We start from the raw sequence: 72,089 nt of genomic DNA on the forward strand, positions 1-72,089 counted from the left end.
TTTTTTACAATGTAATTCTATGGCTCTGTTATATAAAGCCTTACAGTGGTACTTATGCATGATTAACAAATGCAAGTGCATTATTATTTACATGGGACTCCAAGCTACTTTGAAGAATACCATGGTACATGTTTAAAAAACATGGTATGGGGGTAAAATGGTGGGTAAACGTAATGTAAACATTATTAATTTATACTAATTTGTATTATTCTATTCTATTATATTCTATTCTATTATATATTTGTAATTCTTGCTGAAGAAATTGTGTAAAATATTTAGCAAGTCTGATACTGATTTAATTTTTCTTTTTTAACAGTGTAATATCATGTTAAATTTATATATAGGCTGTTATTGATGTGTTACTGATCAACATATGCATGTGCCTTATTATTTACATGGTAATCCAAGCTACTTCAAAGAATACATGAAAAAAAAAAAAACATGATATTACCATGATTCTTTTGATACTTTTCTGTTAGTAAGTTTTATGTGTGTGCAAGTTCATCTAATTTGGCTTTATTGGCAGTGGTGCCAACCATCTGTATGATTAGAGATTCAGAGAAGATTGCTCTGCAGTGTGTGAGTGTGTATGTGTGTGCAGCTCGGGTTCAGGAGCCCTGTTGAGGAGGATCTGTTATATTCTCCCTAGAGCTTTGTGTTCATATAAGTCAATCTGACAAACAGAGAGTTTGCAGGTCCCTGCTGCTCTACACTACAGAAACCAGACACAGCACAAGGAACAGGCTCTTGAAAAGAGTGTGAGAAAGAAATGAAGAAACATGGTATGGCCTTAGAGCAAAGGACAAAACAAGTCAGAGAACCTCAGAAATGGAGAAAAAGTGTTTGTTCTGAATCAATATTTTTGTCTTTTTTCAGTAAAATACCTAAAAGATGCATTTACTCTATCCTTTGCAATTTGAGACTTATTTTCAGAGGATATATCTTGAGATATTTTATAGGTTACATCGAATGTGTTCCTCTTTATTCGCTATTTTTCATTTCATGATTGCATGCTAGTCCTATTAGGTGCCACATCACTGTAATCCAGCTCCATTTGCATGGAAATGAAAAACGAAATGAGAAACAGGGGTTGGTTATATTTGAATTGACAGATTTATGTGTGTCTATTCACTTTTGATGGATCTGCATTAGTTTGCTCATCTCTTATAGAGACATCCTCAGGCTTTTATTGGGGTTTAACTTGCATGGATGGTGACTGAAGATAATGTAATTATAGAGTGGGTAAAAAGATTAATGTAACATCACGGTGTGTTACTCGATAGGAAAGAGAGAGCAGAACGGTCTGACAATGCTAAACGCAGGGAGTAAGAGAGATCTAAGAGGCGATGAAAGAAGCAGGATTTCATGTTGTGCTGGTTCTTTTGTGTGCAGATTCTTGGGGCTTGATCAGGACTGTAAAGCAGGCATTGTGGAGAATCTGCATGAAATAGGACCATCTTTCTGTGTTTGATTGGCAGTATAAAGTGACTGTCTGTGATGACTGTGTGACTGTCTGATTTATCCAGACTGCACACATGCATGCTCAGACATACACAAACACAATCTGTCAGTCAGCCTAATGTATTATTTTTGCTTTTGCATGTATTAGGGATGCACAATTAATTCTACTTCCCTTGCATCAACATTTTCTATTTGCAATGTGTTTTTGCAGTGACTGAGTTTTGTAATTGATCACAGATATGGATGCACATGAATGCAATGATGAATAGGTATTTAAATTAATACCGTTCAATTGTTTGGGGTTGGTAAGATTTTTTATGTCTCTTAAGCTCACCAAGGTTGCATTTATTTGATTTAAAATACAATAAAAACAGCAATATTGTCAAATGATTACAGTTTTCTTTCAAAGATTTATTTTTGGCATTTTCACCTTTATTATGATAGGACACATCACAGCTAACAGGAAGCAAAGTGGGAGAGAGATAGTGGGGTGGATCGGGAAAGGTCCTCGATTTGGTATTCGAACTCAGGACACCCGTAGCGCAACGGCGCTGTATATCAAATTATTAAAATTTTCTGCTCAAATTAACATTAACAATACATTTTGAAAATCATAGATATGTTTACTGTCATTTTTGTCTGTTTCATGCATCCTTGCTGAATAAAAATATTAATTTCTTTAAAAATGTGTCTTATTGACACCTAATTTATGAACGGTAGTGTAAGTAAAGGTACAGCAATGACAACCACTCCTAAAGAGCAAGGTTTAAGCAGTCTGATTCACAAATGTGTGTTGCAATTTTCACTTTTGCTCAGTTCTGTAATCCTTAATTATTTTGGATTTGCTCCTTTTTACTGCACATTTGAAATGTAGATAGTCTAACAACTAATAGACACTCTAAGAGAGCTACCCAACAAAACGTGAATGTTTCCATAATCAACAAGGCATAAACACCATGAACTAATATAATAAGTGATTGTATAAACTTATGCGCTTAGCTTATGAATATTATTCATGTAACTGGTTGGTAATTAGGCACTTACATTATGAGAGATCACGACTTTGATTATGTTTTCATATATTAAAATGAGTTGTCACTTTATGTGGAAAGGCTTTTGTTTGCACTTTAGCCAAACAAAATTAAACTTCTAAAATGTAATTATTTTCCAAAAACTGAACAGAAATTTCTTTGCATACAACTTTCAAGCTATAAACCTATTATGGATTGCATGGTCTAGATAATCTGATTTTGGACAAATTTGAGAAGCAATGTTTCAGTGCCTGTTTTGAATCTTTTTGGATTTCGAATTGATATCTGTGCAAATATGAGCAGTTTGTGCCACTGTTGAGATCTTATCTGAAACTCTAGTGGAGACACATGAAAGATTACTAGGGGTTAGTTCTCAGTGGTAAATCTGAGATTCCAGAGACTTTAACAGTTAGTTTACATAAACAAATGACAATTCTGTCATTGTTTGCTCACCCTCATGTGGTTTAAAACCCGTATTTGTGATTTGAATTTCAGCGGGTAGTGATTCTGTTCTCAGATGGCATGTAATTGTCAGTGTTTCTACTTCTGTGTGTTGTATACCTGTGCTCAGTTAAGGCCATGATGTGTTAGTGCTATTTGCAGGCCTTCATAGAAAGACAGACCAGCATCTGCTCCTGGAGGCGGGTATGAGTCTGAATCTCACACTGATCAAAGGTGTGAAAGCATCCACTCAGGTAGAAAACAACCATTGCCATGCCAACGGCGGTGGGAGACATGTCTTTGTACCACTCTTTTCCTCTTGTCTTCCTTTTCACTGTCACTCATTCTGCTTGGTTGGTTTTAAGCTTTCAGTATCCTCTGCATTATCTGTCACCTCTCAGACCCTTTCAGACCCATTCAGGGATGAAGAACAGGCCCCAGAAAACCGGCTTTACTTCTTATGTAAAGGTTTTGCTAAATAATCACACTCACAATCATGTTTGCTTTGCACTAGAGAATATATATATATATTTGTCCCATTTGTAGACCATTAGCATAGTCAGACAAACAAACACTATGTTAGTGTTCCTATTCATCTTTGTTGCAGTTGATTGACTGACTCAGGACTGTTATGAAGTGATGGGGACAAAAAATAAACCAAAAAATTGTTTAAATGATGCCTGTGCCAATGGCAGTAGCCAAATGCACATATTTTTCAACATTCTAAATCTTAAAAAAAAAAAAAAAAAAAAAACGTACTGACCCTAAAGTGCAAGGGTAATGTATTATTTTAATTCATTTACAAAAATAATGTACAATAATGTAAATTCATTAATAAATCAAATGTATGTTTGTTTTATGTATATTCCTGTGCCAAATTGTCTCTTTCTTTTAATATAGAATATTTTGGCTTAAACAGTTCTTTGGAATCCAGAAAAGAAGCTTCTTTTTTTTCACACAGACAGAAATATTTTTGATTAGTCTTTTTTCATAGAATTTCATGGGAATGAAGAGAGTTGCAGTGCGTGATGACAACAACCTGCAGTACTTTAACATTCTCAGGGTTTTAACGCTAGCTTCTTGTCATGCTTGACTGCCATACAACCGTGTAGGTCTTTTCACTGACAAAGCAGAACAATTTCTAGACAAAAGTCTAACAGATGATGAAGCTGTATGCACAAAGATAAACAGTTGACTCCACACATATTACCATAAAGTCAAAGACCTGTTAATTTTATGTGTGGTTGTGTTTAAGATGCAATCAGCCAGCTTGAAGCAGTTAGTTGGTTTCTGACTCTCATTAGCATATTAGACAACACTTTTCCTTATTCCTTTGTTCATTTAGACAGATCACTGAACGAGAAATTCATATTTAAATGAGGATTTTGCAGTAATGCTAGAATACATTTTTGTGTTCGTGTTCAGATTTGCATATTTGCTTTTTAATGAACAAGCTGTTCACTATTAGGAGATGCTAAGCTATGCTGCTTGTCTCTGTTCAACCATTTTTGAACAAAATCAGATTGACATAGGTGCTAAAAGGGCGATTTCATACCTTAAATTAAGCAATTTGGGATGAGCGAGAAGAGAAGAGCCTGTTGATTACTGATTGTGTAACATGCCAGTAAAGCAGAAAAGACTTTCACTCTAAGGCTTGAATCAGACTCGTTAGGAAAGACTGGAGGGAGAAAATGAAGGCTGAGGAGGAAATCTTTCAGCTCTGCATGGACAAAATCTTTCTATTGATGCTTCGATGTGTTTCAGAACTCACATATTTCTGTAGACTAGAAAAGTGGTGCAGAGGGAACAGACATTGGCGGCATCTGAGTGCAGAATGCTTAGTGTCTGTGATCGTACGAAAGCTGACAGTAAGGAAAATTAATGTCACTCATAGCTGCTGGTTGCCAAGGAACGTGAAGTGAGCCCGAAGTGACTGTAATTTAAACTGGCACCTGGTCGCAAGAAAAATAAATAGATAAATAACACATTAAAATTACTTTTATTATTCTTTTACCCATCCTGCTGCAGTGGCACAGATGGCACATTTTGTTTCGCAACCTCAAAGTCACTGTTCAACTTTTGACAACATACAGCACATCACACACAAAAAAATTGTGATTTAAAAAATGGTCAATCAGTATTTTTCTCATTTTTCAGAAAATATATCTCACGTATATAGTGAGATTATGCTTTAAAACAAGAACAAAACATTGTAGCAACTGTTCTCCTCAAGTAAATTTATCCTGTTTTAAGAATGTTTAAAAAATAGTTTTATAATAGAATAGAAAAAAAATGTTTTTAATAACCAATTTGTCCTTGCTTTTAAATAATTTTTAAAAGGTCAGACTAATCTTATTTCCTCACAAAAGCACCTCCCTGCTGACTTTTTATCTAAATTGATCCCTAAAGCATCTTCAAAGAACTTCTATAGCATTTCATCAAAGCACGCAGTCTTTTCATGGGTCAACCTATTGCTATTTAATCACAGAGATCCCTCAAATGTCACTGTTTAAAGGCAGAGTAGATTGCCATGTGAGTTAGCAAAAATGAGGCAGCAAGCTTAAAAGAACCACTGTATTTCAAAATAAAGCCTGTGGACACTCGTATACAGCACAATTGCCAGGGGGTTTGGACCTGGAGTTATATTTGGCAAATAAATTGAATTTGGGCTCAAACACAGAAGAGCGATGCCACCTGCTACCAGTCATAGGAAAATAGAAGAAGACTGTCAGTGGGATTTCATGAAGAGATATCAGCCTTTGAGAGGATTGTAATAATACATTTGCATCTCAGTGTGTGGGTGTATATGTGTGTGTTTCCTCAGCAAATGAAAATTCTTTTGATATCTGTCCTGTGGTTTGTGTGGCAGTATATATTACAGGACTATCCCTATTTCCATTTCAATCTATTCATTGTTACCATGTGACCCAAATCATGAAGAAAGTATCATGTACATCTGTGGAGCTGAGTGATGTATGTCTGTGTTTGTATTTTATTGATCCTGTTAATGGAACCGGGTCAAAATGAAGCACACACGCTGGCACAGATGGTAATGGTGCTGGATAGAGGACTGAGGCTCTTTTGACAGGAGCATCTATCCTGATATTCACTTCATTTACAAATAAATTAAAAGTATCTTGTGTAAGCATAAACATTTTAGTTGGTTTTAAAGGTGAAGTGTATAATTTTGGTACCATTACTGGCACCAAATGGAATTGGAAAAATAATTTTTTTAAAAAGGGTTCCTGAACATGCCCCCTGTCTGCCATTGGTCAACCAAACAGATAGCCACGCCCCAGAGTCATATTGTTGGTTGTCATGCTAGTTTAAATGCTCATTCAAGCTGATCAGTTCTTTATAGGCACCACAGAGACACTGAGAAACCCTTGTGAAAGTACACTTTAGCATGCCTTTAAAAGGAGAACTTATTATGTAAATAATATATTTAGTTAATGGTTAAATGAATGTTATGTTTTCAGACACTTAATTGCATGTTATGTACAATTAAATGGAAATGCATTAAGTTGCCATTTAGTACATTTAAAGTTAAGTAAATGTAAAGCAAATGCACTGTAATATATAAAAAAACAGTAATATATATAAGTAAGTTCTTTATAGGTGTTTTGGTATGTTAGTCAACATGTAAAAATAATTGCACTTCTATAAAGCACAATAAAAGATTAAAGCCAAATAATTTAAAATGTACTTTTTAATGTAAACATTTATTTTCACATTACAAAATGCACTTTTTACAATTTTGTTAATAAATACAGTGTTAAAGTGTATGCTCTTCAAGTACACTTAAGTGGCCTTTTGTTTCATTAATATTATGTTATCTGAAACTTTTAAGAGTTTAAGTGCAACTGCACATTCATTACAATTATAAGTCCACTTCTTTTTCACAAGGGAATGGCTTACTTGTTTAACTTTGCATATTAGACTGGGAAAGTATTTTTTTATATTGAATTACACCTTCTAATAAACATTCATATCTTTTTGTATTTTTTTTCTGTTATTATTATAAAATAACCCTGTTCTTTTCCATTCAAATGAGCAGGTTTCGACTAGTCAAATATTCCAATCTAAAAAGTTCAGTTCAGTTCAATGTTAGACTTTGAACTAAATATGAATGTCTTATCAACTGTTCATTGGAACTGTTTTGAGAGTGTAAAGAAGATTTATTTTGGGTGAACAGAAAGGTACAGATTCTGTCTACTGCCTGCAAACATCATAAGTAACAAAAAAAAATAAAAAATAAAAAAAAAAAATCATAAAAGCAGCTTTCACCACAGCAGGGATCCAGTATTTGGCAGAACAATAGTGAACTCTGACTATGAACCTTACTTCAGAAATGGTTTGAGAAGAAAAATCATACTTTAGGACATTTTATCAGTCTCTTATAGAGCTCTAATATCATCTCCTCTTACAGACTGTATGTTTCCCCAGTGCCACTTTGGTACAGTACAGCTATGTTCTTATGTACAGCATTTGACTTGCATACACAAAGACATGCCATATGCTCATGGATAAATCAGAAGCATGAACTCGTGCGAGGAAGCCACTGATTACTGGTTCATGAGACTACTATGAATTTTTACATTGCATCATAGAGTACCTGAGAAGACTTTTCATGCAGAAAATTATTTGTGCCTTGCAAATAGACTAAACACTTGCCAAATAATGACTCAAAAAGAAGAAACAGAAGGTTTGGTTTGGCAAAGTCAAAGACTTTGTCATAACTGGCAATACATGCAAGAAAGCTCTCAAAGCTCTCATCTGATTTCTGCAGAAGCTCTCAATGACAGCTATTGAAGCTATAGAGGATATATGCACTTAAATTGTATATACACTCTCAGGGGAAAAAAGAGGTACAAAACTGTCACTGGGGCAGTACCTTTTCAAAAGATACTAATATGTACAATTAGGTACTAATATGTACTTTTAAAATATTAATATGTACTTTCTAGGTAATATGTAGCTTTTGTACTTTATAGGGTATTGCCTAAGTGACAGCTTTTTTTCTGAACAAAAAATTGCAAAGGATAATATTCACTGAATAGATGTTTATCAGTATTACAATAAAGATGAAATTTACATGCATAGTGGCAACTCATGCTTCCCACGAGTTGGCAAACAGATTACAGTCAATAACTAACTGTGCACTCAGTTTTTATTCCTGTTTCTTGTTTTATATCTGCAGTGTTCTTCCGAAAAGCTGCTTCTTTAATCGCACTAATGTACTAGAGAGTAAAATTACTTGCATACGATTATGAAATAATCAAATTCCAAAGGCAAAGGATGAGTTTGAGCACAAAACTATCCCAAACTCTTCCCCCACCACAGCAGCCTTCTTATCCTTTTCCCTATAATTTGAAGTAATGAAAAGTAATTGCTTGTAGCTAGAAGAAAATAATTTTAATAAAGACCAAAATTCCAAATCCTATTTTGTTAAAGCCACAACACTTCCTTTTTTGTTATAAATGATCAGATTTACAGTCCAAATCATATGCTTGTATATCCGTTTTTAGTTTTCTCATTGAATTCCTCAGTGTATAATATTTGTATAATATAATAATGTTTTTTTTTCTTCACTTTTTAGTCTTAAAACAACACTTCAGAAGAAGCTCTGCAGTGACTCTGTGGACCTCTCTGGCATCCCTTTATCAACTCGCGACATACGGCATGTGGCGTATTACCTCCAGACCAGTGGGGGCGCTGTGATATCCGTAGATCTTAGTTTCACTGAGCTCCGGGATGAGGGCCTACGTCTACTTCTGCCCTTCCTGGGTGCATTGCCCAAACTCACAACACTGGCTCTCAATGGGAACCGTCTGACTCTTGGCATCCTTAAAGATCTGACTGAAGCCCTCAAAGATTCCAAGAAGTTCAGTTGTCTTGCCTGGGTTGACCTGGGCAACAACGTGGACATATTTACCATGCCACAGGTAAAAAAAACTGAATCTTAAAATCAATTAACTTACAGTTCCCCTTATTGTAATAATTACACTGAGATAAATGCTTTATTTGGGGTAAAACACAATTGTACTACAAGACATGTTGTCTGCCTTATAAGAGATACAACATGGATTAGCCTATATTCGCTGACAAACTGTCATAGCCTTACTTTTGAGGCTTACCTAAAGTTAGAGACCCAAAACATAAAATGAAGAGTTTGGTTCCAAAATGCAACAAAATTTGTTGTTGTTTTTACCAAGAAAGTGGCAAGATGAAAAACAGTATTTTCTGTTTCAGAATCAGAATCAGAAAGAGCTTTATTGCCAAGTATGCTTGCACATACAATTTATTTTAGTGACATAAGCTTCCAGTACACAGAGACAACAACAACTCACAGACAAAAAAAAAGACAAATATTGCAAAATAAATCGAAAAATCAATAAATTGTATGAACAGTTGTGCTATAGATGATAATGGAACAGAATAGAGTGAGATGCAAAGATGTACTAGGATGGAGGTGGTAACAAATAAATATAAGGATATTGCACATTTTTATTGCATAAGTGGGGAACATTTATGTTTCTTGATGTACAAGTTTCATGAGGTACTATGTGAAAGTTTCAAACTTTCGCATAGCATCTTTAGGTTATGATAACATTAAAAATCTAAATCTTTGATTTTCAAAGAAATACAATAAAATTTTATTATCTTCAAAAAAAAATAAATAAATCCAATAAATATTAAATTTTTTTTTTTTTTTTCATTGAATCAATATAAAAGTTATTTTTCATATTGAAACTGTTGAAAATGCACAACATAGTAAGTTGATCCACATATGACACGCTCTGAACCTGGTCAATATTAATCTTATATACAGGCACTGGACTAAAAATACATTCAGTCAGTCATTGCTCCCAAAATGAATTCAGCAGGTCATCTTGTTAATGCTATAAATTAATTACAACAATAAAATAAAATTTCATCATGAACATACATGAACAACAACATCACATCAAACCACAGAAATTCCAAAATGATATTTCCCTTACATTCAACTAGCTACCAAAAGTGCATTCATCTTTGCCATGTTACATTCATTGTGTTGACTAGTGCTATACGCTGTATTAACAAAAATATTAATGGCATTAATAAAAACACTTAACACTGACAAACTACGCAATATTGTGTTCATAATCGAATGCGACTCATCTGCAATTAAGAACGCGATATTGCATAACTTGTCAGTGATGTACGGCTCTGTGTATTAAATGCCACTCCATCTGAAAGCATGCGATGGAGATTTATCACAGAACCGGCATTACTGACAATGACAATCACATGCGATTTATCATGCAACCCTTGTTTGTTGATCACAAAGTACAAAGTAGATGAGGAAAACTAGGATGCCGTCCCTGCATCTCAATGTGCCTACTAATACTACGCCCTTAAAGTATGTACTCTTTTGGTGTAGAAAAAGTATACACTTTTGAGTGTGTAGTAGAAGAGTAGGAAAGCTTTGGGACATACTATCACGTCACACAAATGCGTCTTAAAGGACCGCTCTGTCGCACCTGTTACACGCACCCTGTCACTGTAAACTGGCCTGTCAATCATCTTGTCACAGTTAACATCTTCCACATTTCCTTTAATTGAACTTCCTACTGTACTGGAGAGAAAAGAAGTAGCTCCTTGATCTGCCAGTCAAGGGTCTTTCATGTAGAGAACTCTGCTCATATTTTCTGCATAATGATGCATTTAAAAGTTAATGACCAAATGGATGTTTATAAAAGTTCACATTGCTGTTGCAGATTAAATATAACATGGACAACAATAAATAAATATTTTTACCAGGTTAAATGTTGATTATTAGTAACTCAAACCCCTTTTTGTAAACCTCTCTACCTCGATCGTGCGCATCTGCCACGTTTGTAGTTTTTCTAACGAATTCTATTTGTGTTAATAGTTCTGGACCCAATCCTTCGCCAAAGTGCAGTGGATTGTGGGTAATTTTAGCTATTAAAGTGTGCATGGATCCACACTTCAAAAGTCAACCTGAAATAGTAGACCATCCGGGGACTTTTGGCATACTCTTTTCAACATACTATGCTTTGGGACACACTTATTCTAATCTCACATACTATTTAGGATGGATAGTATGAACATTGAGAAACAGGGCGGGTGTATTCAGAGCACCGCCATTACTGTCAGCATGTGGAATGGTGCACTGTGATTGGTTGTTACTGTTTACAGTGCGTGGAATTGTGCGCTGTGATTGGTTGAGCGGATATATGGCATTCTGCAAAGAAAGGAGACTTGCATTTGTTGTAGTTTGAAAAAAAGGGAGAAAACATGACAGAATAACTCGGTGGATATCGCATTTTGCATAAAATTAAAAATTGACTTTTCAGTAAAATTTAAAATTAAATTAAATTTAATTTATGCATTTAGCAGACACTTTTATCCAAAGCAACTTACAGTGCATTCAGGCTATCAATTTTTACCTATCATGTGTTCCCGGGGAATCGAACCCCCAACCTTGTGTTTTGTAACGCAATGCTCTACCACTTGAGCTACAGGAGCACTGTAAAGCACAGTACAATACTGATTTTGGTGGAAACTATTTTTTTTTTTTTTTTTTTTTTTTTAATGCCGTTTATCGTGTTTTGGAACCAAACTCTTCAAATATGTTGGCTAATTGTAATGTTGTACCAAAAACATCAAGGATGTTGATCCAGGAATATGTTCTACTTGGATGAATTAGGTTATGCAAGATAAATATTTGTTTTATATGTTTTCACTCACCATTTTCAACTGGCAGGGTGAACCAGTTAATTAAAGTCCTATTTGGATGGGACTAGTTTTCCCTGAGGAGAAAAGCATCAATTTGTTATCATTAGTTGGTGATTTAGGTATCCTGAACTAACAGTGAGCAATACTTATACATCATTTTTATTGGTTCCTGTTCATTTTTACAGTATACATTTTACATATAACTATATTTTGTGTGTGTGTATGTGTGTGTGTGTGTGTATGTATATGTATATATATATATATATATATATATATATATATATATATATATATATATATATATATATATGATGAATGTAAATATATTTACATTAATTAACAAATATCAATAAAAATTACCTATAACAATAAATTTTGTTGCTTTTTAATAGTTCATGATACCTAATGCATTGACTGATGTAAAAAATGTAACTATATTGTGAAATGTTATCAATATTTTTTACAATACGCTTCTTGTTTAGTTTGACCTTTGTTGAAATGTTTTCTCTGTTCATATAGTTTTAGACTTTTTTAACCAACTTTCAATATTAAGTAACAGATGATCATTCAAGTACTGCTGGCATCTCATCTAATATAAGAAATAAAATAGAAGACTCCATGAATTTCTGTAACACCCACATCCAGACAATAGACATTCTTCAGATATTATCTGTAGGTAATTGTAACTCAAAAGTTTTAAACTGTTTCGACTCTGTTCTCAGCCTCTTCTGGTGGCCCTACGTCGACGCTGTAGTCTAAAGGGCAGTCTGCCCACCATCTATGAGTACACAGAGGGTCAGCCCTATTGCTACCGCATGGAGAGCTCAATTGAAGAACCTAGCCACTATGAAGAAGAGGAGGATGAAGACGAGGAGGAGGAAGAGGATCTGGAGCCATGGAGCATCGGGGAACACAAAAGTTCAGGTAGTTTTACCCTGCACCATTGTGAGAGGTGAGCCAATCACGATCATTGTGACCTAACGATGGGATAAAGAAAGAACGGGAGAGTGCAGGCAAGAGATCTCTCTTCTCTCAGTACCATTTTCCCAATCAACACCTTTTACCATCTCCCTCCTCCACTGCAGCTCCATGACCTTCCCATTGCGGTTATGTGTGAACCAACAGCATCACATTTAAAGAGCCAACTAACCACCTGAACACAGCAAACGGTGAAACGCGCTGGTTTGAAATTCTCTCAAAGCTTCACCATTGACTTACTGTGTTGGCAGATGACGCTCCTTGACTCGAGGTGGGGGTTCATTGGAGGCGTCCACAGAGAGTTGCATTAAAGATGCTTTCTTACGCCCCTCTTCGGTCACGAATGACCAGTGATGGACAGGAAAAAATGCCAATAAAAAATCCTTGAGTCAGTCAACTGGCTGATGCATACCAACGGAGGATTTGAAGCTCTACGGACCCGGCTTTTAACTAAGGTATGGTTAGGAATTTTGTGGGGTCTGGTCAGGTTTAGTTGTATTTGTCAGTGTTGCATTGCTGAGGCCGTCTCTGCCACAGCAGACCGGACCTATCACCACTCTGTGTGTGCTCTACTAATCTCCCAACAAAAGCCATGAAACCAGCTCAACAGACTATACAGCCGACCCACGTCACGTGACGCAAGCAAAACTGCTATGTCAAGACTTTTGCATTTTCCCCCCCTTTCCAAAATGTTCACTTGTGTATACCCACGCACCACTTATCGTGTAGTTGTGAATGATGAAACAAAAAGGAAACGCTGTTGAACTGTCAGCATCTTGTTTTTGTTGTCTGCTAATGATGAACAAACTATCTTAGAAGACAACAGGTGTATTTCAACAAAGAAACATTTTTGTTGTATATGAGAAGATTGCTCACCTTTTTATGTTCAGGTCATCTTAAATATACCTCTTAAATATGTCTTGCTGTGTCATTGCCGTGCTGCTCCCTTTGGAATCGTCCATTGAAATATGGTGGGTCATTATGCTACATTTCTGTATGGTGTATTTTAATATCTGGAGCACATTGATTAATCATGTCTGGTCAACTTTACTAAAACTTTCTTAAATGTTCTTAGCATCATGCTCAAAATAATCTTGCCTGTAACACAGAGTTGCAGCAACACCCCTTCTATTTTAAATCAAATTTTGGTCATTAATCATAAAATTAAAGGGATACTCCATCCCAAAATGAAAATTTTGTCATTAATCACTTACCCCCATGTCGTTCCAAACCCGTAAAAGCTTCGTTTGTCTTCGGAACACAATTTAAGATATTTTGGATGAAAACAGGGAGGCTTGAGACTGTCCCATAGACTGCCAAATAAATAACAGTGTCAAGGTCCAGGAAAGTATGAAAAGCAGCATCACCAAATCAGCGTAGTGCCATTTTGGCAATTCTGAGCAATACGCTGGCGGCATACGCTCTTCTGTGTCAGCTGCGCTGCGCTGATGTGCTGTTTGCTTTCAAACCAAAGCGTAAATACACGTAAAAAACGTCTCCTTGTGGCACGGCTGATACAGAAGAGTGTACGCCACCTGCGTACAGCTCAGAATTGCCAAAATGGCGCTACGCTGATTTGGAGAGACACAGAGGAGAGGAATTGTTGAATAAAGTCGTTATTTTTGTTTACTTTATGTACAAAAAGTATTCTCGTCGCTTCATAACGTTACGGTTGAATCACTGATGACAGATGGACTAATCTGACGATGCTTTTCATACTTTCCTGGACCTTGACACTGTTATTTATTTGGCAGTCTATGGGAGAGTCTGTTTTCATCCAAAATATCTTAAATTGTGTTCCAAAGACGAACAAAGCTTTTACAGGTTTGGAACGACATGGAGGTAAGTGATTAATGACTAAATTTTCATTTTGCGGTGGAGTAAGCCTTTAATGGACCTTGAGATAAAGAGCTAATGATTGTTTCATGGCCTTCGATTATCTGAGCACTTTAGTCTGTGTTTTCATCAGGTTTGTGACTGAAAACTTGTTGTAGCGATATCGTCCTGTAACATGAACATCTTTGTCTTTCTGAAACAAAAATAAGCCGAACAAATAGTTACTGTAATAACCAGCATTTAGTTGTTTGGGAGTAAAGCTCAGATGATCAAATAGTAAAATGTCAGTGTTATTTATGATATATGCATTTTTTTAAATGTGTCAGTTTTGTGTGTATTTGTTTTATGTTTTCTCAGTGTTGACTTCAGACTATTATATTATATGTAGTATCCCACAACATGTGCTAATAACTGTCCATTTTCACAGGGCCTTAACAAATTCAAATGGCAAAGTTACCTCTTTTTAACTTTCCAAAACTGAATATAAAATTAATTCGGACTATTTAGTACCTGTGAAAAACGAATGAATAAAAAACAGCAATCTTTGCATTTGTTGTTTGGCTGTGTGTCTAGATCATTACAACTACCTGGCTTGTGATCTGCTTATCTGGGATGTTTAACCTGCGTAATCTGTGTAAATCTGTTACTCAGAAACACCATGCTGGTGTCAATATCCACAATGCTAAGCAAGCTAATACACTTAGTGGCAGGTTATTGATAGAGGGCAGCTTATTTGTCATGTTGTTTTATGTGTCAGACTGAATGAGCTTTCTCTGTCTGTGTCATATACTGTGTCCTCTGATTCTGTGCTTCAAACAGTTTATGAGACTGATTGTTCGATGCTTCTGTAATAAACTTTTATTAATAATACCATGGGTGTAGCAAAATAATACTATGGTTGCGAGTGCCTGCGGGAGGCTGGTGAGGTGATGTGCTGGAGTGCATGAAAGAGAGAGACAGAGAAGGTTTTTTATGATGGGGGTGGTGCTATGATCTGTGACGGCCTGAGGTAATATACGCACACACTTCTGAAATCTTAAAGTAAAAGCAGAAAAAAATTAAAATAAAATTCTGTCATTTAGTCACCCTCATGTCATTCCAAACACATATTTGCTGTTATTTTTCCATGGAGAACATTTTGGAAGAACTGTGATGTAGCTCTTTTCTTATACACTGACAGTTCATAATGAACTGATCTGGGGTGTGTTTCCCAAAAACACTGTTAGCTAACTATAGTCATCAGTTCCATTGAACTCTATTTGTAACGACGGAACTTGCGACCATAGGTGCGTTTGGGAAATGCACCCCTGTTTATCTCCAAAACCTCCACAAAAGTAGTCCATGCCCAGCTAACAAAAATACATTCTAACATTTTACTAACATTTGCCAACGTTCACGTTTAGTTTTAAAAAAGTTATTTTTGAACGTTCTCTGAACGTTGAAAACAATCATTTTTTTTTTTTTTAAATGTTTTGAATTTTTGTTATGGTTATGCAAATGTTAATGGAGTCTATAAATACTGTTTTTGTGCTACAATTTGCATTTTGTTTTGAAAATTTTATTTCTGAATGTTCAAAACATCCAGGTTTTTAAACATTCCAAGTTGTGTGTGTGTGTGTGTGTGTGTGTGTATATATATATATATATATATATATATATATATATATATATATATATATATATAATTTTTATTATTATTATTTTTTTGTTATGCAAACGTTCAGGGAGTGTTGCAAACATTATGGAAACATTATTTCTGTCACATCAATGTTCTCTGAACATTCTGAAACAAGTAGTAACATTGTTAAACAAATGTCCAACTAAAACCATTTTATTTGAACAATGAATAAATATACTATGTTTGCACTACCATTTTGAGAATATTATTAAAGACCAGATAACTCTGAATGAACATATTATAAATGTTACTGGAAGAATGTTTGCTCATAAGTTTGGAAGAATCTTGCAAGAAAGTTTTGAGAATGTTCCCTATAGTGATATGAGTCTAAGTCATATAGTTATTGTTAGGAAGAGAGCAAATTATTTAGTAAAAATCCTATTCTTTAATGTCACTTTCAGAATGAATATGGTGCAGATTTGACTTGACTTCAAACTTTGTATTTGGTCATAAGCCATATATGAGAAACACTGGCATTTGATGTCCAGCCTAACGCGATATGTCAAAAACATTGTGTTCATTAATATTTCTGTCTTTTCTTTTGTTGTATGGCTTCAGAAGACAGTACACAAAACATACAGACTGCTCTTCTGGTGCCATTTTTGCTTGATAGCTTGATAGGAATGGTCAATATAAACTGTTTAATGAAAATAACACAAAAAGAACAGAAATTCTTCATGTGTTCCATTTAAATTTTGAGAGTGCAGTTATATTTTGTCTTCGTTAAGTTCTTTCTCTAACTTTCACCCCAAAAAGGTGTGCATTTGCTTCATTGCATGACTTAAGCCATTGAAAAAATAAAATAAAATAATAATAATTACAGCAACAAGTCTGGAATGACATGAGGGAGAGGAAATAATGACAGAATTTAAATTTTTGGGATAACTATTACTTTAAAACATCCCTATTACCATTCTAGAGACATGAAGCAGGACACAGATGCCTAGTTCCTCTCAAATATGGAGTTGAGCTTGTATGGTTCTTGTCAGTGTGTGTATATAATTGTGGTTATAAAGAGTGTGTGTGTGTTAAACATCTGTAAACAGATCTTCAGCAGTGTGTACACATCTTTTTGTCAATGTGATCTCAAACAAGAAGTGCAGACTGTTCTGCTCTGTTACATCTGGTTGCATAAACAGTGAAGCTGTAACAGCTTTCGAGGCAGTCCCATTGAGGTCTTGGGAATTATGCATGTCATGGTCTGTGTTGGTGTGACAAGCATACAGACCCACATTACTGCAGAAGAAATAATACCAGAGTCCTCGTCTGCCACCCCATGGCTAAACAAAACAAAAAACATAAAATAATGGTTTAAAAACATAATAGGCTAGAACGAATATGAATTTTATCATATTCTTGTTGCTTGTTCATGAAAGGACAGTTCTTCCACGATCATCAGCTTCATGTACCCAAAATAATGTACACTAATAACAATACATAGGTTAATGCATTATACATAACGCACATTGTACTGCCTATCATATCGATTACAGTTAACTGAATTAACTGTTGCACGATTTTGCCATCTAGTGGACATGGACAAAAGTACATTATTGTTTTTTTGTTTTTTTGTTTTTTTACATCAAATCAGCTTGGTTTAAATTGGTTATGGAAGAATACTAGTGAACTTCCACAATCTATTGAAGTGCCAAAAACTGTCTGAAGATCATTGAAGATAAAACACGGAAATGACATCTAACAAAACAACAACAAATAATTTGCATTATCATTAAGACTGAGGTTTAGCCCTCCATTCTCTATATGGGTGTTTAGCATTGTAGTTTTGATAAACTAAAAGAAAAGTGTTTAAAGTACTGTTTTTTTCTACTGTTTTTGAAACAACATTCCTCAAAACAATTCACAGAATTTTATGATGATGGATTTTGTTAAGTTAAAAAAAAAAAGTATGTACATTGAGAATTGGTAAGCACATTGTTTTGATCCCATTAAACATCAGTGCACATTCAGCTCTTCTTAAATAGCATGTAAGCTCTTGGATAAATAGGCACGCATAAGTACTGGTCCAGTTTTTCCCCTGAGACACATCTTCTGCTAGTTTCATTCGCATTTACCAAAATAACACAGAGGATACACACTGAAACGTGCACAGTGATTCACTTTTGAGAACATCATTGTTCCTGTCTCTTCTTCAATATGATATTTCGCACAAACACTGTGGCTCCTCCGGTTTCCAGAAACGCACCACCTGGCCCTAAGGACTCTTCCAGAAGTTCCATTTCGGGTTTCTCTGTGTGTGTGTGTGTGTATATATATATATATATATATATATGGTATATATATATATATATATATATATATATATATATATATATATATATATATATATATATATATATATGTATATATGTATATATAAAACAATATTTCATTTAGTAATTGCTTTGATTTTAAACCAGAGGTTGTTATGATTATCTTTACTGTCGACTGAATTAACAGGGCCAGGGACAACATTTTTGAGTGCTCGAAGATCTAACACCCCTGTGTTGTTGTATTGTTTAGTTAGCATATTTTCTTAAGATGTATTTTTATGTTCATCTGTTTGTAAAATATCTTGAACACTGGCTTGGGTTACATAAAGTAAATATTCTTATTAATAATCACTCACCATTAGTGGGAATAGCAACAGCTGATGTCAAAATGGCGGCGACCATGTGGGGTCGCCTTTCCTCGCTCTAAAGAATAAAACTTTATATAGAAAAATAAATATGCCTGTGGTTTTAAACTCATGTGAGTGTACATTGTTCACATTGTATTCTTTTTTTCTTTCTTTCTTTTTAATGTATTAATTTTATTAGCAAAAAGTTCCTGAATGAAGATTATTCTCAGGTTAAAGAAAAGCAGTGATGTATCGATCTTCTACTGGTCACACCTCTTCACGTGATGCGAATTCGCAGGTCAGAGTTCACCAAACTTGAACTTTGGAATGCAGCGAAATGAGAAATTGTATGAATGGAAGTCAATAGAATGAAAAGTCTAAAACTGAAAATGACGACTTATTTGATACATTAGAAATTTGCTTAACACATTGTTTATCCAAATTCCCAAATTCACTTTTATTAATTGGCGGTGATTTTAATATTACTCTAGACAATTCCCTTGACAGATGGCCTCCTCGTTCTCCAACTTCTTCCAGCATCAGACTTAAGGCCTTTATGCAGAAATTTGGTATAAAAGACATTTGGAGGGAGAAATTCCCTAATTTAAAAGCCTTTATATGGAACAATAAGGCATGTACTGCTATGTCTCGTATTGATTATTGGCTAGCTTCTACAAACCTCAAGATGCGGCACGTCCACACGTGTTTTTGTACGTCTTCATTGCGTCTACCTGTCTTTAAGCACGTATACAGTCGTGAGTTTCTGCTGGATGTTGGCAGAACTGCATTTTTAGAGTTAAACTCCGCGTACGCGGAACAGCTGCGAGATCTCGTCTGCTCCAGAGGCCTACACCATCACCGACCCCCACTGCTGCATCTCGCCCATAGCGGAGGCGCCACAAGCGGCGTGAGAGGAAGCAGAAGAGGGGTAAGCGCGGAGGTATCCGGGCTAGGCTAACGGCTAACCCACACAAGCCATCTATCCCCCCCATCGTACTGGCTAACGTACGATCTTTGGACAATAAACTGGACTACATCCGTTTAATACGCTCAACTCAGAGGACTGTAAGAGACTGTTGTGTTTTTGTGTTCACGGAAACATAGCTTAGCAACAGCGTTCCAGACGGCGCTATTCAGCTCGACCAGCTGACGTGCTATCGAGCAGACTGAGCTCTCGTCGCGTGCGGTAAAACCTGTGGCGGCAGGCTTTGTGTTTACATCAATGATGCGTGGTGCCGCGATGCTGTTGTGGTCTGCAAACACTGCTCACCCCTAGTGGAGTTTATGATTATTAAATTCAATACGGTCTTCTATTTCAGCTTCAAAGTGTGTCTAGTTACTGTATCCTAGAAGACCATTTCTATGCAAGTTTTACTGTCATATATATAAATCAGGATACATGTTATTGAATTAAATTCAAATCTGTTAATAAATTCATTTAAATAGAATGCAGCTTTCTTTCTCAAATCCATTGGCTGTGTATTCTTAGAGATTCCTAGACAAACATTTTCCAATAGTTTTCATTGTCAAAAGCGATGGAGAAGTTATGCTATTAACGTTCAATAAAAGCTTGCAAAGCCTTCAATAGAGTCTCCAGTATTACTGCCACAAATGAAAGGGGTTCGAAGCGACCTTAGGGACATAATTAGGCCTCGGTCGCAGCAATACCTTCACAGAGCCCGGTGCAAAGTCCATGCACGACGGCGAAACAGAAAGAGCCTGTAAATCCCAACTCTCTTGAGGGAGGATAAAGCCATAAGAAGAACTGTCTTCAAGGTTAGGATTTTATTCCGGTATGGTTTCCAAGGGCTCAAACGGATGTCCTGATAGACCTTGCAGCACAATAGATAAATCCCATGAAGGAACTCGCACAGGGCGGAAAGGCCTCAGCCATCGGGCACCTTGTAAAAAATGAGAGACCAGCGGATGGCGGCCCACTGAAGCACCATCTATATATACGTGGTTAGCTGAAATGGCTGCCACGTAAACTTTCAAAGTTGCTGGCGTTACTCCATCAGAGAAACGGTCTTGAAGGAACTCCAGTACTGAAGCCACTGGGCAGTAAACTGGATCCATATTACGAAAACCACACCAGGTCGTAAACAGCTTCCATTTGAAAGCATATAAGCGTCTCGTAGATGCTGCTCTGGAATTCATTATAGTCTCGGAGGTTTCCGCAGAAAGACCTGGACATATTAACTCACTCCGCTCAGAGGCCACGCCCACAGTTTCCACAGATCTGGCCTTGGGTGCCAAATCATCCCTTGTGCTTGCGATAGTAAGTCCTGCCTGAGGGGAATCTCCCATGGAGAGCCCGCTACTAGACTGACCATTTCCGCAAACCACGGCTGTGTGGGCCACCACGGAGCCACCAGCAGCAGCTGCTCCACTCTGTCCAGCCGTATCCTGGACAACACCGCTGGAATTAGACGAATTGGAGGAAAAGCATACAAGCTGGTCCTGGGCCAATCGTGAGCTAACGCATCCAAGCCTAGGGGCGATGGAGGGCATAGGGAGAACCACAGCGGGCAATGCGTAGTCGTGCTCGACGCGAATAAGTCCACTCTCGCATCTCCAAATATCTGCCATAAAAGGCTCACCGTCTGTGGGTGTAATCTCCACTCCCCCTGCTGCAAAGTCTGTCTGGATAGCAGATCCGCTCCGAAGTTCAAACGTCCGGGGACATGAACCGCTCGGATCGACAGAAATCTGTTCTGAGACCAAAGAAGAATACTCCTTGCCAGCCTGCACAGGGGGCGAGAGCGTAACCCTCCTTGATGATTCAGGTACGACACAACCGCCATGATGTCTGACCTGAGTAGTACATGACGGCCGGTCAGCAGATTTGAGAAATACTGGAGAGCTAGAAAAACTGCCAGTAGTTCCAAACTGTTTATGTGCCAACCGCGTTGTGTCGCCGTCCACACTCCGTGAGCTGGGCGCCCTTGACAAACAGCTCCCCAACCGGTCAAAGACGCATCCGTCGTGACATTCTCTCGGGAAGCACAAATCCCCAGCCGAACTCCGGCTAGAAGGAACTCGGTTGACATCCACTGTTTTATTGACATAACACACCTCCGTGTCACCGAAATCATACGATGCGGAAAACAACGGGGTGAAATGTTCTGACTTTTGTCCACCACTGAAATGGGCGCATGTGAAGTAAGCCCAGACGGATTACAGGGGATGCCGCTGCCATCAGACCTAACAGCCTGAGGCACAGACTCACCGTCACTGTGCGACCTACTTTGAAGTGACGCACGCATGACGTGAGAGACTGAACGCGCGGGAGAGATAGTCTGGCTGTCATCGCGCGAGAGTCCAAATCTATTCCCAGAAAGGTTATCCGTCGAGAGGGGATTAAAACACTCTTCTGGAAATTCGTGCATAAGTCCAGGCTGCTTAGATGATTCAGCACTAAATCTCGGTGAGAGAGTGCTTGAGTCTGTGATTGAGCTAGCACCAGCCAATCGTCCAAGTAATTCAACACACGAACGCCCTGGAGCCGCAACGGGGCCAGAGCTGCGTCCATGCATTTCGAAAAAGTTCGGGGAGGCAGGGCTAAGCCGAAAGGAAGAACACGGTATTGATACGCTTTGCCCTCTAAAGCGAATCTGAGGAACTTCCTGTGTCTCTTGATGATCTGAATATGAAAAATATGCATCCTTCAGATCGATCGTGACAAACCAAGTGTTTGGTTAAATCTGAGACAAAATGGACTTTACCTTTAACATCTTGAATTTGCTCGTCCTGAGTGCAAGATTCAAACGGCGTAGATCCGATATGGGTTGCAAACCGCCCCCTTTTTTTGGTACAACAAAATAGCGGCTGTAAAAACCTGACTCCATCTGAGAGGGGTGTACTTCTTCTATAGCCCCTTTCCTCAGCAGAGCTGTCCTTTCTTGCCGCAGCACCGCGACTTCCTCTGGTTTCACAACCGTGGGAAGAATTCCGCGGAAAGGAGGCGGGCCTTTTCGAAACTGAATGGTGTATCCGAGACGAATCGTGCGTAACACCCATTGTGAAATGCCGGGCAAGCGTTCCCACACGGCCCGAAATAGCGTCAGTGGTTTCAAGGTTTCCGCCTTTTGCAACGTTTTCATACGTGTTAACATGCCCGAACACGGAAAGCTCGCGGCGTCTGTAAGCCGGGGAATCGCGTGCGTCAAATTCATTGTGTCTCGTTGTGTATAATCCTGAAGCGTGTCTACGGCAGGAGTTAATCCAACAAGATGAACATCGGGCTCTGCCGCGAGCGAAAAAGCGGCGGCTGTGTGAGACATCATAAACGGGCCGTCTTCGCCAGACCCTTGGAATGTTCCTCGGATTCTGAAGGCTGAATTGCGCAGAGTGTCTGAGGAAACGCCTGACATGGTTGCTCGATCCAATGCTGCTCGAAGCGCCTTTTGCGGTGAGACAGTCAATGTTTGAGCGTGGGGACTGCAGTGAGAGGGTTGGATGTGCAAAAACGGTCCAACAGCGCTCTCTAGTGGAGGGCACAGTCCCTGACAAGCAGCGAGAATATAGGAGCTGCTATTAGGAGCCCGAGAGCGAGAGGCATTAGCCGTCGAGCTCAGGTCCAACCTTTTCCGCTGTCGCTGGCGAGCCGGTGGAAAAGCCTTAGGACCCCAGTCCTTACGAGGGGGCGCAATAGGCGAAGGCTCTTCCCGTGAGGCAGCCCGTTGGCGGTTTGAAGAGGTTGAACGAGACCGCGCGGGCGCCTGCCGCCATTCAATCTCCCTGGGTCTGCGTGGAATCAGCTGGCGGAAAGCGGCTGATTGTTGTTTCGCTGCCCTAAATTTATCTACCACTGACGTAACTGCCTCTCCAAACAAACCGTCCTTAGAAACGGGCGCGTCCATGAGAAAGGATTTATCCTTTTCTTTGATATCGGTGAGATTCAGCCAAAGGTGGCGCTCAACCGTAATCAAACCAGCCATGGAACGGCCCACTGCCCGAGCAGTATGTTTGGTAGCGCGTAGCGCCAAATCTGTTGCTCGACGCAGCTCTTTCACAGCCTCGGGTGTGATGCCCTCCCCCTCATCGAGATCTTTTAAAAGCTCCGCTTGGTAGGCCTGGAGGACCGCCATAGAGTGGAGCGATGCGGCCGCCTGGCCAGCAGCCATGTAAGATTTCCCGACTAGGCTAGATGTGACTCGACACGCCTTTGAAGGAAGGAGGGGGCGAGACTTCCATGCCGTGGCCGAATTAGGCGCGAGATGTTCGGCGAGAGTCTCTTCCACCGGAGGCATCGCTGCATAGCCACGTTCGTGATGCGCGCCGAGTAAGGCTGCTGCCAGGACCTCGAAACCTCCTGGTGGAGGTCCGGGAAAAAAGGCAGGGGCCTACGGGGCTGCGCAGGAGCACGACTAGTTAAAAAACGGTCGTCCAGCTTCGATGAAGGTTGGGCCTCGGCCTTCTCAACCTCCCAATCCAGTCCCAGCTTACCCACCGCACGAGAAACCACATCCAACAGCTTGCTGTAGGAGGGGGAAACACGCTTCTCCTGTCCGCTAGGAGGGAGAGGGCTGTCCGTATCGGCCATGAAGTCCTCAGACTCCGAGGCCGCGGTGGATAAAACGTCGTCGTCATACTGCCCACAACCGAAGGAGATAGCATCGTATGCCTCCGGGGTGGGCTGAAAACCCCCGTCCGAGAAAATGACGGGTTCGACGAAGCTGGTTTCCTGCACTCGGGTAGGGGAGAGCGAGCGATGGAGGGAAAACTCCAGCGCCGCGCTGTCATCGTAAGTCAGGTCGCACATGTCTCCCCAAGCCATCGCCTCGTGCGGTGCCTCGGCAGCCGCACAGAAGCGACACGGCGGGGGTTGGACGCGGGGGCGACCATGGAAAACACTTCTACCCTCGAGCGCAGTACTTTAAGTCGCAGGCCATCACAATGGGGACAAGAGGAAAGGCCACTAAGCGCAGACTGCGCGTGATGTAATCCCAAACAGACTACGCACCTTTCGTGAGTGTCTCCCTTCGTGATGAACCTGGTACACGGTTACATGGTGCACTTCCGAAAGCTCATCGCGTCCGCGAAGAGGAGTTAGCACTGCTCGAAGAAAACCGCTATGAACGCGAGATGATTCCAGGGCACAGATGATTCTCTTTCCTGAAGGAAATGAAATCTGAGCGAAATAGCGCGCGGCACCCGGGTATACGATGCGCACGCATGCTTAAGGCGGTGCCAATCGTTATTTGGCCAATAGGATTGGCGAGATGGTATAGGGCTTCAGACATTCGTCACACCGAGAGGTGTTCCCATACGGTGACGTCACCGCAGCATCGAAGTGACCTATGAAAGGGAACTTCTATTTCAACTTCAAAAGGCGTGTCTTGTTTCTGATTTCTAAATTAACATTTCAATTCAGGTTTTACACTCATATGTAAATCAGGACACATGCTATTGAATTAAATAAATAAAAAATCCATTCCATTTTTTTTTTTTTTTTTTTTTTTTTTTTGATAGTTGTTCATGAGTCCCTTATTTTTCCTGAGAAGTTGAACTGTCCACTATTCTTCATAAAAACTCTCCAGGTCTCACAAACTCTTTGAATAAATTGTGCTAATTGTATATATAGGTTTCTTCTGAAGCTTCTGACATAATTCAGTTATTATTTTGTCTTGTGTACTATATGTAAACATCTTTGATGCCACATATCTTACTCAGGGCAGCACTAAAAAATAAAATGCATTTTGTGTAATACCTCTTATTTTAGTAAAATAATGAACATTTTGCCCACAACTATATCTTCATAGAACTATAAGAATAAACTGCAGTCAAATGGACAATTTGTAAATTTGTTGTGCTTTGATAGCTAGCAAATGTTTATATTTATTTATCTTTTTACTGTTATTTAGAATCACATTTCTGAAATGTTACAATCCAAAATAAACAATTTAAATAAATTCCTGTTTACATATTTTTTGTATTTACATGACATTTTAATTATGCATGATAACAAAATACATTAAACAAAATTTATTATTACTATTATTATATATTATTATTATTATTATTATTATTATTATTATTATTTTTATAACAATGTTCATTAAACAAAATCATTTTCTGTTTGAATATATTTTCTGTATATGTCACTGAAATAACATTTGGGACTTTCCTCAATATTTTGCTCAAAAGTACAGTAACTTTTGTTTTAAAAAAGCACTCTTTTAAGAGTGCAAGACTACTTTTTAGGTGTTGGTGGTGGTAATGCATGGATAGAAATTTTATGCTGATTTATATGTGTGTGTATGTATGTGTGTTTATAGATCTATAGACAAACTGTAATTTGTGTTGTTCCATACTTATATGCGTCAAAAAATAAATGTACTATATGTCAATAAACTAATATACAATATATATGGGCTGTTTTTTTCTTTTTTGGATTAGCATTTCATATATAATATGCAGTGATGGTCAAAATTATTTGAACACAAGTATTTTCACCAGCTAAAAATGGTTTTAAGTCAGTTGCTTCTATCTTTTGCTGTAGTGTGTCAGTAGGAAATATCAGTTTAAATTTCCAAACATTCATTTTGCCATTAATTGTAATATTCCAGTGAGATTTCTGTCTGACAGCAGGCAGCGCTCCAAACAGAGATCTGATCTGATCATCATCAGTTTGTCTGAAATGACATACAAACTGAAAGAGAATAAATCCAGAAGAACTGTGACAACGAGATGCTTCAAGAAACCTACTGTTTAATTCAATAGCATGTGTCCTGAATTACATATGAGAGTAAAAACTGAATTGAAATGTTCATTTTGGAATCAGAAATGAGACACACCCTTTGAAGTTGAAATAGAAGACTATATTGATTTTAAAATAATTTATAACTTTGAATGTCATACTCGTTCAGAACAACTGCAGCACATTCCTCTAGGGGGCAGTAACACTGGAGACTATATGGAAGGCTGCGCAAGTATGGAATTATATTTGCTTCAAAAAAAAGTAACTTTATAAAACTGAACATAACTTTTTCAGAAACTATCAAAAATATGCAATTACAAAAGAAGAAAACACAATGAAAATGAAAAAAAAAAATTAACTCAGTCGCACAAATTTAACAGGCTCTTCAAATATGCTTCATTCTTTGTTAATGTTTTTCAAAGATTCGTTTTCGCTAATCGTGGATTCTGAATGCATTGCCACAGATTTCGCTTATGTTTCGCAGTTTTTCGTTTGTTTTTTTGACACAAACCTCTCCTGGGGGCGGGCTTAACAGTGATCTACTCTGATTGGATAGTGAGCTTTCGATTGACAGGTGCTCTCTGACCAGGAAGTACAGACGTCACTCAGTGGCACGCATATTGGAAAGCTCTCGCGGTGATTTGTATGCAATACGTCGTGCTTTGTATTACTAAATATGTAAATACTATTTGACCTTCGATCGTCTCAGTCTGTAAAGATGAGCTCTCAGGAGAGACACGGAGCAGCATCATCTTCCTCCTCCGCTTGTCCTTCAAGGCAGCTTGAAGTAAGCTTGTGTTACTGAAGTAACCAATAACATCGATACAAGTTTTATTCATGTTACAGTGTGCAGCAGTTCGTTGCGGGTTATTATTGTCATTCAGTAACACAAGCTTATAAGCTGCCTTGAATGACAAGAGCTCATCTTTACAGACTGAGATGAATTATTTTAATATTATTTACATATTTAGCATACAAAGCACGACGTATTGCATACAAATCACTGCGAGAGGGGTTCATCACATAATATCAACCACAAAAAAAACCCCCAAAGAATAAAATAGAACTAAAGAAAAAACAACCACAAAAAACAACAACAAAAGAATAAAATAGAACTAAAGAAAAGAATACCCAAAGCCAATTTAATTTGTGATGAATCATTCAAGAATAAAGCTGTATCATCCGCTAACTGACTAATTTTTGTTTTAGTGTTACCAATTGTGATACCCTTTAATTGATTATTGTTCATATGTGTGCTAAGGAAATGTGTTGCAATTAGAAACAGGTAAGGGGAAACTGGACATCCTTGCTGAACTCCTCATTTTAAAAAGAATCTAGGTGAAGTACCGTTACTTAATTTAATAGAGCTGTTTCATTTTATGTAAAGCATTTGGACCATCCTGCAAAAAGCATCGCCAAAGCCAATTTTTCGTAGAGCCTGAAATAAAATTTCATGTTCCAATGTGTCGAAATCTTTGTAATAATCTAAAAAGAAAATGAAACCATCACTGTCTATTAAATCTAAATAATCTAACACATCTAGAACTAAACGTATATTATTAGTAATGTGCCTTTTCTGCATAAATCCTGATTGTGTTTTCACCGCGAGAGCTTTCCAATATGCGTGCCACTGAGTGACGTCTGTACTTCCAGGTCAGAGAGCACCTGTCCATCAAAAGCTCACTATCCGGTTTGTGTCAAAACACCAAACAAAAAACTGCGAAGCTTAAGCGAAATCTGTGGCAATGCATTCAGAATCCACGATTAGCGAAAACGAATCTTTGAAAAACATTAACAAAGAATGAAGCATATTTGAAGAGCCTGTTAAATTTGTGCGACTGAGTTTTTTTTTTTTTTTTTCATTTTCATTGTGTTTTTCTTCTTTTGTAATTGCATATTTTTGATAGTTTCTGAAAAAGTAAATTATAAATTATAAAGTTACGTTCATTTTTTTTTAAGCAAATATAATTCTATATGCAAGAGATTTTTGAATGTCAATAGCATGACTTTGGCATCACTTTTGAAAATGAAAACTGCTGTAAAATATCATTAAATCTGTAACAAGACACAGCCTTTGTAGCTGAGATAGAAGATTGTATTTATTTGAAACTAAATCATGTATTTGTTTCATTTTCAATAGTGTGTGTTCTATTATAGTTCTGTGGCTAAAACCACCATCAAAATGTTCTTCTAGAAACCAGTAACAAGACACACCCTTTGAAGTTGAGATGGAATACTGTATGTTTTAAAAATAAGTGTTAACGGATTCAAATTTAATTCAATAGTAGGCTATGCATCCTGATTTACATATGATAGTGAAATATGTCTGTAAGTATTGTTCTTTGTACAAGTAACAAGACACACCCATTTAAATTTACATATCAAACTGTATGCATTCTAAAATTAATTTATTTAAACTTCTGAATGTCAAACTTGGTCAAAATAAGTGCGATATCTTCCTCTAGGGGGCGGTAAACTGCACAATCGTTGTAATGCTATGCAAGCTTTTTCTCAGTCGGTACATTTCAATAACTTTTGTTGTGCTACAGTTCTGTGAATAAAACCAACAGCTAAATGTTTTTTTATGGACAAATAATAAGACACAGCCACTTGATTTGAGATTTATTATTTATACATTTCACAAGTAAAGCATTTAGATGGAATAATTGTGCTTTTTTTCTCTTCGTTTTGCACTTTGCAGACAGTCCCTTTCCTGCTCTTTTACATTATAAGGTCTATTAGTTATAATTCCTTAAGGCAGATTAAAACCAATAAAACACAATGTGTGTTCTCTTCTACATTTGAAAACAATTACAACACGGTATCTTTCTTGTCATTGTGCTAAATCGTTAAAGAATTATTGAAGATTTCCGAGGCTGAATCTCTGACAAAATGTCAAACGTCGAACCAACTTTATATCGGTCCACGTACCTGGGTTTAAACAGAGAAAGGATTAGAAATCCCAAACCACACGACTCCACAAGGCAAGGGCAACACAACGGAAAACGCAAGGTATGGGAAATTAGTCAAGTGCTCGCTACGCCACTGGCACGCGCTACTTTTATTGTGATACAATCATGTTAATTTTTAACAATTTACCTGCTGGGTGATGGACGCAGCTATAAACCTGTAGTGAGTTCTTCCTATTCTCCAGCAGAGGGGGTTGTGGTAGCAATATTCATCCCATCACAATAACATGGTGTTACTGACAGTTATCTGAAAATAAGATTTTCACATCTATGTACAGGCAAGAGAGAAGAGCAGTGTTAGATTCACACTTAACCTGCAGGGGACTTGATAATATTAATATTAATATATCTTGGGAATTTTCTGTTCACTAAAAGAGGTTCAAAAACAACTTCAGCTTACAGTTTGGCAACACATTTATATCATTAAACAACAATGTTGATTCTGATCAACAAAAAAAAAACTTTTATTTTGACTTAAGTTGATCTAAAGCTACTGATCAATTTTGATTGTCATCTGTTAGAACAGCAACCGTGACCTGTGACTCAAGTCTATTAATAATAAACATTACTACAACTACATTCATATTTAATACAAATTATATTTTATCACAACTAATTATGCTTGTAATGCTAATTTTTTGGGGTTAATAACTTTTAGGATAATTAATATCGGGGAAACAATGGTTCTAAGAGGCAAACTAATTTCACCTGGGATTAAAAAATCACGCCAAAATTATTAAACCACATAAAAACAAAGCAATTCCATTCCATGAAGTGTAATAAATATAACAAACTACTATCATCCCAATGCACGAACTTCCGCTGCACTATTGGAGGTAAGAGTTGTTTGGTATTGCGTAACAGGGTTTCCACCGCTGTGATTGGCTATAAACGCTTCATTACAGTTGCATTAGCGATCCTGGTGTGGCTGTAGACCGCGACTGAAACTGAAGAGCTAGCGGTTCATGAGCAATGGCCAGACTGCCTTTACATACAGCTGGGTGACTCCCCGCGGTGTCCCGGAGTTGCTATGAAGGTACAGAAATTTCTCATCATACTCGTTTAGTTTTGAACTTGTTTCTTTATTGGCTGTGTGTATCATGCTAGCATTAATAATATGCTGCCCTTGCTATCAGCTCGAGAAGTAACTGATTTCCAGTTTAGCATTTCATGCATATTTGCGTTGTGTGATTTTGTGCATTGATGACGTGTCTTAAATATGTGTATTAATCAGCACCTAGCAGTTAATATAATTTATGTGTTGAATATCAGTATTCAAGTGTTATATACAGTGATCATTAATGTGGCTGTTTGTTTTTAACTCTTCTGCTCTCATGTTTTCATTTGTTGGGAGGTGAGACCCAGCAACAGGACCGATCCTTCACTGTGCCACACAATGACAACTGGGAGTTGATTATCATGTTGGCTCCCTATGAAAATAAAAACACCATGGTTACTCTGTTGAGTGTCACTAAGAGCTCCGGCTGCAGTCATAAGTCATTTAAAGCACACTAATCTCTTGTTATGGCTTAGCCCTATTCCCATCCGTCTCTAATGGGATTGATCCCAGTCAGTGGGAACTATTCCAGGGCAGGACATTCTGAACGACCCAGAAAATGTGGGATAATTAAGGCACAGCAGCTCAGTCTTACTATTGTTATCTTGCACATACACTCACAATTGGAATTTTTATACGTTGGAGTCTTAATTAGACGTGTAACAATATATTGCGTCACAATACAAAAATGAAATAATATGTGTTATGTATCTTTGACATAAATTTAGTTTAGACCGATTTAATTTAGGCCTTTATTCTTATGTAAAAAAGGATTAATGCACATACAAAGAGCTCATTAAATATGATAAACCTAGAAGCTCACACATTTGAGTTCCCTTGTTTATTAAAGTTGGCATGAAACAGAAGTTCTAATCACCCTTTCTTTCTCCTATTTATGAGAAATTATTTTGAGTAAAGATTCTGAGGGCACATGAATTAAAAAATGTGCACGTATAATTTAGAATAATAAACACTGCAGTCATCTTTTAAAAAGAAAAATAGTCAATTTTGAATTCACACTGACTTTAATTATTATTAATATTATTAATAAATTAAATATAAAATGCATTAATAAATGACAAAAAATAAAGCTCAAAAATCAGTGCATGTAGTGAGGGACAGAGTGTTAACATGTCTAACATAATTCTGCATTTTTAGCTATGCAGAATCATGGAAATTTCTATTCTGGTTAACAAACAGTACCTTTTGTTACCTGGTTAAGTAATAATTTCTGGAAAAGTATCACTTTAACTCTGTTTTGGCTTTGTTTAAAATGTCATGAGAGTATTGTATCGCAAGGTCAGTATTGTGTATTGAATCGTGGCTCCTACTCTTAATACAAGCTCAGAGGTTTGAAAAAGACTTTAGAAGATCATTGTCTTTGTATGTTTTTAAAGTCTTTTGTTTTCTGTGCAGGCGGGGGCCTCGTCCATGTGGGCATCATGCTGTGGTCTGCTGAATGAGGTGATGGGTACCGGAGCCGTGAGAGGGCAGCAGCCAGGTTTTGGGGCAGGTGCGGGCCCGTTTCGTTTCGCTCCCACTGCAGGATACTCCACATACACGCCCACCAACTCCACCAGCACCAGTCTGGTGTGTCAGGCCTGTGGACAAGCCTTCTCTGTCTTTAGGAGGAGGGTAGGTAGACCTGCACACCTGCCACTGCCATTCAATCCCATTGTTTTGCATATTAAACCTAAAAACATTTCTTAGTTTAAAGATGGCATAAAACACTTGGACAAACACAATTTTCTTTGTCATGTTGACATGTCCTACTGAATCAGGAAGTTGGGACCATGTTGACAGGCTTGTACTTGTTTTAAACAAATTGGATCATAGCCTGACTAAAATGGTTAGTGAGTGGTATTCAATCTGTACAGTATATCATTTGATTTGACAAACATTTTATACTATCCTGCATGCAAGATGAGTCCTCAATATTTTTGGCCTGCTTTCCAAAGAAGAGAAACACTACATTTTTTAAATATACTAAAAGTTTGTTTGGCCAATTTTAGGAATATGGTAACACATATTAGATGACCTCAAATAACTTAAGTAATCAAGTAACTTGCATGGACTAAAATGCACAAATCTTTTTATTTTTGCAATTAAATGAAAATGTATCTTAGAAAAAATAAGTAGGACTTAAGTACATCTTTGAAATATGGTTTAAATGTACTGCTGACTATATCAAGCATTTATGGTTAAACTAAAATTTGATGTAATTTCAATTGTCTGTCATGTATTTAAATGTATTTGTAATTACACATTTGTAATAATGAAGTTGCATTTTACTACATTTTAAATATTTACTTTAAATGTAATATTGAGTAACAAACTACAGTTAAATGACAATTACTTTACACTTATAACCCTACATTTTGTCTTTTTGATTCAGCACAGACTCTCTCTTTTTCTCCACTGTAGCACATCTGTTGTGACTGTAAGAAGAGTTTTTGTTTGCTGTGCTCGGTACTTCAGGAAAACCTGCGCAGATGCACGACTTGTCAGCTGCTGAAGGGCACTGCATTCCAGCGTCCACAGCTCATGCGTCTGCGTGTTAAAGACTTGCGGCAGTACCTCACGCTACGCAACATTAACACTGATACCTGCAGGTACTTTTGTACAGACGTTAGGAAGTGAGCATTATTAATAATAGGGTATATTATGACAATAATGTTAGTGTTTTTGAGATGTTTGAATGCTTTCTTAGAGAGAAGGAGGACCTTGTGGACTTGGTGCTTTGCCATCAAGGGACAGAAAGTGAGGATGATCCAGACACACCCTCTCTGCACTCACGCCCTCTGTATAGCCCACCACCTTCAATTGAAGAGCCCGCTTCCCCTCTCTCAGCACTCTCTCCAACTCAAGGAGAACCAATCAGTAGGAGCAACAGCTCGGAGTCCACCAATCAGGTGTGTCCTGTATACATTTGGAATAAATAGTTATTTGTCTTATTTTAAAAACTTCAAGCATTTCGATATGCATTCTTACAGTAAAAGGAGTACTTGTACAGCAAAAGTTATATAGTAATAGTAACTTATGTATAACTGCACCTGTTTCTGAATATTTGTTGAATTAAGCGCTGTCAGAGTTTCCAGTGTTGGCAGCTCCATTAAATTAAATATTTAATATACATTCTAGCTTGACTGCAGTTTTAAAAACAGTGAAATTAAACTAAAAGCCAAAATTAAATATGTCTAACTTGGTGATAATTGAAAAAAGAAAATCAGAGAGAAACATCAGACCTAATAAAATAAAAAATATTTAATGAAGACGCATACCTCTGTGCACGGTTTATAATTTTTAGAATCATGATAAAAATGTCCTCTTTCATCATGAATCTAATATTAGATTTTCTCCAGCAGTTCTCCTCACAAAATGAAATGAATTTCAAACAGATCTGATAACAGAAACACAGTCACAGTGTGAGCAGGGCGGGTAGACAACATAATCAGAAATCAGATATTCTGTATGGTGATTATTGATCAAATATTTTTCACATAACACCCAGCCCTAGTTCGGAACAACACATTTACATACATTCCAGAATACAATTTTTTTATATATATGCACTTGACTCAAGCTTCTTATGTGTGTCAAGTGAACTAAAAGTAATATGCTTGTTTTTCCTTAAATTACTTCATTTGTATTCCATTTTATTAATTTAATAACTAAAACATTATACAATTGAATGAAAAGTGTGAAATAATGTTATTGTTCCCTAAGATGATAACTGTACAGCACTAAATTGAACATGCAATATGACAAAACCATGTGACCATAATAGCATAGTGCTGTTTGAAAAATAATACTCACTCTATGTTCCCAACTTCCTACTAAGTAGGAAGCATATACTCAGATACAAGAGCAGTATAATAAAGTAGTATTTCATGTCAAACATGGTCTCTTCTTCAGCTGATCCAGAGAGCAGAAGTGTAACATCAGTTAGTTCTCAAAAGATGTGTGGAAGAACTGGTTTGCACACTTTTGGCTTTGGAAGTGCACTTTAATCCATTTCTAGCTCTATTAACAAAAACAAAAACTGAAATGATGCCAAACTTAAAAGATACTTCTTACTTGTTTACTTGAGGCAGGAATCCTTGCTAAAGCTGCAAGGGGCTTAGCATGGGTGGCTAATTATACTTTCTCTGTGTAAACATTCCTTGCTGATAGGATATTGAGGATTCCACTTCAGTCTCACTCCTTAACCTTGACCAGACAGAACACACGCCTGAGGTGAGTTAAGTCACTTAGTGAAAACTGACAGGATTGACATGGTCATTTCCGGTAATTATTGAATATAATAATTTTTTTTAATTGCATTGACAGTATGACTATAATGTGGTTTTACCATCAGGTTAGTCCTCAGACGCGGCGGCGAGCTAGAGCTTCTCTGTCAGACCTGTCGTCTCCTGATGACGTGGAGCAGCTGAGCGTACGGCAGCTAAAGGAGATCCTGGCGAGGAACTTTGTGAGCTTCTCCGGCTGCTGTGAGAAGTGGGAGCTGGTGGAGCGCGTCAGGAGGCTTTACCGAGAGAACGAGGACAATCGCAAATCTAGTGAGTTCTAAACGCAGAGCTGCACTAACACTGCTCCATACTGTATATACAGCAACACAGTCTAAGATTCACTTCTTGAGATAACTGCCAACTGTATGTAAATTGAAGAAAAAAATTAAAAATTTAAAAAAAAAAAAGTTCCTAAAATGTATTTTTTCTTTTTTTGTCTGTCAGTGGAAAATGTAAGCAACCCCATCACTGCAGGTAGGAAATTACCTCACAGTCTGATTTAAAGTTCATACAAAGAGTGAAAATCGCCTTTTTAGGTCTAGGAGTTGATTTTATTAATAATCAGCTTAGGTTTTCACAGTAAATTAAATAGATTGTTTAATTATTGAACTCATAGCTGAGTCTAATAGCTGTGCTTTGCTCCTCCTACTTAAGTGGTAGCTTATCCCCCTCCAATCTGCAATGGCGGAATCGGAGGTAAGGCTTGCGATTGGTGGAAATGTTTCCTGGTCACACCCACCAGTGCACTGAAGTTTGTGATGTCATTGCTCTTCAAACCCCTTCCCTGCATGGCCACTGCCGGATAGCATGTACTCTCAAAAAATAATGGAAAGAAAAAAAGTAGTGCCATTGTTCATTCTGCAATAAATGATTAATAATGCATTTTACTGTTAGGGTTAAGGGTCATAAAAATCTTCTGTGTTTACCCCCATTATCCCATTCCGTCTGTGCCCTTCATTAAGTATTATTATGTTATATAACTAGGGTTCAAATAAACTGCATAATGCAAGAGTTGTGATGTAGTGATGCACCAAAATTATTATTTTTTTTTTTTTTTACCGAAACTCTGATACTGAAAGTAAAATTTTGGTAATAAAATTTAGGCAATTTAGTCAATGAACTCTGTATGCTATTCAGAATGTCATGTTCACAGGTAATAAACTAGATGTTAAAGTCTGTCGCCAGGGAGTTGCATATTTTACATGCATGCTACTCGGTCACGGTAAAGTGTGCCCACTTTGCTGACATTTTTTCTTATACACATTTTGTCTATGAAACAGATGCTAACACAGTCAAAACACTTAATCAGAGAAGTGCTAACTGTTTCAAATAATGATTTTTGTCCACCAAAACTACTACTGACGAAAATTAGTTTTTCTTTTTGCCATTTCAGCCAAATATTTTTGTTGCCATAATTTGGGTGCATCACTAGTTGGAGGTATTCATTTTAAATGGTGGCCATCTTTGGTTGTGTTTGGTTCATCATAAAGGAAATTAACCCAATGATTAAAGTCCAAAGTATACTCCGTTTTTTTTTTGGCGCAGTTAAATGCTCAGCCTTTCATAGTACTCCATTTGACAGCATGCGTGAACGCAAATGCTCTTTCTTTTGCTTTTTCTCTCTAAAAGTTGAGTGATAAATATGACTTTATACATGTTATAAGTTTTTTTTTTATTATTAATTTTTTAATCCGCTAACACAAGCAGACATTCGTCAACAGGGGCGTCTATTGTTTTTGCCGTCTTGAGTAGTTTGTTGTTCTTTTTGTTCTGTGTCCTCTGTTTCTTTTCTGATTGTAAAAACAAAAAATATTTAGCGTAAAAAAGGAAAATCAAAGCGTAAAACGTATGTGTAAAAACCAAAGTATACTTTGGGCTTTATTCAAGATCCTGTTCTTACAGAGAGATTGGCACCTGTAGTATTGAAATATATATTTTTTTTCTCATTGCAGATGGTTGCAAAACCCAGTTATCAAATGACGACAACCTGTGTCGCATCTGTATGGACGCGATAATAGACTGCGTGCTGCTGGAGTGCGGTCACATGGTCACCTGCACTAAATGCGGGAAGCGCATGAGCGAATGCCCTATCTGCAGACAATACGTTATCAGGGCTGTGCATGTTTTCAAGTCTTAATACTGCTGGGAGAACATCCCGCTCCACCTGTGGACCATTTTGCATTAGAGACTCAGTGAGGATGTGCACAGCAAGTGCCTCGTCTTTACATTGGATCAGTGCGGAAGATAAAATTCTCTGCTTAATCTTTCATGAAGTTTAAGGAAGCCTTCAGACAGTGGTCCGCAATGGCTTTGTCAATAAACACTTCAATAAAAACATTCCGCAAGCTCTTCAAAGAGGCTCTGTAATAATATGCAATTGTTCAGCAGCAACACCTCACAGCCTTGACTTGATGTCCTACAGCTTTGAACACATTCTGCTCACCTGTCGCATGCGAGCACAGTGAGAAACTCAAAAGAATGAGAATTACTTGTGTGTTCTTCAACTCAGGATGGAAGGATCTGAATGTTCCTGTTGTTCTTTTATGTCCATTTTTATTGCAACATCTGTGAATGGGCTTTTGTTTCCCATTTGGATTGTGTATCCTCTTAAGATTTTTGAACAAAGTTTCTACAGGTTACATTGTACCTCCTTATAACCTGACACTGGAACCATTTTTTTTTTTTAATCATATGACTTCCTTTCTTTGTCAAATGTCTTGATAACATTTGCTAGTTTCTCAGTCACCACTGTTCTTTTGAGTCATGCGACTTTTGGGTATGTGACTGGAAAACCAGCCTAGAAACCTGTTGTTAAATCAGTGTAAGTGGTGATAAATGAGAAGGGATAGAACTGTTTTGTATGCAAAGCAGGACCATAAATGGGCACAGTGTAACTGTGAGTCAATATAATTCAAAAATGTGCATTTTATGTATGTGCAAAGTAACAATAACTTAATCAAAATGTACAGTGTAAAACCAGAGGGATGATTTAGGTGCCAAAAGATGCATTTCTCTGTCCTTAGTGCACTACTACAATTGCTTTTCTGTTATTGTTAGTACTTGAATTGATGTGTTAAGTCAGAAAACCTTAAAAAAAAAATTAAATGAAAATAAGGATTACACTTGAGAGAAAGATGCCCATACAAATGATCTACCCATATTTTGTAGCCATTACCCACTTGTGTGATAAACCTTATTAAACATTGCATCATGGCACATTGCATAGCGCTGACAAGCATCAGCTGCACAAATGAATGCTTCAGACACCACAGCAACACCAGCCTCTCTTTTTGTGTGGCATTTTAGATTATAAGGGATTCATGTAATGTTATGCTATATATTCAGATTCATTATATCCTTGTTTAACCTGACATATCTTATTCCTACGTATATGCCTATTCAGATATGTTTATTTTTCTTAACAAAAAATAACTTGATATTTGCTTTGTTTGGTCAGTTGCTCTGTTACTTTAATATAGAATTAACAAACAAGACAAAGCAGAATGTATGTTCTTAGTTACCCTTGTGATACTTAAAAGTGCTAAGAAAGATTTGTACTTCATTGTGATTCTTAAATTTCAAATTTGTGTACTGTTTCATTAAGTCAGTATGAAACCAGTTTTCTTTTTGAACATTTCAACTTGGATTACCAATAGCTCTTAACATTGAAAAATGTTCCCTGCTTTAAGCAACATTTTAAATTTCATATTTAATCTAATACAAGTACATTTGTATATAATGATGTACTTTTTTTGGAAAATAACTTCACTTTTCAAATGTCTCACAGTAAATCTTTTTTTTTTTTTTTTTTTTTTTTATTACATACAAATATAAATAGCCGAATGTACATTAGAGTGTTTTAGATGGCAAACAATGCCTTAATTTATAGTGGTATAAGTATGGTGGCTTAGATCAGATGGCACGCTCCCTCTTTCTGATAGTCACCATCCTGAGACAAACTTACAATAATACACACTATTAAAATCATTTGTCATCATCACAGTTACCATTTTACAATAATAATCACTTTGGAAGGAATAAAAACACATGACGACTTTCATAGACACATACTGCATGGATGTTCAGGGAAGTCTTTTTTGACCTCATGGAAAAAAAAATGCAGAACTAACTGATTGTGTTGAACAAAACAAAATTACTGAGCTAGCTGGAATACGTATTCAGCAATTTGTTTGGTCTAACACGTGTAGAACCACACTCTACAGAGTCATACTGATAGTTGAAGGTTTGCCTGTCACAGCTGTGTAAAAAAACACAGATGGAATATGGCACTGTTTTATAAATAGACTTCAAAATAACAAATTTCACTTCTATATCTGCTCTGAGATTCGAACAGCAAGTACTTGAAATTCAAAGCAGTCAAAACTCGTGACTGAAAAATGCTGATCAGATTGGAATATTCCAATACTGATGACATAAAATGGACAGAGATATTTAAAAATTCCATTATATATATATATAAAAAAAAGATAAAGAACAATACATATACCCAGTACTGAACCAAATACAGCACAAATCTGAATTGATACATCTTTTATACAAAAAAAAAAGGAAAAAAAAAAAACAGTTTAGAGGGTTTTGAACAATGTACAATCATGCTTACTCATGGATTAAGTGTTTGTAGTATCCAGTGAGTATGTAGATGGTGTGTGTGTATATATGTCCACTGCTTTTTACCACACCACCTATTAAATACAATCTCTTGGTAATAACATGTATAATCTCGTCAAAGATTAACAGAATTTGCTGGAAGAAATCCATCTTCAGAATATACCATTTCGAATAGGAGCAGAATTATGTGCCTTTAAGTACAAGATGTCAGCTCTTCTTTCCAGTTTGAAAGGAGGTGACAAACACTTTGTCCACATGTGTGTTGCAGTGCTTTTTTTCAAATGTGTGAATCCAGTTTCAATCCAAACACGAGTGCATCTGATACATGGTATCATTTTAGATTGGCGTTCAGTTCCTCCCAGACACTAGGGGGTGCTGTGAAGTTTTTGGAGAAGTTTATCCTCTTGCAGCTGGAAGGGAACAATGACCGACATCTCAGCAATGAAGCGCTCACACGCCTGTCGGCTCACCTGCTTGCAAAATCGCAGGTCAATACGGCAGATGCTTCCGCAGCGTTTGAAGTAGCTCAGCGACTGATCAGTGACCCGGTTACACACTAAAGAGAACATAAAGAAAGGAGAGATCAGTAATCAGTGAGGGGGAATTAATGGTTTTAAGCATTAGACTCAGTGAACCCTTCATCAAGGAAAGTTATTTAAACTACTTAGTAGTACTAAGTAAACCACAGCAATTCCTGTGGTCTAACATGAAAGTAATTTTGTTTTCATAGATCGAATCCAGCATTACTGATATGCCTTTTTCACTGAAATGCCTGGGGATCTGTAGGTCTCTCTCTGAACCAGACCACAATTCCACTGACTTAAGAACCAAGTGAGGTAACCTGCCCACACTGAATGCTTCCTGTATTGACAGCTTCTCTGATTAAAACGAGAGCATTTTTTGTCTCGCCAAACTGATTTTTTTGGAAATTTTAAGTGGTGATAACATTTTCCTGCCCACAAGGCCCTGGTGGTTATAATTTGAGACCAGAAGGTTTATGGGCCAGTAAGGAGTCAATTTCCTTTGGTGGAAACAACAGGGGAAGATTGGGCACTGGTTTAGCTTTGGAACCAGCACTGTGTTAGGAGGAATCTGAATGGTTTAAAAGCATTTGTTGTAATATTACAATTGGCATTAACAAGTGCATTTACCAGAAAGGTTGACATCAGTTAAGGAGTCTCTAGTGGTGGTCCCTGCAGCAGTCAGCAGGTTTACCGACTGGTCATTGATATGGTTGCAGTAACTCAAGTCCAGACCGGAGAGTACAGGCATATTTTTAATGATGAGACGCAGAGAGCTGTCCGTGATGTCCAAACCAGCCAGACGCAGGTCAGTAACATTACGAAGTTTGCTGCGTGTGTCCATCTGACCTGTTAGAGAAAGCCCAAGTAGAGAATGCACCATCTGAATAAGTAACTGTCTTGTAGGAATTCATTTCGGAGTTCAGTGAGGTGGAACTTGGGTGTGTGCAAATCAATCTAGAGTACTGTATATTACCTGGCCTGTTGTCAGTCGGAGGAGATAGTAGGTCCCTCATCTGGGGGTCTTTGAGCCCCTCCACCCACTGCAGGTCTAGAGTACGCAGCAGAGGACAACTGGATGTGCAGAGAGCTGAAACGGCCACCCATGAACAGCCTGATAGGAGAAGCACCCTTAGTCCTGCAACCAAACACACAGGTTAGATGTGTGATTAGAAACAAGTACATACTGTAAATTAAGATGATGTGGATCCACATACATGCTCACATGAACACTGACCTGGTAATCGGTTAATAAGCCAGCTTAATTGCTTCTTGGAGATGTTGGTCCAGCTCAGATCCAAAGTGATGGGCTGTCTGCGAATTATCCCACTTAGCATCAGTGGGGTGATGGACTTACAACGCTTCAAATCGATATGAGTCCATAATCTCTTGTCACAGCACTTAACCAACAACAAAATGTCATTGTAATAATCACATATAGGTCCGAAAATGGCACTTCAAATCTCCTGGCTTTTGTGCATTTTTGTAAAGTCCACAAGACTGTAGGGCAAGAATGTCCAATCCTGCAGCTGGAGGGACAAATACCTGCAGAGTTTAGCTCTAGTCTGCTCCAACATAACTGCCTGGAAGTTTATAGTTGTCCTCAAAACCTTGATTAGCTGGTTGAGGTGTGTTTAATTAGGTTGAAGGTAAACGTGGCCCTTAAATAGAAGGACTGATTTGCCATTTAATGGTTGAAATGGAATTTCGCAATAGTCAACAACAGGTCTTGGCAAATTCAGTCCTGGAGGGCCACTATCGTGCAGAGTTTAGCTCCAACCCTAATCAAACACACCTAAACAATCTAACCAGTGCTTTAAGATCACTAGAAAGCTACAGCTAAACTCTGCAGGACAGTGGCCCTCCAGGACCGAAGTTGCCCAGACCTGTTATAGACTATTGCGAAATCCCATTTCAACCATTAAGTGACAAATCAGATACCCTACCACAGGGATGTCCAGTCCTTTTGTTCAAGGGCCACATTCCTGCAGAGTTTACCTTCAACCTAATTAAACACACCTCAACCAGCTAATCAAGGTTTTGAGGATTCAGCCCTGGTCTACAACCACAGTATTTCACAATCCTGTTTACATTTTGGATGTGTTCCTTATTTGACCCATTCACTTTAGGTTCGGGAGTCCCTATTAATGAGATAAGTTGAATCAGCTGTGTTTGGTAAGGAAGAGTTTGAAAATGTATAGTGTTGGGGGTTCTCCAGGAAGAGGGTTGGGAATCACTGAACTACTCCAATGGTTTTGAACTCTGTTCCTGGAGTACCTCCAACACTACACATTTTGTATGTCTCCTTTTTTCTCACATGCTCATTTCATGTCTTGGAGTTTCTACAAATGAGCTGATGACCTGAATCAGGTGTATTTGATTAAGGAGACATGCAAAATGAGCAGTGTTGGGGGTACTCCAGAAACAAAGTGTAAACCAGGGGTGCAGAACTCAATTTCTGAAGGACCCCAGCCCTGCAGAGTTTGGCTCCAACCCTGCTCCAACAAATACCAAGTAGTTTTAAAACAGTCCTGAAGGACCTGTTTAGCTGCATCAAGTTTATAATAATTAGGGTTGAAGTTAAACTCTGCAGGGCTGTGCAGAAACACCAGGAACTAAGTTCTGCATCCCTGGTTAAACTAATTGAGATGGACCAAAAGGATTGAGGGTGGCATCTGGGACAGGCTCACAGATAAGTCTTTAGGTTTTTCTTACCAGCGATTCCATGTTCGGCACACTCGCATGCACACACAGAGTTCACGATGGCTCAGGTGACTGAAAATAGTCAACCATGCTTCTCTGGGAGCAATGTGATTGCGTCCATCAGCTAGTGGTAGCCTATCAGGTGGAGGGCAGATTGGAGGTGGCCGGATCACATGGCGCTCCATCTGAACACACTTGGGAGGTGAACGTGCAGGAAGTGGTCTGACTGTAGGTGAACTGCGGTTCAAGCCAAGGGGGGTAATCTGAGGAGGGTAAAAGTGCCGCAGCTCCCAAGATGTCCCATTCATCTCCCTTGCTCGTAAGTGTGGCCGCTCCCCTCCTCCCTCTCCACCTGTGCCTCTTTCTACACCTCCACCTCCATTCCCTGGAGTCCCGTTCCGTAAGCCTTTCTTTGGTTCCTCGTTCTCGCTGTCCTCGGGTTCACTCTTGAGTGGCTGCTGGTTCTCATTGGCCAGTGAATGCTCTGTGCGACGGATCTCCATGTTAAACTGCTTGCTGAGTTCTGCACTGAGCTGGCGGTTAGGGGGCTTGCGCCGGTGTCGCTTTGCCCGAGCACGTGGTGCCTTCTCTTGAGTCTCACTACCATCGCTGCTTGGCCCTGCTCTTGGGGAGCTGCACCTTGAAGCATCACTCTCAAGCGATAAAATGTTCTTCAGTGCAGGGCTGCTGTCCCTGCCTCGTTTGCCATTATTGTTCTCCTCCTCTTCCTCATCATCATCCTCCTTTTCTTCCTCTTGGTCTTCCTCCTTCCGGAGTGTGTTAAACTCCTTTAGGGATCTGAAAGGTGGATCTCTTTCCTCCCTCCTCTCTTCCTCATGCTCTTCCTCTTTTCTTACTGTGCTGTAGTCTTTCTTAAATGAACGACGAGGCAGTTCTCGCTTCTCTTGCCTCTCTTCCTCCTCGTCAGAGTTGTCTTCCTCCTCTTCTGTTTTCATGTTAGAGAGTTTGGGAATCAAAGGCTCTTCAAGCCTCCAGGGTTTCTTCGGCTAAAAATGTCAATAAAGTACTGAATGAAAAAGCTACAGCAAATCTGTGTATGCAAATAATGCATGTCTGTGTAAATGTTACCTTCTTTTTAGCACTAGCCTCCTCTTCCTCTTCATCATCATCAAATAACTTTCTCTTCTTCCTCAAGAAGTTGGGCACTTCAGATCGTGGTCTTGGCAGGCCACTAGGGCTCAAGAGTGGGGGAAGACGGGATGGTAGATCTTCAGTCTTCAGTCTGGGAGTTTCCTCCCTCTCACTCTTCCTCTTAATGGATGAAGCACCTGTGGATGTCTGGTCCCCTTCCTCTCTCCCGTCACGTCCTGCTTTCTGCTCCCTCAGCAGGGACCCTGGCAGGTTGGATGCGTACTTAAAGCCTGGGCCCCGTTTTTGCTTGCAGGCCAAAGAGTGGCAAGAAAATACAAAAGACAACTTTATACCTTATGAATGTTATACATTGTTCGCCAAGCATGTATTGGTATGAGATACTTCCTATGTATGACATGCATCATATTTAACTGTAAATGTATTTCAGTGTTTGCATTAAGGGACATAGCTTGACAGCCGGTCACTAACTGAACTGAATTAAAATGATCACAACACATATCTATTTGCATTATATTTGCATACAAGATCTAGTTTGACAGTTTCCTTATGAGCTTGTCATACTAAATGAGAAACGCAGGCCCTTTAATGCTTTTTGTCAAAAACTAAACATGAACTAAATATGAGTTAACAAAAGTTCAAAAAGTCAAATTAATTTGAAAAATGACAAAAACTTATACATATCACCGCTTTCCTGTAAACCACGTTTCATCTTCATTGTCTCCACTACTTTCTTAAATAGTGTCTCTTTTCAAATGCAAATGCAAATCTTTTTTGTATGCTATCAAGCCACTCTACCACTGTTCCCCAAATACTCACTTTTCCAGTCTTCCCAGCATAATTGCATTTTGGACATTCCCAGCAGTTAGGAAGCTCATCATTTACTACCCCAGCTGCATCCTTCACCTGTATAGGCAAGAGACTGGATTAGCAAGAGTGTTTTCATAAACAATCTCTTTTCTTCTCTAAGTATGTGAATGCAATACACCTCCACACACTAAAGAGGAACTTAAGGGTGTTAAAAATGTCAGAGCTGCCCACAAACATGCACTTCAGCCCAATCACTTCCTTCTTCTGTGCCTACGCAAAACAAAAGACAGCGCAGTATACACTGCTTTGCATTTACTTTAGAACTATATTCTTAGACTAGTGGTTAGGTTAGAGTTCAGTCAGTCTGACCTTGAGGCAGTTTGGGTGGACAATCTCATTGCAGATGGAGCACTCCATAAGCATGGCATTAAATTTTTCATCTTCATCATCAAGTGTGTCTTCTTTACCAGCTTCACCGCACACTACACACACTGCTGTATGTGGTAACACGGGCTGTGGAACCACATGGCAACAATTTAATATCCAGAATATCAACAAATTGGAAAATGTGTGGTTACAAAATACACATGTACACAATAAAATATAATAATAATTAAAAAAAATACATTCTGAATCTCAGTTTGATAAATTATTAAATGTCTGTATTGATACATTTACATTGCTACATCTACATGGAATTCTGCCAGTTCCTCATACATTTGATCAGGCTCAGTGAAGTGGTGAAGGAGAATTCTGGAGGAATTCCAATTCCATCCTTTCAAAGAAATTTAGGTAAACAGCCCGGAGTATGGCTAAAGTGGATTCCTCACAAAGACTGCTTATACGTTTCAAAATCAGATTTCTACAAAAAAAAAAAAAAAAAGTCTAAAAATTGGTCTCTGTCATGTATAAAATTGTATGTATTATCTGTGTGACATTTGGTTCATGAATCATCTCAGTGTCTGCTGGAAATGAGTTTCTTACCGCTATACATTGTCTCATAATGCAAGACTGTTTCATTCGACCAGGTCCTCCAAACTTCTTCATGTCCTTACAGAAGTGACACTCTCCACATTCTGTCCGCACACATGCCTCGCATTTTCGACATCTTGTGCGTCTACGGCGAGCTCCAGAGGAGGTCCGATTGGACGGCAGCTTGACCGCTGTTGCAGTGGATGAAGAAGCGGTCGCAGCCGGAGTTGTTGCTGTTGATGCAGCCATTTTGGCCTTGGGTCTGTTGGGTAGCCGTTGCTAATGGGGAAATTAAGAATGGAAATTAAAATAATATAATAATTATAGATTACAGCCATGTACAACAAACTGTTGCCTATAAAACATCCTCACTAGGCATCCGGGATAAGAAGTAAAAAGCTATTGATTTTGTCAGTATATTAGTTCAGATTTTTGTTATAAGCTGTTTCTGTATGAGATTTGATGGTAAACGTAATTTAGCTGTATTTGTGGATGTTAATAAGCTAAACTTGCTGTTTCCATTAAAACTAGCATGTAAAATCTGTACTTTTAACCCACTTTCTTTTTTGCCATTTTTTGCCAGAAAAAAAAAATGGCACAGGCACCTGGTTCACATGTGATTAGCTCACTGGTAAAAATTTAAGTGTCAAGTATCATTGGTGCTCTTCTCTAATGTCTTTATTTTGTACATTATACAGCTCTCCATGGTTCAAAGCTCTTACCAGTGCCTCTTATTGTCTATTTGCCCACCCACAATCCCTGTGTGACTCTCCTGCTTGATTTATGCACTATGCTTCCAAATAATCTATGCCCATATCCTTTATTTTTTTCACCCTTGCGATTTACAACATTCGATTGCTATTGTTTATCATCACTTCTAACTCGACTATGCACCTCTCTTGCTAGCTCAGCTGCTGGAATGTAACCTATTTAGGAACCTCAGTATGTCGCTCTGTTATTGGGATCATTGTGATTGCTCTCTAATGTAGTAATAAGCAGCAGAAATAGTGGATTCCAGCAAATTTATTCTGGTTACACATGGGATACACACCCTCTCCAGAAGAATCCTATCTTGCCTTCCAGCTCAGATAATGAATACATTACAATGCATGCACAAAACTGCAGTGCAGTACTGGAAGTCTGTCCTTTTGCAATGTAACCATGGCAACACAGCAGTTCTTGCTGACTGGTGGAGTGAAGGAATACGTCTATTCAACATTTAATTGGCTCAGAAGGGGGAAGTGCTTGACGATTGGGTTTAATGTCAGATTCTTTTTAATGATTTTGTTACCCATTGCAGACAGTTCCTCTGAAAGACTAAATAGTAGCACTGTAATACTGAAATATACTCAAGATCAATGGTTTTATATTCATCTAATTGGGATGTTTCAGAAATTAAGATCAAATGATGTTGTAGAGCTATTCCTGCCCTTGCAAAATCCTGTAGGACATAATTTTCTTACCACAGAACAACTGGAACACAATCATTCCCCAGCGCTATGTTTCATCATAACAGATCCAGGAGCTGCAGAGCGGTGCAGGCTGCTGACTGTAAGAATGCTTTCTATAGAGCACAACAGTGTTTTTGTGCTTTGGAGTGCTGCATCACAGCTGTGACCTCTATTCCCACTGTCCGAGTGTGGAACCCAATATGAGAGATAGTGGTTTCAAAAAGAATGCTGAATCACAGCCAGTATTCATCAGCTGTCCAAAGGCTACACATGTGTGAGGACCTAAGATGCAATCTCCAGCTCAAACAAATGACTGTTTGGACTGATGAAGCTGTTCCTAGGTCAGACCTTTTGAACACAGCACAACACCAGACGTTCTCCAGTTACTCTTCTATTATGCACTGCACCATCAGTGGATATGAAGGATGTGAGGTCTATCTACAGATACCCGTGAGTCCAGCAAAATAAATAAATAAATAAAACAGCACAGACTGTACTTTCCGAGGAGGCTCATTCTATTTAATGTCTTCTGCAGGTTGCCTCTAATGTTCAAACAATCAATGATCTACGATAGGTCATGAAGAAATCATTACATCCCAGTGCTCTACAAACTACATCTAGAAACATCAAGTTACATCAGCCAGGATCCTCATTCCTATCATCATGCAATTACAGCTACAGACACGCATTTTCCAGAGTAAGTCACACATAATTGTTCTCTTTTCTGAAAAAATCCACATGCATCATCATCTTTTGTGGTTGCACTCAAGCCCTGCTTGTGAGTTTGGAAATAATAATTGTGCTGTGATGTCCATTCAAGTTATTTTAGTCTCAGTAAAATTGACATGCTGGGCAATTTCATGTTCCTTTCTCGACTGTCCGCTTCCCGACAAAGAGGAATCCTTTTAGTGTAAGTGCAGCAAAATGAAGAGAAAATATGCACTTTAGGTGTGTAAATGATGCTTTACATGTGTATTTTATCATTCTTGTTCTTCCAAAGAGAATGATGGAAAATTAATTTTGCCTGGCTTTATTGTTATTCTTCAACAATCTTACCATCTTATAATACAACATGGGTATATACGATACTATAATGCTCAATACTATAGTTATTTATTGACATGCCCCCAAATTTAAGGCCAATTCATTCATGCTCAACACACAAGATAATTTCTGACGTTTCTGACTTGAACGCATCACTTACAAATGAAGCATTAATTCATGTTGTAGACAGGATCATCCACGTCATCTCGTGTACACTCCAACAGAAGCATAATTACAGTCTGTGTGAACATGTTTGATCATGATCATGGGTGAGAGTTTATGTCTAACTTCTGGCACTTTGTTGTACCCACGCCATGACACAAATCAAAAGACCCAATGAGTCATAAGGCTTCATTGCAATAGTGATCTAGTGAAGAATTAAAGCTACCGCCTCTGCACAACAGTGATGAACAAGTCAACTGCAAAATGTTGACCTTTAGGTGCTCCGTGAAACAAATATTTGGAGATGAACGCACTAATAAAGCACTAATAAATTTGACTCATCAGCAGCGATCAGGAAGGTGAAAGATTTCCACACACAGATTTTGCAAAAGGTTTAAGTTGATAACGTGAATTTACCACACTGACCATCAGAAAGCTACTTGGTTTGAAAGAGACTTTGTTGTGAATGGTGCTTCATATATATTGCTACACTGTTAACCTTGCAAAATTTTGCTGAAATTAATTAATTTCAATAGGAATTCATCTGAATTCAATAAGGAATTTTGTGTGAGGGGAATCTTTCCCTATGTGGTTTTTGCAACGAGTTCAAGCTGGTCACGCAAAATGTGACCATATTTAGACCAGGGGTGGGGAACTTTGATCCTGGAGGGCCGGTGCCCCTGCAGAGTTTAGTTCCAACCCTAATCAAACACACCTGAACAAGCTAATCGAGGTCTTCAGGATACAGGTAGGTATTTTTTTTCAGGGTTGGAGCTAAACTCTGCAGGGTAACAACGGCCCTCCAGGATCAACGTTCCCCACGCCTGAGTTAAACCAAACATATGTCTAAAGAGTCTTACCAAATATACCTTTTGACTTATAGACTACCCAAGATGAACTCAAACAGGGGGCCTGAGAGCAGCCGGGCCCTCCTTTTGTTACCCCCACACTTTGCTTCACCCCTCCCCCCAGTCTTCAACATAGAAACTGTTTTTCAAAGATATGGGACCATGTTATATGTCACGACAGGGATTAAGAGATTTGCAATGCATGCATTATTTGTGTTGTTGGTGAGCACATGTGGCTTACTTGGTTCAGTGGCATCCACATGCAACCTCACACCTACATGTACTGTGCCGCAATTAATAGGTTTCTGAGTAAATTCAAGCATTTTTTAGCAAATGCACAGGTGCCTGTTGCAAAAGTCTGTATGTTATGCTCCCTTAGAAAATAAAATCCTACACCTAACATAAAACTGTTCTTAGTTATTTTTAAACCTTACAAATAGATGCAAAAAAAAAAAAAAAAAAAAAAGTTGGTGTACAAACAACTTTCACTCACAAATTGCTAGTAGATTTAACAATCATTTACGCATAAATGTCAAGTAACATTAAATTAAACTTGAATTTTTGAAGTACAAAACCTGGAAAAGTAATTTATTGTAAAACATATTGTAAAATCATTTTTACAGTGCAGTCTAGATATTGTCCTCACTTAAAAACAACAAACCGAGCATTTTGTTCTATTTCCTAGAAAACAGCAGTGCATCTTGGGAAGAGAACTTAAGGGCAACACATGTCCAGTCATGCTGTTGCTTTGAGGAACTTAAGTCCTTCTTTAATACAGTGTTTACTCCCTTACAACCCTGCACATGTGTGAACATCAGAGGACATCACACCCAAAAAAGGTCTAACTACTACATTTTACTACTTACTAGCTACCACATTTGAGTTCTCCCAACAAAACAAAGGAGACAAACCAGTATAAACCACATCCAAACACAAAGGTAAAGCAACGGGAACATGCTTTTTCCCTTGAACAAGCAAGAGGCACACATGACTCAAACCAATCACAACTGATAGCTGAAGCTCAATGGAGACAAACAATAAGACAGAGCCACTCTTCTCTGTTGTATGAGTTTTTTTCCCCTTCCTGCCGCATTGGAAACCTCTCGTTCTTATACTATTGCAATAAAACAAAACCCAGAAACTGTTTCAGAAAGAAAGATGGTGAGGAGGGTGAAGAAAGGAGAAGGAGGTGGAGAACACACATGCCTTGTCTGAGAGACATGGTGCTGCATGGAAGTGAACCTGAAAAGGCGGCTAATTGTTTGTGTGGCATGTGTATGAGGAGAAAGAGAGTGTGTGCTGACCTGTTCGGCTGTGTCCGAGTCGTAATCCTCATCGTCTGCACTCAGTGACATGGCCATGGCTGCCTGATCTCATAGCCAGCCAGACAAACAGAACATAGACATGATTACAACCCCCCTAATCACAGTCGCCCGCCGTCTCCTCACTCGATTTCCTTTCTCTATTCCTCTTCCTCTAACCTTCCCCAATGTCTCGCTCCTGTTTCTCTCCCTCTCTTTTCCTGTCTGGAACAAGCAGCTGCACAGACACACACCAGCCTGCTATCTCATGCATATGCACCAGAAAAAGAAGACGGGGAGAGGGGGCCTCGGCTCAGCCAATCACAGACCACTTGGCGTCCAGTTACAGGCTTGCCTACAAAGAGCACAGTGTGTACTGTGGGTGTGGGTGGGCAATGAAGGGGGAGGGGCGGCACTGCTGCACACAAAGAACTACTGACATTACCATGCGAGAGCAAGGTCTCGCTCTGCGGGTGATTGAGAGGGTCTGATCATGTTGCCTTCCTCTTACAAATACAGGAAGTTAGCGGTTGATCTGGGTTTGATTGTTTTAGTCTAATGTGTTGCTGTGTTGTTTTCTGCAAGCATCAGTGCATGAAAGGCTCATACAGTACAGTAGCTTTAGTGTAACAAGCTGGGGTGCTCATTTGAATGATCAGATGTGTCACATTTAGGTGCCTTTATGTTTTTTAGGAACTCTCACGTGAGTCAGATTTAAGGAAGTGGGCTTTGTTTGGATCAGCATTTATTTTACTAATATACACTGTTCTGCTGAATGGCAGATTTGGGCATCCACATTTAGGAAGTTGTCTGAACTAAACTAAAGCAGTTAAGGTTTAACAATGTTAAGATTAAAATCAAAAGGCTGAAATCTCCAGAAGAGCCTGTCGAACCATTTGCATCTATTTAGAAAAATTAAGGGGGGAAAAAAGAAGAAAAAAAGAGAATAAGATGCCACTCAGATACTAGCACAATGTTAATATAAAATCCACCTTTTTTCTTGTCATAAGAATGGGTGCAGCTATTTGTAAATTCTATGGGTGTGGCTTCCGGTCTCATCTGCTTCCAGCTATTTTTAGCTAAACAAAACAGTTTGTTTTGCTGCTTGATATTGAAAGTTGGTGTGTCTTATCATATTATTTTAATGTATTATCTTAATTATAAACACACTGGTTTGTAGTGCAAACAGATTTACCGATTACTGCACGTTGTTATTCTCCTCATTATTCACCTATAATGTATCATTATTTTTTGTTGATTTATTTTATATAATTTCTTTGAAGCTGCACAATTTATTTTTGCATATTTTTCCACCCAAACCACTGTTTTAATTGCTCAACTGCTCTTTGTCTAAGCATTATAAATAGGCAAAATTAATTATGAAATTTCATAATATCTAATAAAAACTTACCACAGCTTTACTATATAGTAACACTAACTACAATAACTGTGGTATTCTAGTGATAATTCTAATTAATGCAAATAATTAATGCAACCATTTTATTAGGCCTACAATTATGGCAATGCATTTCTAAATTACAAAATTACAGCCTTGTATAGGCTGCTATTTTTTTTTTTAACAAATGACCTAGTTTGTAGAAACTACAGTTACATTAATCTAACCATTGTAATTGGGGTCCATTCATGGTTTGACCTGTGGTTATTATGGCCTATAACAAATAACACAGTATTGGTTATGATGTAAAACCTACAGTAAATTTAAAAAACTGGTATAATTAGATATAAAACCTCATCTCAGTTTCTTAAACACAATAGCATGCATCTATGTTTGGCTTTGTACCTCCTCATCTGTTGTAAACAAGCTATAAACAAAACAAAAACCCACCAAATTTCAGGTAGAGAGATTACCTTATTCATTCATCATTACAGATTCCTAATGCCAGTTCAGATTCTGCAACTGTTAGAAAAAAAAAGACAACAATAAATCATTGGGGGGGGGATTGAGATGAAATTAGACCTTTGGTAGATTTCACTAAGCAAATACATTATTTTGGGTCGAGATTTAAGCTTGCAAATGAGAATGGGAGTAGGGTATACAAAAATATATTAACTGCAGCAACATAAAAACAATTCCAGGACATGACAGTTCAAATCGAGCCCGCGTAGAGGAAAAAAATGTTAAGGACTACAAATCCCACAAAGCGTCATCTGCGCAGAGACCGTCAGCGGTGCATTGTGGGTAGCTCGATTTGTAGTTTCTGATTGAACAGACTATAGTGCCTGCCGAGCGAGTTACTGGGGAGTATGTCACAGCGCGTTGAAGGGCTGCGGCAGACATACGAAGGGTAATCAAGAAGATACAAAGGCGATCTCCGGATTACAGCATAAAGTTTAAAAACTTCTGAACTCCCACGGAAACAGGCGCAATGAGTTCAAACGAGCACTCGCTTCAAGCTTTGTCGTGGAGACAACTTTACTTGAGTCGAGCTAAACTTAAAGCGACCAGCAGAACCTCTGCTCTGCTCTCCGGCTTCGCTATGGTGAGTTACTGAAGTAATTACTTAACACTCTGTATGCAAAGAGAAACTTACATTTCTCGGAAGCCTGGCAAGTTTTCGGAGTTAGAGCCGTGTAACATGACCCATGACATGTCAGTCACTTTGATGTGCAAACGACACCTGTCATGGATACAGCGTAATCAGAGAGCTAGACACTTAAGCCTATTATACTAGCACCGTATTTAAGTCCCCCTTCGACGTAATTCTCAAAAGTGTTAGTTGGCGCTCAGTGGTGGGTATTTTGATTCAACCCTGTGACTTGAATCTTTTGAATGCGTTCGCTAAAAAGATTCATTCGCACCTGTTCAACGATGTACACGCCAGTAGGAGGCGACAAGAGTGTCTTATGAATCATTGAATAATTCACTCAGTAGATTAGTTACAAATTCCGAGTCCCCCGTCCTTAAGTCTGTCTGTAGATTCTCATTTAATAATTATTTCTCGGAGTTCATTCAGTTAGTTTTACAAAAGAGTCACCTCTTTCAGCGCGAAAACGAATCTCCTGCAAAACAGCGACTCGTTCAGTCGAGGGGGCGTGCAGTGTTGCCAACTTCTTTCAATGGAAAGTAGCTAAACCCCGCCTGAAAAGTCGCTAAATGTCGCTAGATGACGTCATACGTTAATTAGCATATTCATGACGTAAGTGCGTCGTATTTTCTTGCCTCCTTGTGCTTACATACTGCATTTTAATGCAGCCAAATTCGCAATAAAACTGTTTTTATTATTATATTTTATGGTTTCTGTTGACAAACAACGGAATGAATATCATAATGACTGAAACGCGGTCCATTAAGACTACATAAACCCAGCTCTCAAAGATATTAATCTGCACAAAAATCCTATTCACGACATCTCAAAGTGGTTGTGCACCTGTGATTTCGGCTATGTAAAAATAGAGTTAGAAGCAACAGAATATATTTTAACTGAAAAGTTACTGCTCTCTCTGCGCTCACATGAACAGTTCATGCAGACAGAGAGATGTTTACGCTGGGAAAGAGAGACCTCGCGCTCGTGCGGCAAGTTCAGAGACTAAATAAGGGTTGTCCAGGCAAGTCGCTAGATTTGTCGCTAGTCGCAAAAAAGTCGCTAAGGGGGTCTGAAAAATCGCTAAATCTAGCGACAAAGTCGCTAAATTGGCAACACTGGGGGCGTGTTCGTTCAGCAGGCGCAGCCAATGAAATGTCCCTTCACAACCACGTTCTCGAATGCTATTGGTTCATGCTGCAGTCTGTCATTGAGGGAAATAACGCAATCTGCTTAAATGCCTTCAGTGAACACTTGAGTCAGTGCGTGGGAGTGAAGGAGAGAGATATCTTCACTTAAAATATGTATTAACACCAATACGTTTACGAACGATGCTGTGCTCAATTCAATTGTTTAAATACTAAATAATTTAAATATCATTACTGCAGTAAAATAACCTCCGCATTACTGCAGTAATTGTTTTTACAGTGAAACAATGAGCTGTACATTTTTATAGGGAACTTGTACTGACCACCATTAATATAAAATTCTAATATAAAATAAAATGAATATAAAAAATTAAAACCATCTTACTGTGTTGAGAGGAGGTCTTATATTATTAATTATAATTGTATAGTAGCAATAACTGCATTAACCATTATTTTGGAAGCAGCTGCAGTTATGATGAAATTTGTAAGGGCCTCAGTATCATCACTGTGAGATGTTTCCGTTTACTGGAAGATCCCTTGCACGGAGGAAATGTACTTCCTTTGACTGTGTCATGTTAAGTAAACTGATATAAGTTTATTACATTATAAACGTGAAATAGAATCATATATGCCTGTTATCTTTTACATAAAATGACTTCCAGTAATGAGTGTAAAATAAACTGCTAAATGTGGAAAGTTAGAAGTCAAAAGTGATATCCAAATAAACACTGATTTGAAATAATATTCAATTAGTTTCAAAAGAAGCTGACATTCAGGGTTTACATTAATTCTGATATTCCCTGACAGCTTTTCAGTTTTTCTCAGTACAAAAAAATGATTTTTCTTTGTTGCTGAGAAAGTTGTGACCCAAAACAAAATGTATTACATGAAAGTAAACTAAATGTCCTTGGTCAAAATATTAATATTAGGACATGTTATGCAACCTGTTCATACTGTAGTGATGAAATTACACTGAAATACTGTGATATTTGATTGAACGCAAAGACTTTGATTTCAACAACAATTGATGCGGGAAGCATTGTTTCCTCTCCTTCAAAAGTGGATAAGCCTATTTATTTTGTCCTTGTTTCTTTCGCTGTTGAGTAGACCCACGACTAACTTAAGAACCAGAAATGTGTTATAAGTTTCCGGAAATGGGTGTGAGTGGCTGGAAAAAGGTGTCATATTCTTTCAGAGGGTGATTATTGGGCTTGAGGTTAGTCTATGAGCAATATGTGCAGCAAAGGAAATGAGCTCAGTATAAGTGGCATGAGGAAACTGCATTTCATAACCTCCTCTCTCTTAAGGATCAATGTGAACATGCAACATAATTACACATTCCAGTTGTAGTGTTTGTATTTAGTTAGTACTGAGTGTTACAAAAGTAGTGCATTACTATTGACTTCCAAACTCATGTTGATATCTGTGGCACTATGTAACATGTAGAGCTGGCTTCAGGACTCAGTAAACAGGGAACATGTGATCTGTGGCGTTTTCAAAAGCTTGAGAAAAACACTTTGTCTACCAAATTTAAATGTGACTGCCATACTGCAAAAAATAATTTTCTTAATCAAAATTTTTGTCTTGTTTTTCAATAAAAATAAAACAAGTTTAGTTTATTACAAGTTTATTACAAATTATTACATTAGATTATAAATTATTTGCAGAGAATATAGAATCTTTTTTACTGCTTGATCAATTTAGGTAGTTACAATGAGCTAATGCAAAACAATTTTATCACTATATTAATTGTACGGTGAATTTAAATTTATAAAATAAAAGTTTATTTAATCTATTTGCTTGGATTGGATGCAAGCATTAATGTTTTAATCAAACAATACATGTTCTTGTAAAAGGTTTATTATATTTAACTAAAAACATAATACATTTCTTTTATTTCTGGTTTGCCCGAGTTTTACTTTAATTTGCAAGTTTTACTTGATGCACTAAAATAACTAAACTAAAACAAACAAAAAAAAATAGTAAAAACTGCATGGACATATTAAAAAAAAAAAAAAAAAAAAAAAATATATATATATATATATATATATATATATATATATATATATATATATATATATATATATATATATTATTACAATTACTAAAACTAAATTTAAAATAAAAATTTATTCAAATATTACTAAAAATTGTAATAGTATCTCAATGATGCTAAAATAACACTGCCATGTAGTTTAATTTAATAATCTTATTCTATTTCTTGTTTTATGCCAAAATGAAACTCTCAAAAGCCAATAACTGTTTAAATATTTAAATATTTTTCAATAAAGTAACTTCATCAAAGGAGCATGTTTTTCTCAATTTAGTTATTTAAATGTTTATTTCATTCTAAATTCTTTTGTAAGTGCGTCAGTCTAACATAAAAAAAAAATAGTTTTTTGCTTAAACCAGTTGCTGAAACATGTTATGAAACATTCATTCTTATGTTACCAATGAATGTGTTCTCAGGTGGCGATGGTGGAGGTCCAGCTGGAGGATGATCACGAATACCCTCCTGGCTTATTGATTGCTTTCAGTGCCTGCACAACAGTGCTGGTGGCCGTCCATCTCTTTGCCTTGATGATCAGCACATGTATCCTGCCCAACCTGGAGGCCGTGAGCAACGTCCACAACCTCAACTCCATAAAGGAATCGCCACACGAGCGCATGCACCGCCACATCGAGCTGGCCTGGGCCTTCTCCACCGTCATAGGCACCCTCCTCTTTCTTGCAGAGGTGGTTCTTCTCTGCTGGGTGAAGTTCCTCCCTCTGAAGAATAAAAATAAACATCCTCCCCCGACAGAGAATGTAACTGAATCTTCAGGGATAAGCCAGGGGGAAGCTGCAGCGATCGCCTCTACCTTAATCATGGTGCCCTTTGCCTTGGTGTTCATTGTTTTCGCTGTGCATTTCTACCGTTCGCTGGTCAGCCACAAAACAGAGCGGCAGCACCAGGAGTTGGAGGTTCTGGCCAAAATCACACAGATGCAAAACCAACTGGATCACAGGGGAGACGCGTCCAACCTGTCCTCTTCAGCGCATTTGGCCTAGTTGATGCACTTAGTTGTGCCCTTGTTCTCATGCCAAACAAAATATGGACTGTTGTCATTAATACAAACTAGATGATGGGAATCAGGGATTCTGCAATATGGTAGTATCACAGTATTGTGATGCCTTATGTTTTTCTCGTTTTATTTTTTTAGTGTACATACAAACATTTATATAGATGGGAAATCTGAAATTGTGCTACCACACTATTTTAACTGCTATCCGAATTGTAGTTTAAAAAAATATTTTTTGTTACAGTTACAGAATGGTTTAAATTTGGCATGCATCGGAAGTCGCGATAGCCTTTTCTTCCCTATTGTGTATCATATATCAGTAAAACGGTTTTTCGAACAAGAAAAAATGTAGGACGGGACTTGATTTTGTTTAACGGGAATTTCTTACATCTTCAGGAAAGAGATGAGTTGTTGTTTCAAGAGGGAGGGGAAGATATTTTAATAGCACTTGAGGGCACATGAATTTTAGAAAGAAAAAGCAATGGAAATTATTTTATAATAGTGATATATTCCATTAAAAATAAGAATTTTCATTGAATAAGAATTGAATTTAAAGGAAAATATTACATAATATGATGCTTGGCATCACTGAATTTATTCAGTTTAAGATTAAAATAACATTAAAAATAAAATATACTGTTTTGATTCCCTCCGTTCCTTGCCTTGTTCAATTTTTCACTTTGTTTTCAGTGGTTTTGGATGCTTCCTGCTTAGAAAATGTATATAGCTGCAGAATTCAAAAGCAAAATAATAAAGATTTAGGGCTTTTTTTAAACATTCTGATTCAGTAGTTGATTGGATAGGGACACCAGCATGTTTGTTGTTCCAGTTCAGTCTGTACATATACTGTTAAGCCAAATTATTACACCTAAATGCATAGAAAGGTTTCCAGTGTTATGATAATCAGTTCATTTTCTTTTTTGTTCAGTTTAACTGCATAAAGTCTAAATATTTTTTTTCGACATTGTGCAATTCGAATTTTACCTCGTAAGTGACAAAGTGTCATACTTGCATGCGTGAAAGTGTCATTGAAAATAACATTTGGTCTAACATTTTGTAGAGCCGTTTTCTTAAAACCCACTTTTTAAAAATTGCTGGAATTTTAGTAACTGATATTTTGGGATTCAGTCAATTGGTGGCTTCATTTCAATCATTTATGTGCTCAGGTCATATGAAAACGTATTGACATTGCTGCTGTTTAAACCATTAAGTCCAGAAATAATGCTTTCTGGAAGCTTTATCTTGCTTTGACTGAGGTTACAAACAGCTCAAATGTATATTATAAATACTGTAGTTTCTTTTTCTCTGTTTGTTCAGCATGTTTTGGTTGTGTGAACACAAATTGTGCATTTGTAAAGCAGATATTTTAAAGCTTTTGCTGTGAAGAGGCTTTTGAATCATACTGGCATAATTTGTTTACAAATATAGTCTTGTACTAAGAGTAAGATCTTAAATAGGTATTTTGCACACCTACTGTAAAGTTATAATAAAAATAAAAGCAGTCATTTTAGACTATTTGGAAGATATTTTAATTTTTAAAAATTTTCAGGCCACCTTGTTTGTATCATATATCTTCTGATATTACAACAAACCTTTAGCTGGTAGTGTTTTACTGGCAGGCACTTTTTGTTTCTGTGCCATTTCCTAGGAAAGTACCTCTGATGTTGTGACAGTTTATAAAGAAAAGAAATCAGTGCATTGTTTTCATATTTTATATACAGATTAATTTTTACCCTGAGAGCATCTGGGCTGCTATTCTTTGTAAACTTATTAATATCCCCACTTAATGAAGGTTAAATGAAACCTTATTTTCATATTTCTTGATTTTATAAGATGCTAGAGTTGGGAGGTGATGTTATATTTTATTAAAAGTATTTGTCAAGTAGAAAATGTGCATTTGCCAAATAAAAATGTTTAAGTGGAAAAAGCGCTGACTGTTTCTTGTGTAAGAACCGTTTTAAGAGGGATGGCTGAGTAATTTATTTTTTCTTCCAGTAGGCTAACAGTTTCAAACATTAAAAAGAAAAATATTTTAAATGCCGTTTTGAATCTTGTCTCACATTAGATTCACTCTTGATGGGGCAACCGGAGCTCCATGCCACACAGGAGTGTTTTTGCTCGTCAGTAAACCCTTATTTTGAATAATTCAGGCTACCAGTGCACAATAGGCATATACTGTAACAAGAAAAAAATAGAACATGTCCATAACAGTGTTTTAAATACAGCGCAATGGAGGATTTGAAGTTGTGAGTTCCGTGCGCCCCCTTGAGGAAGACTGAACATCTACAGTCATAAACACTTCTACGTACTACATTTTTTATTTTTATTTTTTTAAATGCAGGTAGACAATGCTGTGATTACACTTAATGAAACTATGAAAAAGAATAAAGATATCAGTGATGGAAAATTATTCAGGAAGATAAAATATATTAAATGCCGTTCTACAGAGTTTTGTTATATATATATATATATATATATATATATATATATATATATATGTGTGTGTGTGTGTGTGTGTGTGTGTGTGTGTGTGTGTGTGTGTGTGTGTAATTAAAACTATATAGGCTAGACCTTGAATAGACAAAAACAACATAAAACGAAAACAGAAAATTCAAGATAATTACAAAATGATACTAAATTAACACTGCTTCGCTCTCAACATTCATTAAATACATAAAAAATATAATGTTGTTCAAGATGAAAGTCTTGACCCATTATAAAATAGGCTACAACGTGTAATGCATTGCTTTCATCAGCAGATGGCAGTGTTGACCAGGTTCATAAAGAGCAAGACCCCCAAAAGACTTCAGTACCTTGTATATTTGAACTACAACTGATTAGGAAAGCTGGAAAATATACCTCAATAAACTTAATAGCTAGTTGCAACCTCTGTTCTTATGTTTCATGAATATTAATGATAAGTAGCCTATTTGTTTGCAAGAGCCTTGTGCTGCTGTCATGCTATATGTGACATTTCTATGGTGAAATGGTGGGCATTTAGCTTATTCTTTGGCTCCTGTCTGATCATCTTGGTCTTTCTGCTGGAGGTGCAGGTCAACCTGAGGTCATGACTGCTTCACTGTGTTTGCTCGGTTGTGTATCGACCCTGAAACGATGCTCAGGGTGATCAGTGATGTCTCTGTTATCTTAAGCGTGACTGTGTTGGTATGCTGCTTTGCTTCTCAAGACATTCAAAGAGGGTCATCTCTCTCTCCCCCTTTCTTTCTCTCTCTCTCTCTCTCTCTCGCTCTGTTTCTGCTCACTTCCCGTCACTCTATAGCTTTGATGGGGTGCCATGTATCTCTCACACTGGAGGTCTTTTCATTGGGAGCACCTGTCAGGAGGAAGTAGGGAATGGCGGTTTGTTGTTACAGGCAGGGAATTCACAGCAATGGCCAGATGAGGCAGAAGTGTGTGTCTATTTGTGTGTGTTTGAAGGGAAAGAGATGTCTGCTAGGTGACAAATGAAAAAAGAGAGGTGAGAAGTGGAGGGTGAACAACTGCAAAAGAACTCCAGTCAGTTTGGATGCAGTGTTGTGTGTTGGTTGTTTTGACTGAATTTCAACAGACCAAGAAAATGCAAACACACACGCTTATTTAAATGGGGACATTCCACAGGCCAGGGGTTTTCAAACTAGGGTCTGTGGACCCCCATGGGGCTGCAAGTGAGTGCTAGGGGGTCCAGGGAAAGTTTGGAGAATTTTTTTTTTTTTTAAAAAACATAATTAAAAATAAATAGATAATAAAAAGTAAGATTAAACTACCTAAAATTCCAAATAAATGGATCATTTAAATAAAATACACACAAAAAATAAATTAATTTAAATAAAGAAAAAATGAATCTAAGAGTACAGTAACAAAGTAAAAAACTTAAAATAAATAAATTAATAAATAACTAAATAATAATTATAATAATAATAAACCATAATAGAAACTTAATATTTTCCAAATAATAATTTAAGCGTAATTGTAATATTTTTCACAGTATAAACTTAATTTATAGCTGCCTTTAAATAGTAGTATGGGGGTCCCTTACACCAGGATCATATTTGGGGGTCCGTGGTATTTAAAGAGTGAAAACCCCAGACATATAATATTTTAATATAAATATAAAATGTATCTCTTTTTTTTTCTTCAAAATTAGGACAAACTGATTTACAAATTTTCAGATTTAGCTCACTTCTAGGTAAAGATTTGTCTCCAAAATATCTAATGTGTAAATTAGGGCTGTACATTTTTTTATTATATTATCTGCTATTATACTTTTTTAATATCTGGGCCATTAAACAGTAATATTAGAATTCTTTTGTGATATAATATTACAGTTATATTGAAATCTTTGACTTCTTTTTAATTTGCATTAGACTTAGATGTTTTGTATAATTCTATTCTTTGCTCTTTTTGAGATTTTGATCAGATAAACTGGTCAAATAATTAGTTCAATGGTGCATGATCAGTGTTAAATAATTAAAAGTTTAAATAATTTTCCTAAAATTAGATGTGAAAAATTAAGTCTTGGTGATTCTTGGTATGAAAATATTGCAATATAATAAAATAAACACCAATACTCTTTATCTACACTGTTAAAAATGAAGATTCTTTACTGACATCTATTCTAGTTCCATGAAGAGCCTTTAACAGCCATAAAATCTTTAATTGAACAAATGTTTCTTTATAGTGGAAAGGCTCTTAAGAATGATAAAAAATTTATTCACTCAAAGAAAAAGAATAAAGGGTTCTTTTAACAATGTTTTTGGGGAACCCATGGTTCTTCTGATGCATCTTTGTTAAGACCTACCTCTGAAATGTTTATTTTGTTAAAGAGTTTAATAAAGGCATTGCCCCAATTTTTGTTAGCAAACAAGAGGAGACGAGAGGAATGCAATAGCACAAATTTAGTCTGTTTGAACACCTGTATGTGAGTGTGTGTTGGAGTGTGCAAGGCCGGATCTGGATGCAGAGACGACTCATCCTTCCACCTGGAGCTACAAAGAGGCCGTTTAGGTGCTCGTGAGAGGATGGCATTGTGCGGGCCGCCCATCCCTAGCTGCCCGTTAGAGAGCTAAATGATTCTGCTCTCAGTGCCAGTCCAGCTGGCCACTCATACAGACACACTCATATAAACACACGACATCCTCCCGCCAAAATCACCATCGGATGCAGCCACATCTCCCTCCAGTGAAAGACAGACAGACTTAGGTTTATGCACCTTATGTGCAATCTTTCTTAATATTGTTTCATAATAATTATTCATACTTTTTGCAGATTTGTTTACTTCTCATTGTGGGTGCATGGTGTAATTATGAATGTGTTACGATTGCAGTAGTGCTGCGTGTGCATTTCTTGCACATTAACCTCAAATGGTCAAATCCTGACCCGGTTGTAGCATCCTGGAAAAAAACAGCATGCTTAATCCATTAAGAAGGACAATGTGAGAGGAAGACCTGCCTGTTCTCAGGGCAGTCCGAGACTCACCCCTCCTGGTCTTATCACAAACACAGAGACACGTATGCACACACACAGCCCAAAAACATCTTCTTGGCAGCTGATGTGGTTTTGATATTGTGTATAATAGTGTAAATAGATACATACATGTACATACAAAATTATAAAAACTAGAAAATATTTTGTGCCACCATCGCAATCAGCATTGTTGCCACTTACAATATGTTAAATAATTTAAAAAGTTACAAATCCCAAAAATGAGTTTGTAATAATATAGCCTTTTACAAATGAGGACATACACATGCAGTTTAACATAAGGATGCGAACAATTTTAGCAGTTATTTAAAAAAAAAAAATCTAATAATTAAACTTTAGAAATATTGCAAAACTGCCATGAAAAACACAAGCATTTTATTTGATTAAAGATATGCTTATTTCATTTCTTTTTAGAAATTAAATGTAGGTCACACCGTTCTTTTAATCTGTAACATTGGAAAATGTATCTAAAATATCTTGTAGAAACACAAAATACATTCATAAATAAATAATTATACTGCTTGGAGCAATATTTCAATATTACAAGGCATGAATCTCCTTCTTAGAAAAAACTCTGTCTTAACTTATCAGTGCTTCCGTTAACTTGATTGGAAGATGATGCATAACTTTAGCCTTCATAATATCCTGTTGTGGAATTGCAGATATGGGTAATTTAGGAATAAATCCTAGTATTATAAAAAAAATTGTTGGAACAATTATGAGATATTTTGTCCAAAACTTAAGTTAAATGATAGAATTGTAAAATTGCTTTTGCTTTTTTGGGAGGATTTGCATCTTTGGTATATTTATATTTAAGAATAGATTCATGAAAATATTACCAAATGCTACCAAAATTTCTACATATTTTGCAGTGAACTATATAATTTCTTATTGCTTAAATTAATGAAGAAACATTTCTTCAATTTCTGTCAGTTAACAGAGAAACTTAACTTGCAGAAGGTTGTACTTTTTTCATTTCCTTCATTCTATGTATGTATGCATGTATGTATGTGTTTACTCATTTACGGTTCCTCACTTTCTTTATGATGCTCGTCTGTTGTGTGGCTAAGAATTGTTCATTATTGTACCACGCCAATTTTCCACTGTTCAGTAAAGTTCTTGCATAAAAATATTACAATATTACAAAAATCTTTTCTCTGTTTATGTCAGCCCAAACCATATGTATTATTTTTCTCTTCCATGCAACACAAATGGAACTGAATAAAGGATGAGCAAATGGTCATTGTGCTGTGCTATTGTTTGGCTTGCTGGTATTATATATTATCTTTTATTGTCCAAACATACAGACATATAGGCACATACAATGAGACCATCAAATGTTGCTTGGAAAACTACACTGAACTTGAATGAAAGTCAATGTATACAAGTTTAGTTAACTTTTGTCAGCACTTGAATGCAGGGGCCCCTTTAGTCTTTGTCTGATGTGAATTCACACATGGACAGGTTTGGTCCTCTCTGGGTGTGGTCACCGGGAATTGTAAAGAATATACACATTCAACAATGTGCTTTCACTTTGGTTTTGACATTGTGTGACAGGATCATCAACATCAGCTGTGTGTATTGCTTGTCTCCTCAATTATTTTGGATATCATTCATCCAAATCACCATTTATGCAATTGCAATATTTATATGAATAGCTGCAGTGGGCGCTAAAAATACAATCTTGCAGAAAGGAAAAACAGTCTCACCCTGAGAAACGCATAAAGCAGGTTTGACCCCTTAGACTTGCCATCCAAGCTTAGATAGTAAACAGCATTTGCAGCTGGAGCCAAATATGAATTCATGAATGAAAGATCACAGACACCTGTGTAAAGAGTGCGTGCGTGTTTGAATTGAATGTAACTTCTTATGTCATAAACAGGTTTAATACACATCCCGTGTCACACAACACTGGAAACTCACATGCAGACTTTTTTTCACCTTAGATTTTCACCTCAAAGTTGTTTAAAATAACATGTTCTAATAATAATTAAATTCAATGAATCATTCACAACAAATCCAGAACTTTCATCTTTTAAGGATCTGAAATTGGCTTTAGTATGGATGGGCACTAATCCTAGATATATACATTACTTGTGAATAACCTCTCTTTAGTGAAATGTTTATCCTTGGGCTAATACTTTTTTTTTTCTCCCAGAGCTCATTACTGCCTAAACAGAGGAGGAGGAGAAATCACATTAAACTTCAAAAGAGCCCAAACCTCAGGCATGAACAAAGAAGAGATGAGAGAAATGTTTCATGAGAGATTCAAGGTATAAGCAGAGATTATGAAATCATGAATAATGGAACATAAGATAGCAGACAGGGTGGTTTCAGAATGGGAGGAAGTTAAACTTTATCCATAGATGAGAAAAAATCACAACAGAGGGTGCCAAAAGGATGATTTTTTTGACAAAACACAAATAATGAACCTGCAATATCAAAAAAGACTGAAATAAGACCCATCTGGCTCAGTTTAGAGACTTGATCTGATGCCAAACGCCAAATGTGATTTATCTGGGAAAACCACTATAGAAAACATAGAAATGCCCAGTGTAGACATCACTCTCGTCTTTCATATAGACAGTTGTGTAATTCTCACATGCAAAGCAAATTCAGGAGCTAATGTATTACACATTCTCAGCGAGCCCTGCGCTTCATCACACAGTAATGGGAGACACCACGACTCTCCTGGCATTGTTTTTTTTTTATCTTATGAGGTTGTTCTCCTGTGTGACTTTGTGTCCTTCAGCAAAGCTCTGCTCAAAGATGGCCTCTGTGTTTTGTTAGATGAGAGGCTCCATTGTCAAGTCTGGTCTGGTGCTCAGTTAGGACAGACAAATTTCATTATTATCTTCACACTCTGTCTGTCTGTGTTCTGTATATGTGAGTTGGTCTGTCTGTCCTTACAACAGGAAGACAAATCAGTATGACAGCAGCATTAGGCCTGACAATAAAATACGAATAAATATAGAACTATATATGTAAAAAAATTATATATATATATTATTTTTTTTAACATGCTGTCCTGTAGAGCATAACAGTGACCACCCACCTTTTTTTATATATATAATTTTTATTTTTTTTTTAAACGGTGAGTGTGTAAGCTTTTCCACCAATAAAAAATAAAAAGGTCCGTTGTGAGATATAAGGTCGCATTATAGAAAATAAATTGACTTTAGAAAAATAAAATCACATTAATGAAAAGTAAAGTAACAATTGTGCAAAATGAACTCATATTGTGATGCATAAGGGTGCTTTGGCACTAGCATTTTGGTGCACACCTTATGTTTGATTCATTTGGATGAAGCAAACTTGCAATACATTTTGCCATGTTCTCCTGTAGTTTTTTTTTTTTTCAGGAATGAGAATATGGTCAGATAAAGTGCACCAATCCTCTTGAGGTCTGTGCATTGCGGTGGATTTGGACAGTTGTTCAGTGTGAGTTTAAAGGCATGACAAAGTGACTGCAAAAGCCAGTGAGGAAACACACCTGTCGAGGACTTGGGCATGTTAGCGAGGGCATGCACTTCTGCTCTTTATATGAAGGTTAGCAGCTGGGACACATACATGCATGTATATCATAATCTACTTTGTGTCAAGGTTAATGGTTTATAACAGCCTTGGCTATACACTCCAACACTATAGCTCAGCACCTGCTGCTGTTTTCACAGAGGAGCTGCTTGAGTGTGATTATATTTCCGCATTTGACCAAAAAGCCACTGCAAAATCACCCAAATGCCCAGCATGACATGATTTATCAAAGACTTTTCTCGTGTTCACACATTCATATTGCTTATTCTATGGAAACAGGTTATTCACTGGTTTGTCTTGTAGTCTCCATGGGCAGAAGCATGAGACTTATTTCCCCTTGGACTTAATTAATGAAGTAAAGGTGCAGTTGGGGTAGTGAAGGGGTGCTGGAAGGTCTGTCGAAGGAGTGAAGAAAAGTGTGTAGTGATTGGCAGGATGAAATGAGCATGTTCCTTTTAATTTGAAATCCCTTTCGAAAAAGCTTGGCTTGTTATGTTTGTGACCCTGAAACATGAGATTCCCATTAAAACTGATTGAAACTGAGAACCTCTAACACATACACCATTTTTAAAAATTGATTACTTTTTAAATTATTATTGATTGAACTGAAAAAAAAAAAATGTTACTCTGCATTTACAGAATTTTATACACATTTTACCATATCTCTTGATGTTCTTTTGATGTGCATTTCAGTTTTGCTTAAGCCTGTGTAAAACTCTAGCTCACACAAAAAACTTGCATTGTTCACTGCAAATATTGTTTGTTCTTAAGATAAATTGTTTTGATGTTCCTCTTTTTAAAAAAATGCTGTGGATAAAAGCATTGATTAAATGTAAATGTACTTGAGTCAATATTCATTTGCTGTATACAATTACAGTTACAGTAAAATGTCACATAAATGTGAAATAGCTGCTTAGCTTTTTGTGTGTTTGTGGAAAAAGAGCACATTGGGCTTCTACGGTTTGTTATGTTTTTTTGAGATTACATCATTGGTCCGGTTTATCCAGTTAATGAGATTACCTCATCATATCTCTGTTCCAGACAGCGTGTATATCAGACAGTCTGCCAAAAACAATCTGCCGATATTTATCAAGGGAACTTTGTACATCACGAGGGGCTTTAGTGAGTGCTCAAGGTCTTCATTCTCTGTTACTCTGTCTGTTTCCTCGTTTCTTTGTTCTCTTTGATCTGAAAGTGGATCCTATTGGTCATGTCAGTTCTGTTGTTACTGGTTGATATCCCCATATGTGTGTGTGTGGCGTCCCTTTCCCCCTTCTTTAACGGTCATCTTTTCAAAACTTATTTTTCACTTGCCCCAAACTGGCTACACATAGCTTCAAACAGATATATGTCCATCCTGTTTCATTCTTTTGGAGTCATAGGGGCCTCACAGTGTCACTATTAATTAGACTACGTTGTGTATGTGTGTGTGCGTTCCAGTCCTGTAATGAGTCTTTGGTCTTTCCAGTCCTGATGGGTCTTTAATGGGTGGATCACCCCACACTTTACATTAGTTTCTCTTATTTTATTTCAAGATATTTGAGGAGTTTTTTATTTGAAACTCACAACACTGTTCACTAAACATTTTATTCCATCTGTGGTTTCCAGAAGTATATTTATGCATTTTATTTTATTTTTCCAGAGGTAGTTTTATGCGTTTTTGTTATTTTGACGCATGCAAATACATACTCACACAAGGATTAATATTGATAAAGTACTATCAATGCACTGGAAGCGTACATCCTCTTTTGAAAAAGATGTATTCATTATATATTGATATATTAATTTTCAATGTAATATGCAATAACACCATAAAGTTACATTACAATCATGCACTTCACCTGTTCTTTAGATAGTCAATATATACAAACAAATGTACTTTAAAGCACAACAAAATAATATTATTTAAAAAATAATGATTTAAAATGTACTTTTACACTTTTACAAAGTGCACTTCTAAAAACTGTATTCAAGTGCATTAAGAAACAGTCATGAAAGTGCACTTATACTTTAAGCACACTTAAGTAGACTTTTATTTCATTAATATTTCATTATTTGCAAGTATAGTTAAAAATATACTTTAAAGATTTGTAGTACACTACAAGTGTACATTCAAAACAATTCTAAACACACTTCTTTTTCACAAGTGGTTTGGAAAATTGATAGATGGGCTATTAATGTAACTCGCTTTAAACACACCAATGCATACCCATAATCATGTGTAATGACGCTAAGACAGTATTGTATTTAAGGAACATATTTAATACAGTAGCAGTAGTTAGTTACAGAAATTTCAAAAAATATAACATAATTTCATGAATATAAATCCATTTATACCCCCAAATTTGTCCTCTTCTTTCTTTTTTTCCCCAGAGACATTTGTCAACAGCCATCTGTCTGTCTACACACCCCCCCCCCCCCACCCCAAACCCCGACTCTCTGTCTGCGCTTTAAACTGTCTAATCAAGCAGCATCACCTTTGCACTGGAACACACTCACACACACACACACACACACTGATCAAAAAACACACACATTCACATCAGGGAGTTTAACAAAAATTATAATTTTTATATCTCCTCTTAACAAGTGCTAGAAAGACTGAACACATTTCTGAACATAGCAAATTAGCAGGAAAAAATAGTATGAAAATACTGTACAATTTGCATCTCTACACCAGTGTATAGGCTTCACAGTCACACACTCTTACAGCAGCACAAGCAAGTTCATCCTCAGTGCAGCATTGTTGTGGTCAGTTTGAATGTTTTTCGAGAAAACTGACCTCCTGTTTGCTTGAATGGTTCTGTGTGCGTGTTTTGAGCGTGTCAAAGTCGAATGAATAGATGTCAGCGAACATAAATTCACACATGCATACACACAAAGTCACATCATTCCAGCAATTCATCCATGAATACAGTAGAATACACTAAACTATGAGTGTTATTTACAAACATAGAGCAATATGTTCTCCATCATAAGTCCATCAGTTCACCACATCAGAACGGACCAGCCGTCAATAGATTCCCACCTTTTTAACCCCTCAACCCAATGTTTTTTATTTTTTTCTTCAACTTCATGTTTTCTGTTCTTCTCATTTCTTTCCCTCACACTTTGGTGGCCAGCGACTGCACCTCCGACTTCTGAGTCTGGGCGCTGAGGGTTGAAGACATGGAGCTCATGTGCCCATGCATGGCCTTCTTCAGGTTCAGCAGACACAGGCACTGAGAGCGGAAGCGCAGGTCAAAGAAGGCATAGAGGAACGGGTTGAGGCAGCTGTTGACATACGCCAGGCACGTGGCATACGGATGAGCCAGAAGCAGAAAGTTTAGGAAGCCGCATGAGGTGGGCGCCATGTCTAGATATGACAGCGCATCCATGCTCTTCAGCACATGGAAAGGTGTCCAGCAGAAAGCAAAAACCACCACCAAGGTAGTGATGATCTTCAGGAGACGACGCTTCTTCTGGTCTTCCTTGCGCAGGTGGCTGAAATGCCGGGTGACCGTGCAGCCGATGAAGCAGTAGCAGACGGTCATGGCCAAGAAAGGCAGGAGAAAACCAAGAGCGGAGGACGAAAGGCTCAGACCTGCAATCCAAAGGGATTCGTGATGCTGATTGAGAGTGACCAGGCTGAAGTCCATCGCACAGGTGGTGCGGTTGCTCCCGGCGTCATCCACCGTAGTGCGAAACAGGAGAGTTGGCACGGCCAGCAGGCACGAGAGGAACCAGATGGCACCCAGCGACGCCAGCATGGTGGCCCGGGACCGGAGCCGCCCGCTGGACAGAGAGTGGACGATGGCAAGGTAGCGGTCAAAACTCAGGCAGGTCAGGCAGAAGACGCTTGCATACATGTTGACAAGCACCACATAACTGCTGATCTTGCAGAGAGCCACGCCAAACGGCCAGTGGTACCCCAGCGCGGTGTACACAGCCCACAGCGGCAGCGTGATGACGAACGTCAGGTCCGCGAGCGCCAGGTTACCGATGTAAACGTCTGCCGCGCGCCGTTTGGATTTGGCGCGCCAGACGGTGAAGATAACCACGCCGTTCCCGGAGAGCCCGAGGATGAAAATGAGCATGTACAGCACGGGAATGAGAGAATAAGACGGCTCCCACTCTGAGAAGTCGCACGCGGTCTCGTTATCGTCATAGTACTCATAGGAGTCGACGTATTCCGGCGTTATTGGCTCCATTTGGTGAGGGCGCTTCGGTTTTGAGTCCGTCAGTTTCCTTGTGCAGTTTTATCCGAATTTCAGGTCTTAATTTTTTAGAGTTCAGTGGGAGTTCAGTTTGGATTTTTCTGTCAGAACCAGGAGTCAGAGGTAAGTGTCCCTCACTGGAAGCAGTGGCGCGTCTGTGTGAGGGAGAGAAGCGCCCTGTCTTTTTAAACTCCAGACTTCTCACCCCTCCCTTTAGACCCATATATCGGACCCCTTATCTCCAGCCCTCATACACACACACACACACACACACACCCCCACCCAGGCCACGCAGTCGGCAGGAGCGAGTGTGTCAACAAAGTGAGCTTACCTCTTGTTTTTCTTCTTAATGAAAAAGTAATGGTCCGCTCGTCTTTCAAGTTAGATTTAACTTAAATTGTCTGACAATTTTTTTTTTTTTTTTGCGTCACGTCTCATTTACGGAACTTTTAAATAAAAAATGAGAAGAAACAACGCAGAGTTGCAGTCGCAGAATTTAAATGGATGTTAACTTTTCCACACGGTAAACATTTGTTCATTCATGTCAAGCACAGGCTACTTAAACATCCTGGCCAAATAAATGATTTAAAAATAAACAGACTACATTTATTTTTAAGTAGGCTAGCCTATTTTTTTTTTCTGTTCTTAAATGACAAGCTTAGGTTTAATTGCTTCCTGAAAGTTTTATTTAAAACTTCGTTGTACTTTTTCGAAACATTTAAATTTAATTACTATATGAAGAATAAAATTGAGAGGACTTATTAAATCGAGTGTGACAGAAATGATTGCGTGTTAAACGAATGGAAATAAATATGCTATAATAAAGAAAATATGTGTTTTAGTAAAGCAGCCCTAAAAGTTTTGAGAAAAAGCCTCATTCTGGAAAAAATGGGTGTAAAATAATTGAACTGCACTAACAATGTTTGTATTCGTATAGGCTGCCTGAAATAGCCTACTGTTTTTCTTTATTATTTTTTAGGAATCACAATGTAAGTGTGTCTTTTTTAAATTAATTATTGCTTAAATTGGACGGCAATTGACTGCAAGTTACAAATTAAACTTAACTAAACTAAACATGCAAGCCCAAACAGGTTTCAGCGAGGTTCCCAGTGAAACCAGAGCCTGGGACCAAATGATAATGTAAAGAGGCATTGCTCTGTGATTTCCTCTCACTCAAACATTACATGAAGGTGACATTCAGTCACTTCAAACACTCTGCTTCCACTGCAACACATCACTGCAGCCTCTTTAATACGAAGAAGAGAACTACTGAGAAAATGACTGATTTATGCATAAAAAATTTTTTTTACCCTTATCCCCCGCTTAAACGGAGCTCCTCGGATGAATCGTAAAATCAAATTAATTCAGCGATTCTAATAAAAAAAATAAAAATACATTGTTCGGTTCCTTATAAAGCGCTCAGAGAGTCTTTAATGATTAGATCACGTGTCAGCAAAGGATTTGGATATGTGTGAATTTAATTCTCACTTTCTTGCATTTATTTGCATGATAATAGCAGACACAAACTTGCAAAATAAACAAAAAACAAAAGGAAACGACGCATTTGACATTAACGAGTTTCTTAAAGACGCGCTGTTTACGCGTTACACCCAATTTGCAGCACCTGAAAAAAGAGCAAAAAAACCGAAATATCAAAAGCTAAATATTCACATACAAAAAAAAAACAAAAACAATAAAACAATACACCACACCTTTTACATCTGAGATGCTCTACAGACGAAGTTCTCATGAGCTCTCTGTTAAATCGGG

The 72,089-nt window shown here is 37.7% G+C and overlaps 5 protein-coding genes across 10 annotated transcripts in view; 3 read left to right on the forward strand and 2 right to left on the reverse strand.

Annotated features, from left to right (window-relative positions):
• LOC109110103 (leucine-rich repeat-containing protein 75B-like) overlaps positions 1–13,894 on the forward strand; it is a 28,797-nt gene extending 14,903 nt beyond the window's left edge. The window contains exons 4-5 of the mRNA XM_042730008.1: positions 8,533–8,878; positions 12,401–13,894. Of these exons, the coding sequence (XP_042585942.1) occupies positions 8,533–8,878; positions 12,401–12,634 (580 nt within the window). The 3' untranslated portion in view covers positions 12,635–13,894. The remainder of the gene's footprint in view (positions 1–8,532; positions 8,879–12,400) is intronic.
• Positions 13,895–30,337: 16,443 nt separating this feature from the next.
• On the forward strand, positions 30,338–38,361 carry LOC109052895 (E3 ubiquitin-protein ligase RNF34-like). Of its 3 annotated transcripts, XM_042730014.1 has the most exons (9): positions 30,338–30,494; positions 31,932–32,150; positions 32,940–33,127; positions 33,226–33,427; positions 34,689–34,751; positions 34,873–35,074; positions 35,249–35,278; positions 35,459–35,500; positions 36,757–38,361. In XM_042730014.1, the coding sequence occupies exons 1-9, from the start codon at positions 30,489–30,491 to the stop codon at positions 36,939–36,941; spliced, it is 1,137 nt and encodes a 378-aa protein (XP_042585948.1). In that variant the 5' UTR covers positions 30,338–30,488; the 3' UTR covers positions 36,942–38,361. The 3 variants fall into 3 exon arrangements, with proteins under 3 accessions (XP_042585948.1, XP_042585949.1, XP_042585950.1); XM_042730015.1 differs by lacking the exon at positions 35,459–35,500; XM_042730016.1 differs by lacking the exons at positions 35,249–35,278; positions 35,459–35,500.
• Positions 38,362–38,597: 236 nt separating this feature from the next.
• On the reverse strand, positions 38,598–53,089 carry LOC109052892 (lysine-specific demethylase 2B-like). 4 transcript variants are annotated; one of them, XM_042730011.1, is made up of 11 exons: positions 52,908–53,089; positions 52,225–52,273; positions 45,562–45,828; positions 44,947–45,090; positions 44,587–44,673; positions 43,747–44,064; positions 42,670–43,664; positions 41,192–41,355; positions 40,931–41,092; positions 40,585–40,803; positions 38,598–39,989 (listed from the first exon to the last, which is right to left on the reverse strand). In XM_042730011.1, the coding sequence occupies exons 2-11, from the start codon at positions 52,231–52,233 to the stop codon at positions 39,799–39,801; spliced, it is 2,556 nt and encodes an 851-aa protein (XP_042585945.1). In that variant the 5' UTR covers positions 52,234–52,273; positions 52,908–53,089; the 3' UTR covers positions 38,598–39,798. The 4 variants fall into 4 exon arrangements, with proteins under 4 accessions (XP_042585945.1, XP_042585944.1, XP_042585943.1 ...); XM_042730010.1 differs by lacking the exons at positions 52,225–52,273; positions 52,908–53,089 and adding an exon at positions 50,359–50,646 and having other exon boundaries at positions 43,747–44,055; XM_042730009.1 differs by lacking the exons at positions 52,225–52,273; positions 52,908–53,089 and adding an exon at positions 50,359–50,645.
• On the forward strand, positions 52,579–59,035 carry LOC109052897 (calcium release-activated calcium channel protein 1-like). The gene is made up of 2 exons (XM_019070330.2): positions 52,579–52,856; positions 56,516–59,035. The coding sequence occupies exons 1-2, from the start codon at positions 52,743–52,745 to the stop codon at positions 57,095–57,097; spliced, it is 696 nt and encodes a 231-aa protein (XP_018925875.2). The 5' UTR covers positions 52,579–52,742; the 3' UTR covers positions 57,098–59,035.
• A 9,329-nt stretch (positions 59,036–68,364) lies between these two features.
• LOC109052898 (apelin receptor A-like) lies at positions 68,365–70,506 on the reverse strand. Its single transcript, XM_019070331.2, has one exon. The coding sequence runs from the start codon at positions 70,311–70,313 to the stop codon at positions 69,228–69,230; it is 1,086 nt and encodes a 361-aa protein (XP_018925876.2). The 5' UTR covers positions 70,314–70,506; the 3' UTR covers positions 68,365–69,227.
• Between the last annotated feature and the right edge of the window lie 1,583 nt (positions 70,507–72,089).

This window comes from Cyprinus carpio, chromosome B8 (assembly GCF_018340385.1).
Source record: "Cyprinus carpio isolate SPL01 chromosome B8, ASM1834038v1, whole genome shotgun sequence".
Lineage (NCBI taxonomy): Eukaryota > Metazoa > Chordata > Actinopteri > Cypriniformes > Cyprinidae > Cyprinus > Cyprinus carpio.

Bases quoted from the DNA above. Each gene is read 5' to 3' on its own strand.
- LOC109052895 (XM_042730014.1), top strand. The intron at 35,075-35,248 runs GTGAGTTCTAAA...TTTGTCTGTCAG, and splicing joins CGAGGACAATCGCAAATCTA to TGGAAAATGTAAGCAACCCC. The intron at 35,501-36,756 runs GTAAGGCTTGCG...TTCTCATTGCAG, and splicing joins CTGCAATGGCGGAATCGGAG to ATGGTTGCAAAACCCAGTTA.
- LOC109052892 (XM_042730009.1), bottom strand. From the start codon at position 50,415: ATGGCCATGTCACTGAGTGCAGACGATGAGGATTACGACTCGGACACA. The intron at 45,829-50,358 runs GTCAGCACACAC...TTTCCCCATTAG, and splicing joins ACTCGGACACAGCCGAACAG to CAACGGCTACCCAACAGACC. The intron at 40,804-40,930 runs GTAATATACAGT...TTTCTCTAACAG, and splicing joins TCCGACTGACAACAGGCCAG to GTCAGATGGACACACGCAGC.
- LOC109052898 (XM_019070331.2), bottom strand. From the start codon at position 70,313: ATGGAGCCAATAACGCCGGAATACGTCGACTCCTATGAGTACTATGAC.
- LOC109052897 (XM_019070330.2), top strand. From the start codon at position 52,743: ATGAGTTCAAACGAGCACTCGCTTCAAGCTTTGTCGTGGAGACAACTT. The intron at 52,857-56,515 runs GTGAGTTACTGA...ATGTGTTCTCAG, and splicing joins TGCTCTCCGGCTTCGCTATG to GTGGCGATGGTGGAGGTCCA.